We start from the raw sequence: 71,367 nt of genomic DNA on the forward strand, positions 1-71,367 counted from the left end.
GTTTGACATGCTAAAGGACGGTGCACCTTGGATCTGGAGCAAGGACTGCAAGCGAGTGTTTTCCCTGCTCAAACACTCACTAGCTTCGGCCCCCATCAGGGGACATCCGACAAGAGGTTTAGGTTACCGGCTCTATACAGATGCTTCTGACGTGGCGTTGGCGGGAACCCTCCAACAGATACAACCCATACTCGTCAAGGGCCTGGCGGGTACCAGGACCTATGACAAGTTGAAGCAAGCGCACGACCTAGGGGACCCAGTGCCCCACCTCGTGAAGAAGCTGAGTGTCGAACACGATGATTGTCCTCCAAGGATTGGTTGGGCAACTCACTTCGAGGAATCCACGGTCCATGTGGAAAGAGTGATAGCTTACTGGAGCCGCACCCGTAAGGGACCAGAAACCAGGTATTCGGCCACGGAATGCGAGGCTTTGGTGGCCAAGGAAGCGTTAGTTCGCTTTACACCGTTTATCGAGGGTGAAAGACTATTCTTGGTCACCAACCACGTGGCCCTACAGTGGGCCAGGACCTTCGAGAACTATAACCGCCATCTAGCGGCTTGGGGATTAGTTCTTGCGGCATTCCCAAACATGATTATAGTGCACCGCCCCGGTTTGGCACATTCTAACGTGGACCCGCTGCCAAGACTGTCCCGGACGCCCGAGGCAATCAGCCCTGAAGTGGAAGGGTTGCCTAGCCTAGAGACGAGTCTAGCACAAGGGGACATAACTCAGCCTTGGGTGGACTATTTATGTAAGGACCAAGCGAAGAGGACCCTCGTAGTCACCTGATTACAAGTGAGAAGTTGGACCTATCCAGCGACCCCGATGTGGAGAGCCAAGGGGAGAAAGGTCCAGCTTCCAATCTCCAGATGAGCCTTGCCCCGGAGGTCACGAAGAAGTTTCAACTCGCCTACCTCTCAGATGAAGAGTTTGGCAATACCTACAGCAAGTTGCTAGAGGGTTCCTTGGGTGGTGGGGCACACCAGATCTTGGATGATGGTTTGCTATTGTGGGACGACCCCCAAGCCAGCCGACGAGTGTGCGTGCCGGCTCGTCTGAGATCCTTGATCCTCAAGGAGTTCCATGACTTACCCCATGAGGCTGCTCATGCAGGGGTAGAGAGAACCCTCAAGCGTCTGAAGGCCAAATGTTATTGGAAGGACCTCAGAAAGGATACTAAACAGTACGTGGAGATGTGCGATGTATGTCAGAAAATCAAGCACGACCGAGGCAAGGCTCCCGGCCTGCTGAGACCCTTGCCAGTGCCTCAGTTACCATATCACACAATAACGCTAGACTTCATAATGGGTCTCCCAGTGGCGAAGAGTGACGTTCGTCTCGACGCCATCCTAGTGGTAGTTGACAAGCTCACCAGATACGGACATTTCATCCCTTGCGCTACTACAGTAGACACGCAAGGTTCGGCTGACCTGCTGTGGCACCACATCATCAAACATATGGGGCTACCCACAGTCATAGTCAGCGACAGAGACCCAAGATTTCTCTCAACTTTCTGGACTTCCCTAGCTCGTCATTTTGATACTAAACTGGCGATGTCCACCGCTGCTCACCCCCAAACAGACGGTGTAGGCGGGATAATCGCCCACACGCAGAGCCGGCTTGGATACCCGCATTCACGATTAGGAAACCACTTTCATTTATGCGACAACTCGATACGAATTTGGTACCTAAAAATAGTCCTAATTCTTACGATTCCGACGGTACCAAGAACATCCCAAACGGTGGAGAATTGACGGAGTTCCATGTTGGGCAAGTTAGGCACGGGCATGTGCGGGCGTGGGAATCTCAAGCGGCAACCCAGAATTCCAGCCTCACTCGTTCCCACGGCGTCTAATAAATTGGTAAAAATGCTTATCGGCTGTGTGAGAGTTATCTCCGGCTTGATTTCCAATTTCGGCTCATAATTCCGTAAATCCGTTGAGATATCGCTTATTTTCTTATATTTTCATATTTTGCCATCATTTCAGTTATTGATCAATATTCTTTTATTGATACTGTTACCCTTTTTTTATTACTTCGCCTAATAAGGTATGCAGGTGCCATATGGTACCAATATTTCCCATCAATTATTCTAAAAATAATTGTTCCTTATATCCTGTACATACCGGATTCTGGAATAGAAGTTCTCCCCTCCCCCAAAATTCTCTAACGTGCTAGGACGCGCTAGAGTGGGTGTGAGTGAGTGGAATTCCAACAGTAGGAATAAGGGCAGCTGTCTAGCTCACAACGAGTGAGTAGTGGACGCTGAGCCCGGACCTTGCGGAATCCCGGAGGACCCACACGGAGTTTAAGGATCGAGAGCATAGCGAAGTCTAGTCAAGAAGTAGGAGTTTTGGAGAGTTTGGCCCCACGAGCTTAGTCGGCATAGAGAGCCACTAGCCCTCTTGCAACGGTCAGATGGAAGTCATGAATCAACAACTAGAAGTCATGCTAAGAGCCTTCGTCAATAAGGACCGAGATGACTGGCACGAATATTTGGACGTCCTCATGTTGGCATATAACAACAGCCCTCACTGTCAGAGACCAGGTTCGAGACGGAGGAGAGTCTCCATGGTGGAGGGCTTCGGCCTCAGCGACTTATGCCAAGAGCGCTGTACCTAATGACATGTCTGTGCCCTAACTTACTAACTGGCAGTCAGAACTGAAGGGGGATAACTCTAGTCGATTTTATTACTGAAGTGTAACCTATGTACAAGCTGGATATATATATGGTTACAGCGAAGATGGGTCCGCAAATGGCGGAGCCGAACGGAGCAGGACTAACGGGGTTAACATTAGCCGACTGAATATTACCGACGAGTCGGGTCGTGGGGTTAACGGAAAGGCAGGCGATAACCCAGAAACGGAAAGGAGGGATAGGCCCGAAGGTGGGCTCTGCAGGGCAGGCGAGTGTATTGCCCAGTGGAGGCGGGGGTGCGCTAGCGGACGTCGGAGCTGTCCGGAAGTCTTTGGGGCTCCATACTTAGGGAGGCGTAGGTAATAAATTGAAAGGAGGGGGTGGTGACCATCGAGGAGTACCGAGGGGATTGCGGAATACAGGAGCTCCGAGGTTAGTGAAGAAGGAGCGGAGGTAGACCAGAGGGATCGGAGGTACCGGAAGTCGTTGGCCGGGGATGGATATGACACTCACATGGCCACAGGCGAGACCCCAGCCTCACTGCTCATGGGATTCCGACCCCGTCTTCCCAGTTCTTTCCTTGTCCCAGAGGAAGGTCTCAATGTCGGGGCAGAGGAGAGGGTGAAAGACCTAAATATTCGACGAAAATGGGCCCGTGAAGCCATCTTCAATGCCCAACAATCACAGATTAAAGCTTATAATTCTAAATGCAAGGAAGTTATATACAGCGTAGGCGACCTCATTCTCATCGACCCCCACAAGTTAAACCTCCTGGAAGCAAAGGGGGAAGGGCACAAACTGATGCAGAGACGCATAGGACCCTTCGAGGTAACGGAGGTGATTAATGACAACGCGTATCGGCTAAGGCTCCCCGACTCCTACCTGATGCACAATGTGGTCAACGTGGCTCACTTAAGGCCATACCGACCCGCAGGAGACGACTCGCAACCCCACCTGTCCAACCCTAGAGATGACATTAGAGCCTCGGAAGAGTTCGAGGTGGACGATGTGGTGGGGCACAGGAGACGAAAGGGGAAAACATTATTCAGAGTTCGGTGGAAAGGGTATGGAGCCCAGGAAGATATGTGGGTGACGGAAAGAGACCTCAGAAACGCACCCGAAACACTGGCGAAATATAGATCGTGTCATATCCATACAATCCCGACCTCCGCTCCGGGCTCCCGGAACTCCGAACTCCGACTTCCGGAGCCCTACTTCCCTTCCGTCACCTTCTCCTTGCTGACTCCCAAGAGGTTATCCCACCTCCGGCTCAGACACCACCTTCGGTCCGACTCCGGAACATTCCGGGTCCGACCCCAACCTCGACACCTTCCAGACGAGTACGCAAAACCTATGCTCCCGACTCCGGACCTCCACTCCGGTATCCCGTTCACGTCTCGTCTCCGGAACCTCCGGTCTTAGCTCCGACCTCGGACTTTGACCCCACCTCCGCTTATACCCATTGTATTGGTTAGCTCATTCCATTTAATTACGTTTGCCAATATTCCGGAGTTTAACCTCCGAGTTCGGACTTTCCGGACTTACTCCGGACCTTGCAACTATTGCATTGTCCATTTCAAATTCTGCTATACTCCCTCATTCCTATTTGGGCTGCTGCTTCTTTTCTATTCAGTCAGCTAGCCATTCCCGACTCCCATCCTCCTTCCTTCCTTCTTGGGCCTTGGCCCTTCATTCCTCCTTTGAGAAACACCATTGAGTCAAACACTTGACCCTTGGTGTTGTTCCCCTTTCCATCTCCCTTTGTCTCCTTTTGTCCTACCCTTGTTCCTTTTGATTCCAGACCCCTCCTTATATACAATGTACCTAGTAACTTGTAACCTCAGTCCGAAATCGACTGGAATTCCCCCCAAGAGACTTTCCCTCTGCTAGATCCGAAATTAGGGACCCCCAGGACAACCAGCAATGGCACAGCGCTCCACCTGAGTCGCTGAGGCCGAGGTCCTTCCATGCTAAGTCTCCGATTCCATTCCGGAGTCGTCCGAATCCCCGCATTCTAACAGATCGAGGACTGGCTTGAGTAGACGCTATTAGGTGCCTACTGCCCAATCGAGCGAAGTCGGGACTTCCCGAGTCGGAGCCAGATCATGGCATCAACCGATCATCGCTCACTCCTGATCACCACCGATCTCTCCCACTTCTCAACCTCATCCCATGTCGTTAGCCTTAGCCAGCATCAGCCAAAGGCCCGCCCCCAGCAACTCTGTTGCGATCACCGATGCTCATAGAGTGGATCATGCCGGACTAGAAGCCATTGAGATCGACGCGGAGCCCTTCAAAATCGCTTTATCGCATAGTATGTGGTTGAATGGTCAGTTTGGGGCATCAGATCCTGTATTCTCCTACATACCCGTTAGAAGCCTGGGCTCTGGTCCTCGTCTGCTCGATCGACTATGGATACTGGTTCCAGAGGACCATCATCTCAACGAGGTGGAAGTGCTGAAAGAAAACCATAACCAAAATGTTCCACCCAGACCCCTTACCCCGCTGCTAGAGCGTTGGCAGGCAGCCAAGACGGCCACACTCGCAGCTGAGGCCCACTCATCCTTACGACTACCAGCAGAACTGCATGACGTCATCTACAGAGTGGAATCGGAAGCCGGAGGAGACCACGAACAAGATCGAAACGCCTTTGCCTTCCAATTCGCCCCGTGGCAGCATCCGATTATCATAGTAGCTCGATATACCTACATCCTATGCATCATCTCTCTTCTTGTGGCTTTCGTTAACTTCACCTGGGCAAGAGATCGCCTGTCGCCAGATTCCATCAATCTGGATCGGGAAGTAGACTGGTTCGAACCTCCAAAAGGAATAATTGTCGAGGACGGCTCAATTAACAACCAAACTACATTAAATCTGCTCGAGCTGGCGCTGTACATGGCATGTGGGTTGGCCTGTTGCCGGAAAAAGGACAATCACCTGGAAAATTTTGACTCACCCAACCGCGCTGCCAGGGCACGGACTCTCTTAGCTCAGCACCTTGGAGACTCAAGGTTACAATGGTTCTTCGACTGGCCAGTGTGGGAAGGCCCCCCAGACCCGCTACCAGGGACAGAGGATCGAGACTCCTATTTGCGAAAGCTGACATGGCCTGGACCACCCACATCCAGTCAAGATCTTTCCACTCTCAAGTTGGTTGAAAGGAGGCGATACCATAGAGCTTTCTATTATGCGGACACAGGACGATTCATGACTCATAACGAGGCTACAGATGTGGTGTTGGAAGACGACGTGGAACGCCATCTACTACAACCTAACCAACCGATGGTCATCGATGACGACGTCGAACTGCAGAACGAAGACCTTGCCATCCCGGATTCCTTTCCTCCCTCCCCTGAATGGCCGGGAACTGGCGATTCGTTGTTCTCACCGAATTTTGGGACACCGTCTTCCTTGCCGGTTCCCCTTTCCTCAACCGCATCGTCCGCCTCATCCTCCCTCTCAAACACTTCGAGTTTGGCTCACTGGCAGAGACTCCCAAGAGAAGAGAGGAGGTCGAATCCTTACCCTGGGTCTAGAAGGGTGCGCATAGCAAACCGTCCCGATCAACCATGTTGGCATATGCGAGACGAGTCCTATAACTCTGGGGTGTCAGGGCACACCTGCTTGACCCGCCTCCACCCGGGCCCACCTCACCCGGTTCCCCTTCTCCCACCCTGCACCCCTCCTTCATACCCCTTCCCCCTCTATCCCTCTCCCACTTCCACTTCTATTTCCATTTCTATTTCTATTTCTATTTCTACTTCACACGGACGACCTTTCCCTTATATCCATGTATTATTGACCCACCCACGACGCGCACACGACATGCCTAGCCCCGGACGACCCCGGATGGCTCTAGGGCGCAACCTAGTGCGCGTGCGTGCAGCATACACCCTCGGGATCCCCCATGGGGACACCCGGGTGACTGTGGCTGTATGCGGGGTGACGTGGCAGACCTCATGTGACCCAAGCTGCATGTATATAAACACACCTGGGGTGGGAACCGAAGAAGTAACCTTCTTCTCAACATTCCCACTTCAGGTAAGTAGCATAGTTCCCCTTTTAATAATAACTCAACATTCCCACTTCAGTCTAAGTGGCCAGGGATCACCGTCCCACATCAGGGCTGCCAGTACGCACGCCCGATCCACCCCCCGTGAGGTCCTCAGCACCGGATGCTACGCCCGGACCGCCTCGACCCCGGACGCAACCCTGACATGGGGCCAACTCGTACTGTCTGGAGGTCCACAGCCGTGAAAGATCTTGGCATTGGGAGGCCTCCCGGGACTCGCTAGTTTGGAGGGAACCTCGAACGAATTCTAGATCCCTGAGTGCAAGGGGTCCCTCATCGAGTTTAGTGCCATATCAATCCCCTTCGACGTCCTCAGTTCCACGTGCTGCCCCTGTCGCCCTGCCGGTGAATCCCACCTGGGTGGTGGACAGCGGCTCGAACATGGCCATACCTGCATTCGTGGTCAATCTGGCTGCACCTCCTCCCCAGGCCCCATATCCGGTGCCACCTTCTTACCATCATGAAAATGTGCCACCTTCCTACGCATCCTCATCACGTCCACGTGATGATCCCTACAATTACCCTCCCATTCGGCGCCATTCACGATCTAGGAGCCGTTCCCCTCACCGAGACAATCATCGATGGCATGGCCCTCATCCACCCCGACATGGTCGGTAGAGACTGGGGGGTGATGTTATAGGAATGGAGTCTCTCGCGACCGTGTCGACTGAATGTCCACCACAGCGGGTCCTCCTTCTCCACATCCTCCCTTCTCTTTGTTACCTTCTCCCCACTTCCCCCCCTGCTTACACACTCACTCCACGCTAAGCTTTCCCTTATCGGGTTTTGGTGCTGGCCGGATTATTTATTCTATTCCGCAAGATTTCTCACGATCATTTCTTATTCAATAGTTAGCGTCACATTCATGTACGGCTACAGCCGAAAAGACGGAACCTGACGAATAACACACCATCCTCTTCTGTGCAACAACTGTAAACCTCCTTGTGCCAACACTGTATTGTCTGTGTAAGATTGTGTACTGTACCCACATGACCAACTACCGGTCACGCGTCACGCGGGCTCGCTGGTCAGGCTCATTTGAAGACTCTGTCATGCGTCACACGAGGCAAGCGGTCAAATTGTCCCATGTCACGCAAAAATGCTCATTCGCTTGTGGCTATGCAAAGGCAATTTCAAATTTCCTTTTTTGGGTAATTGGTATGTTCAAAACCGAAAAACAGCCATCTCCTCATCCAAATTGCGTGTTTTTCTAGCTCGCATTCCATGGCCAAGGTCGGAGGGAGCCAAGGAAACCTCATTGAGGGTGTCAGGCTCAGCCTCCTCAGCGCAAGTTGACGCAACTTGCAGGCCACCATTAACCACTTCAAGCCCGTCTGGGGCCGTGCACCTATCCATGTGCTCAAAGACTTCTTCCATCCTTACATCAACATCATCTTCTATGGTCTCGGTGAATTCTCCCTCGTGTACGACAGGATGTGAGTCTGGGTGGATGTTGCTGTTATTATGGGGTCGGCTTTGCGGTCCTGTTATCGCTCTTGCAAGGTCGGGATCGTGTTCATGAAGAGCATCAAGGATCAGGCGTAGTGGGCGACTGGTAATACTAGGGTGAGACAGATTGAAGTCGCCTGAGTGACACAGTTCAAAGGCCTAAACTACTTAGTATTCATGCACGGAAATGAGGATTTGTGTTTGGAGTGACTCACTTTCTGAATTCTGTCGCGTCGATTCATATGTTGGAAAGCATGTACTAATGTTTCAGGGACACGGTCCCTTAGTACACCTAGCTTGGTATTGAGAGTTATGCGACATGAGTCAATACCGCTTTGTAGCTGTGAATAAACCTCCTTCACAGCGGCAGTCTGCTGAGCCTGCTTCACAGCATGTTTCAGTGGATGCTGGATTCCGACATCGCAGGGCTGCCAGAGACCTGTACATCCACCAGGAACATAGTCGAGTATAATCCAGGGATAATTTTCATACATCCAGACTCGAAACTCAAGTGATGCGTGGACCGGCCACACATCAAGCTGCCAAATGCACTCCTGAAGCGGGTCAAGGGAGAGCCGCTCCTTTTCAGTATTGAAATAAGGAACTAAGATGCGAGTTACAAATGACTTCATTGTCGCAATATTAGCCCAGTATGTGTCATTGCCAGAGATCTCGAAAACAAAGCCAAGATGCATTGCTTCAGGATAACTTGAGGCATTCGGTGAAGGGAGACTTGCTGGAGTTTTGCCTCGGAAGATGGCCTGGAAGGGTAAAAGGATTCCACTTGCAGAGACAGCCACATTGAGAGTGAATGCACGCTTCTCATCGTGGCCGACAGTGGAGACCTGGCGCGATCCCTTCTTTTCATATGTAGCGGCTGAGTTTTGCTGGTAAATCACTTGTGTCTGATCTGAGTTCACCCGAAGACAGTCAGGAATCACATATTGACGGATAGAGTAGGCCTGGCAAAGCAATGAGGAACGGATTTTTTCATCCGCATCGGGGGGGGTTTTTTGGGAAGCACGCGTTGCTCGGCGCAGGCTCCAATTCATTTCCTGTTTGAGAAATTTCCGAACCTATCCCATGCTTGCAGAAAACGTGCTTCCATCCGTCCTCACAACAGTCCTCAAGATACTGGGCTGGGCATGTTGAATTTGCGCAAGGATGATACCACGGACTTGGTGAGCATCCAGTGCAGCACCAGCCTGTCGAACACTTAACAACATCTGTTTGATCACTTCCGCAATTTCAGGATACGATGCCTATGTTTTTTCATCTTATAAGTCTTCAAAACTCGACTAGCTAGTTCCCAACTCACCAATATCCCCCTCTGTGTAATGCCGCTTCCTGGGCAATTCTCCTTTTCAACCTTCGCAAGTGTTTCATTGGACCAACATGGACGCGACCCTGAACGATCGATCCATTTACAAACAACGTCGGCACGGAGTGAGTGGAATAGTCTCCAGCTTCTCCTTTGACACCGTTTCACTATTTCGGTAGGACTCATTTTCCGGCCAACAGTTGTGGCCACTTCCGTTATCACTGTCCAGAAGATGGGCTGGAACCAGTTTGTTGCCCGGGCAAACTTGCACACTTTTCGCCTAGGAGGCTGGACAACATTGTCCAAATGGTGAGTAGTCTTTTGGCGCTTTCGTTCCTTCATTGAATCCTGAATCTGACACTTTGGCCGTGACAACTCTGCGATCGGAACCAACACGACTGTGGCACTTGCATTGGACCCCATATCAACCAAGCCCTAAGCAATCCTTTCCATTAGAAACTAGCACATTCTCAACAAGACTACTTGGTTTACCTCTTCCTTCAATTCTTCCTTGCCCTCTACCAACTTCGTTCGGCGACGCTGCTGACGTTCCCGAGCCAATGCTCGACTTCTCTCCACCTTTCTCCTTGCTGCTAGGTCTGCTGCCATCTGCACTCCTTTGCGTCTCTCAGCGAGTCTTTCAAATTCGATCATCGTTTGTTGCTCAAATTCTTCGTGACTCACACGGCTGAAGAATTGGAGCAGCCCGTGCTTGTCATTCCCCTCCTGGATGGTGAGGTCTACCTTTGATTTTCTTCCCTCCAGCTCTCGGGTATTTGAACCAACCAGGTTGTCCACTGTGGCTGGGGTGGTCATGAGGATTGCAGGCAGCACCGGTGATTCCGGCATCATCGCAACTTGGACTGATGCTGTTACTGGTGTTGCCACAAGTGTAGCGGCCATTGTCGCTGTTTGTGTCGGTGCTGCCTTATCACAGGGAAGTTATATTTCATCCATCCTGTTGGTTCACTCAGTTACTTACCTGTGCACTGTGACGGTCAAGGATGGATGTCAGAAATTTGACACGCAGTATTGCTGCATCTTCACCAGTGTGAAGTGGATACTTGTTTGGGATAAGGTGATGCATGAGTGCATCAAGAGCGAAGAAGCCGCATGATACAAAATCATTTTGGTATGCAATTGGTAGCCATCGAATCTGAAACAGAGACGCAGACTGGCTTGGCTCTGGACTGGATATGTCAAGCCACCATTGAAGAACCCTGATTACTTCCTTCACTGCAACCGATTGCCCATCATCTCCCATTGGCTTGTGAAAGGAATCACCGAGGTAAATGGTTGATTCTAGGGGGGAAATGGAGAATGCGATCCAGTGATTATTGACATGGATAATCCCTCCAAATTGATGTACAGATCCAGATGCGAGCTCAGCACCAAACTGGTGGAGCATTTTGCAGGTGAGACTTTGTCGATATCTTTCTGGCCCATTCCCGTCTGATTGCATTGCACACCCAGTCAAGTACTGAATGTCCAGAGGGCTCAAAAGCCTAGCGCTTATATCTGCAACCTCTAGGGCATGTTTCAGAAGTTCAATATGGTACAAAATATCTGTAGTGACAAGGCAGGAGAAAGAGAGGTAATGCGTCAGCCCTCCAATACAGCCAGAAGTTGATTTTGAAAATCCAAGGATTTTGGTGTTCCACTTGGATGATAGGAGCTGTTTCTGAGCTGCTAGGATAGCAACACGCTGAGCAGGGTAACGGTTTGCCAGCTTCCTGACTTGCACCTCTGATTCCTTCCACACCTTCTGCAGGTTCTGAACACGAAAGAGGGTTTCCCAAATTTGGAGGATTTTGATAGGGATGTAACGTGTGCCAAATTTAACCGAACAAGGTGGGTTGTCAAAGTTGGACTCATATTCAGAAATTAGATTATTAATTGCGGGGTAGGAAGGCCAGTGTGTGTTGCGGAGATCACTCTCGATTATATCTCTGATGGAGGGTGGGTGATAGCTGAGACATGCACATGAGTGTAGATTTGTTTGGAGGGATGGAACCTTGAACTGGAGGAGCTCGGCGACGGAAAGGGTTTCCTTGGGAAAGTAGGGTCCAATGAGCATAGTAGGGATGTTACTATATGAAATAGGTTCATCCGCACAAGAAGAACTTTGTTGTGCAAGCGTGAAACCGTCCATATGTGATAACTGGTGCAAGAAAGTTTTTACAAGGGGGCGCTCCAACCGAATTTTTTTTTTTTCAAATTCTTACTCATTGCCAAACGTGACTAATTTTCCCGAAATTAGCACTGCCTCCCTTTTAGGGCCCGGCTGGCCAGTTGGGTGTCACGCATCAAACTGAGTCGCCGGTTGAAAAATTTGTGTCACGCTCAGGACCCAGCCGGTAGTTGGTCATGTGGGTACAGTATGTCTCGGTCACCATCTATATGGGTCATCCCTGCCAAGGTTAACGACTCTAGCCACAGATCATCGAGTTCGCGTGTGACTCAACTCAGGTATGCGCGAACACCTTTTGTTATGACTCACGTCACTCGCCCAGGTACTGGGCTCATGTCTGTCTCACCTTATGGTGAGCATCTGGTTAATTCTATGGACGGTTTGGTATTCGATACAAGCCCGTTCCCCTCGTCACCGGTACACTCTCGCGAGCACCAAGTAGCTGTCAATCCCACCACGTGTCATTCAACCTACGATCGACTAACCCCTCCATCACCGGTACGCTCTTATGAGCGCCAAGTACCCGTTGACACGAATACAGACCGTTCACCAGACGAACAGTCTCATACCTCGTTGCAGGTACGCCCATCTGGGTGCCAAGTATCTGTCAACCCAGCCTCTAGTAGCTCCCTCAAGGAGCTAGAACATCACTCGTTGCTGGTACACCCAATTGGGTGCCAAGTACCCATCAACCAAATCTCAGGAAGCTCCCTCAAGGAGCCGTTATCTCACTCGCTACCGGTACGCTCCCTCGAGTGCCAAGTACCTGCTAGCCCTATGTCCTCGACTAGTCCCATTCTGGATATTCTCTCAACCTGTGATCCTATACACCCGTGCACGGTATGCTCACATAACGAGCGCCAAGTATCCATCGTAGCAGACTCCCATTCACCGCGAGGTCTCAGCTTTCTGTCAAAAGCTCCAAGGCTATCGGACAATTCTAATTACATGACTAGGCTGCCCTACATACATGAGGTGGACGATTCCAAGTCGTCTATAAGGATGGAAAGAAATGGATTGCCCTTAACCCATTTCTTTAACAATGGAGTTGCATTCGAGTTGTGCCTTAGTGTCAGGGCACACCCGCCTGACCCGGCCCCACCTGACCCGGTGCCCCACCATCCACTCCTCCCAACCTCCCCCTCTTCCCCTTTTACTCTTCTCTTTCTCTTCTCTTTCCTCTTTATTCTTTTCTTATCACACAGACGACTTCCTTTGTATCAATGTACCATTGACCCAGCTGCAGTGTAACACGCCCGGACCCGGACACACCGGATGACCTCCTGCACACCGGACGCTCCTAGGACCTCTTACGGAGGTACCCGGACGGATGTGGCTGTGTGCGTAGATGACGTGGCGCTTCCCACGTAGCCTCAACCACATGTATATAAACACAGCCTAAGTGGGAACTGAGAAGCAACCTTCTTCTCACATTTCCCTTGTTAATAACAATAACACATTTCCCACTTTAGCCTGAGTGGCCAGGGACCCTTGTCTGCGGCAGGCCCATTGTTATGCGTGCCCGTGTCATACCTACCGGACCCTCAGCCCCAAGCGATATACCCAGGCGCTCTTGACCCTGGGTCGGTCCCTGACACTTGGTTTTGCTCCAGATTTGCCTTCATGAACCCCCCTATTGCCTACTTTAATGGCATTCCCATCACATCTCCTGCAGGTGACACATAGGGCTCCTAGTGGATCGGATCGGTCCGGATCCGGATCAGAATCCGCGGATTATAGATAATATGTTCCAAAATTATATTCCGTTAGAACGGCCCCAATAAGAGCTTTCTAAAAATACCAAATATGTCCATATTGGTGGAGAACTGACAGAGATATGGGGAAAATGGCACAAAAGATGGGTGTCAGATGCCAAATTTGGAAATAATGGGCCTGGGTGGTTAGATTGGACTTGAAAAAATTGGGAGAAAATATGGAAACATAGGAGGGGTATCTAGGAAAGTGGGATATATTTAATCCACGGATAATCCGCCTATCTGCGGACTAGAAACCGCGGATATTATCCTCTCAAAAGCCACAGTAGAGTAGCAGTTACAGTAAATATGGGGAATTTCACCCTTATTTGCCTCAGATCTCCTGCATATCTGCAAGCAATAAATCATGTGATAAAACTGCGGATAATCCGCAAATCCACAGATTAAAAACCGCGGATATTTTCCTCTGAAAATCCAAAACCGGATCCATGAATTTCCGGATGCAGTTGCGGATATCCGCAGATCATCCGATCCGCTAGGAGCCCTAGTGACACAGCGTCTGCAACTCCTGGAAAATTTAAGTGGGTATTTGGAGCTAATGGCAGTCCTAAAAAAACAGCAGCCACTTGCATCTACCTCTGACTCTAAAAATACGATCCATGAGTGTGAAGATGGTGTTACCGGATTGGAGGCAGGTTCTTCCAAGTGCAAAGTCCAAGTAAATGTGCTCCCTCCTGTCGAGGCAGTTCCAATGGAGGGTGAAGTGACCCCAAATGATGGAAGTGTGAAAAGGAGGAAAAGCAGCGAAAAGAAACGGGAACGGGGGAATTGTTGAAGTGGCATTCCAATGCCCTTGTTGTTACGGTTATTGTTCCCTTTTATGGGATGTTTGTTGAAGTCACGAGTCACCGGAACCTTCCGGGGCATTCTGGATTGTTGTGGGAAATTGCCAGAATATTCCTGCCCAGTCTGTGCTTGCGTATGTGCACTTGCGCAACAGTTTATTTTATGTACAATATCATTGTAATACATTTTGTGTATGTATAAATATGCACAGACGTGCGTTGAGCAAAATCATCAGAAAGTTTTCTAGCTTACCTCTGGTCTTGCGAGTATAACCGCTGAAGTAAGCGGATTGCCTTATCAGGAATCCCTACATCACAACAAAGTTTCATTGTCCTAATGCTTTAGCCTTTGTTCATTTGTGCCACACAGAAATGTATATAAGTACGATGTGTAGAGCTGGATGACAAGATCTAAAGATACTGTGATATCATACTCAGGGGATCGGGCTGCAATGCCGGGATTATAACAGGAATGTGAGATAGTGTTGCCGGGATTACGCTGACTGATTGGCCGTCAATGGCTCTGAAATTACTTTGACTGTATTCCATGTAACAAATTACATTCGATCGGAGGGCATGAGACTAAAAGCGTGTCCCCCTCTTGTGTGGCTGATTTACGTTGAGTGTAGTGTTGGCGCTGCCAGCTGAAGGCTTCAACTAGTTTGACATAATTATGAGTGACCTGCAGTGCAGGTAACCGTGAAAATCACATAAGTAAAATACTGTTTAGAAAAAACTTAGGCTGCATGGTGTTATTTACCGTACCGCGATTAACTTCCCGCTGTGTAACACCCCATAATGTCTAGTCACATCCGGCAAAATTCCCATAACACCTCGTAACACGCAGCAAAATCCCGTAACGCCATCGTAACGCATTACAACAAAATTCCAGTTTTCCGACACATTCTGAGCTATTCACGTGCCAGCGGTTTCCGCCCCTCAATGGTTATTTTGTGCATAATATCCTTATTCCACAGCAGTGTTTCCTTATTTTTTTCCACCCTTATACACTGGCTATAACTATGCAAAATTGGGCTGAATCCCAGGAAAGGAATACCGCGATGCTATAACTGCACCTTGGACAACCGATATCTAGACCTATAGAGGGGGGTTCTCAGGACGTTTGAAGAGGGCCTAGAGGCCTCTTTTGTATGGGAACATCCTAGGATGTCCTGAGATGTCCTGACAATTCACTTTCAATTCAAATGTTCAAGTAACGATGTCCTTAATTCACAATCCACTTCTGGAGCTGTGTGCACGCAGAATCATGGGTTCGAGTAATAATACGAAATAAAGAGGCGATTGAGAGGAATTCATCGCAAAAACCCGATGGCAAATGGTTGAGAACTGATGGAGAAATGTGTGATTCTCGGTTCACTCAACACCGCACGGGAGTGGCATGCGTGGGAAATGACATGCAAGGTCAAAGTTCAGTGCCTCTCAGATGTCAAAAAAATACGAGAAAATATGTCAAGTTTACTTTGAGGACATGTATTGTAGTGCACAAACTTTCAGGACATTTGGACTACTATTCAGTGAGATAGGGGAAATGCACAATGTATTCCCCGCTCCTCCCATACTATCTTGCTCATTTCTCCACCATTTGGAATGAGACCAACTGCATTGGAAAGCTAAGGTTTATTATAGTTGAATGGTGTAAAGTTAGAACGGTTATGGGGAGCGGTTGAGGCTTTCAACACAAGTTTGGGTTTCCAGGCCACTTCTGTCTTTTTCAATTTCTTTTATTAGTGTTTTCCATTTCTTAAACCCAATTGGAATGTTCTTGAAGCTACCATAGCATATTATTTCTGTTTGTTTCTACAGGGAAAGGTTCATACACCACAAAATAACTATTTTTATGGATTTTACACTGTAGCCACACAGCGCACAGGCCCAGTATTTCCTCCATTCGCACCTCCATTTAAGACCCACATTACTCGCTCTTTCTAATTTTTTTTTTCTATTTTTCTGAAACCATTTTCAGTTCCTAAGCAGGATTCTCATGCACAGCATAACTTTCAACTTCTTACTTGACGGTCTCCACTTATACCCAACGTTCTTATGCTCGATCGATAGAGCACAATTAGATCTCCTACCATGCCAATTTTCGTGCTTAATGGACAAATATTAGTAGAGATTCTGATTCAACACCATGCTGAATCTCACGTGGACTTGACAGCACCTGTCAATGGTGGTACCTCAAGAACCACAGGGCCAATTTGAATAAAATTGAGCTTGTTGGAAAGCTGGAGGAGAGGAGAAGTTAGTGTGGCTCAAAAAAAGGCATGGAAAGCGACGGTTTGGTTTCGCGTCGACCTTCTTTCATATCAGGCTGCTCCAGCAGTATTTCCTCCATTTCTCCCCCATTTCTTCGTCGATTTACACATATTTTGTATCACTGAAAAGCTGTTATCAAAATGAGTCGAACTAGTCTGTAGCGGAGAGATTTTGTTCAGCCGTTGTGAAGATCGTCAACTTTATTCATTGTGTTGCCATCAATCGGCATAACTTGCAAATATATTGACAAAGATGTCATCGATTTCTCTCAAACTTGGTACTATGGGAAGAATATTCTCCACGGGCACTCAGGATATTTTTCCATATTTTTAAGGCTCCTGAGAGACTCTGAATGTCGACTTTTTCCCTTTTCCCACGCAATCCATGTTCGGTGAATATTCATGACAACACATGTTAGAACTTGAATGTGGTAATATATATGCTTACATGCGACATAACATGTGTGTTCTTCATTCTGATACCTAGCTATAAGGTTATACATTTCCTTACAGAATGTTAGCCAGAGCTTGTATGTACTTGTAAGCGATGGATTTTCCAAATCGGTGGAGATTTGACAGAGATGCCAGCCTCTCAAGCTACCCATAGTAGGTGCATACCGGATATGGTTATCTACAATGGCTTGTAAAATCTCCAAAATCTTTATAAGCATTAAAAATCCCCTTGAAAGCACCATGGCAGAGTATAATGCTCGAAATCATTGAGAAACATTGGCCATTCCCCCACCTCGGCCCTAATTCCCTTTATCTTTTCCATTTTCCTGTCTACTATTTATGTAAATAGCCGTATGTACAACATCGCGGGGCACATAGTTATCAGGACATCCTCATATTTTCCCACAGTCCATTTTTGGCAACAAGCCGCATCACCAGGACGTCCCAGGACGTCCACATTGAAATAGGCCGTTTAGGCCCTATTTGAAGCGTAAAAAACACCCCTTGATAGGGTGGGTTAATTGGCTGACTAGCCTGATAACTGCGGGAAACCTGGATACATGCGTGATTGCCCTAATCCAAAGCCCGAGAAGCATGAGTCTACAGCAGAAAACCTAGAAGGGCAAGAGAATTACCGGTCGATGACAGAATTTGTCGAAGACCCGCACGACACCATTCGCACGACCCGAAACGATAGAATAGGAGGGAGAGACCCCACCTATTTCAAACCCATAACACTCATCGACCCCGAAGACAAGAACTTCCACAGCAAGACAACTGAACAAACTATTCATCGACGAGCAAATCGCAGCAGAACTGGTCGAAGAGCCAGTTCAAAGCCTTCGAGAGAGACGGAGTCTCCCCGACCCGAAAGAGGGAAGGGAGCGAAGAGCAAGGCCCCCAGGACGTCAATTCCTGGGGAAACCATGCGAAGTTTCGCATTTCGTGAGAAGCTGGAAAATACCCTGAGGATCGACCATCGGCACTCAGGCGCATACTCACCAGAGAAGTAGAAATCGTCAGTGTAAAGCCTTCGTATTGTTCACCAGTGGAGCGAAAACGGACGTGATCTCTCCGGACTTCGTCCACGCCATGCACACAATCCCCTCCTCGGACTTCCAAACCCACTCATTCCCCAGACGGGAGCGAAGAACAATCGATCGTGCATCATGTATGGCTGTTGCGGTTACGACGCAATATTGGGAGTACCTACGCTTGACGACCGAGCGAAGAATCCTCTCCATAGGAGCACGGGCCTGTGGAAGGGCCAAACCTCCGCGCCTACCAAGAGGCATGGACGCAGGGCAGGGGAGAAGGCAGCACCTTCGCCCCAGGATGACACACGGTCAGACACTGCGCAACAAACAAACAGCCCCAATAAGACTGGGCACGCACTTCCCGTAAGTGGCAGTGCCGAAAACCAACCGCTAAGCGACAACAATACGCTAACATGGAAACCAGATGCATCCCTGGTGCAACAATAATTCCTCTCATGACTCTGAGATCCTAAGCACATACCCTTAATGGTTGACATTACAATAAACACTGTATGCGACATACCGCATCAATCTATAACATTGAGCATAATATCAACTTTCAAGTACATTAATGATACGATGAGAAGGTACAAATATCGACTGTGATGTGCATGTGGGCGTGGTCAGGGCGGGAAACGTCGGTCTATATCTCCTGCAAATGGGGTGTCCGGTGGCCGAACAGTGATTGGTGACCACTCACTCGCTCACTCACCAGTGGAACCTAGCACGAAATTTCCTCTGGACACGCCTCGTTCCTGTTCAACAATAGAGCCAGCCATGCCAACTCCCACGCCATGCCCTGCCCTGCCCATCCCTAATCGCACGGTTGACATGGAACAAATTGCCCGTGGAAATATTGGCATTGTCGATGGAGACGAAGCCCAATATTGGGATTTGATTCGGAAGGTTTGACAGAAAAATAGACTATCTATATGTGATGACCGAGCTGCTGATGGCAAGGATGAAAATAAGTCCTTCAATGTAATGAATATGTGCATTTGGTGGTCTCAACTCAACTGCAATATTGATCGCACCTGTGTGCTATATACCTCCATGATCACATCATATCAGCGATATCAATGACCCACCAGCGAAACACTTGTATGCAAGAAATATTGAGTTATATTTCATTCCTCAAAGATATCGCTATATATAGCCTCTGAAAGGAGCCCTGCCGGCTGTCTCTCCATTTTCTACGCATTCCTCTCCACACCGAGGTGAGAACTACTTGATTCATGTGGAATACATAGCTACTCACGCCACGTACATTACCTGCCAGCACAATAGTAGCGTCAAAAGTCTCGATGCGATTCTGGAATGCCTTGGTCCCAATGGGTCTACTACTTCCCATCGTTGCAGCTGGATTCCATGGTGGAATACTTACTCAGACGGCGCCCCCCGATAGCAACGGTTGGGCTAGCATATTTTGGATTGCAGTCCCATCGGGGCATGGTGAGCCGAAGCTAAAAATGAAATTCGCTCCTGTTTAACTAATGTTTTACCCAACAGACATCTGTGACAGCCAGGAAAAGGAAATAAACATACACGCCTCCAATATCGTACCCCTCGGGTACCCACTGAAGTTTCAGATTTGCGATAATACGGTTACGGTTTCCGATGACCTTAACCACTGGGCCACCGACCAAGGTAACGGAGACTGTTTCCGAATTGGCCCTGATCCACTCTTCAATGCGGGTAATTGCACGGATTCCTCCCAGGTGTGGTATGATAAGTTCTTTTGCGACTCCCACGTGTGCGCATAAAGGCCACAAGCAGAGCTGGCATGCAGTGACCACTGCAGGAGTCGGGGGGCTTGGTCAGGGGGCTAGCTGTATGATGATTGACTGTCTAAGCCGATAATTACATTCGAAATGATCATTACTGTGTTCAAAATCTATCTTAATACCCCGCACCTTCATGGTGTTGTGGCAGTGCAGCTGTCCCACATCAGCAAACCACCGAGGTTGATAGAAGCGATTGAAATCATTTCTATTCGCTGTTTCACATAACCAATTCCAGAACGCATCCGGATTACTAGAAGCCTTGTTGATTCAATTTCAGCATGGATTGAGGTGATATCAAGATTCAGGCCATATTAGAATGTTACAAGATGTCTCGTGAAGCAATCTCTCAATATCGACATAAATGAGCACGAAAATCAAAATGATTATTATTATTGTTATTAACATTAATCAGTCTCCAAAATGATAAAGTCATCGTTGTTCTCACTGAGTCCGAGCTTCGTGCTAGAGATAGAAATTGAGAGCAAATAACTGTCAGGACAGGATATATCACCCACAGCGCTCTCTGCCCATATTCCTCGGAAATCCTATTCCAATCATCCACGCGGTCTAATCATTGGAATGCTCAGAAGAACTAAACTCTGATTGGGGTTCAGCAAGCGTTCCAGACTTGTACTGGTTCAGGATATATTTGATCTAGAGTTAGTTTTACGAGTATATAAGTTAGAATTTCACTAACAATGCCAGCTGCAAACTCACGATTGTCAGTGCATAAGCAAACGCCTGAAGACCCAGGGATTGCAATTTCTCCCTCAACTTGACACTGGCCAAAGGAAGAACCGGTTTGAGCTCCTTGAGTGCAAAAGTAAAGTCCAAAACCGCTGTGACTGCTGGGTGCTCCAATGCACCGGATCGGGGCTGGGGGTTTCCAGGGAGCAAGAATTTGAGTCTTACATACACAGGAGGATATATTTGGTTTTACATTACTGGAATTTGAGCTGTATGTGCGAAATGCAAAGTTTGAATTAGAGAGTGCAAGCTTGACATTCTCTTGGATGGTGACTCTGTCTCCGCTAGGTCCAATTCCGTAGAAGGGAGGGATTGTATTCACGAGGTGTTTCTTGAATTTGGACCTCCATGACTTAATGTTGTGAACAAGCTGAGAGAGATTCAGCTGAGGTACACAACAAAGTGGAAATGCACCCACTGTAGCTACAACACTTTTCTGTATCTCAAATGGTGAAATCCCTGATCTGCGGAAGGTGTCATTGGCTAGCCTCTGAATGACCACTTTGCAGTCAGTATTTTCTATAAAGAGATTTTCGATTATCGCCAGCAAGTAGAAGTCACCACGTATATGTTCAAAAACTGAGTTCAGCTCTGGGTCCATCTTCATATCTTTCCTCAGGGCTGCTTTGGTATGGCCAGCGACAACAACTTTCTCCTCCTTGACATCTTGGCAAGTTCCGCCAGAAGTACTTTGGCTAGATGTTGGGGCTGATGGCATATCAATATCACTGGCTGTGTCTTGCCAGCATGTGGGATCTTCCGTGTGAGTATCGCCATCATGGCCCTCGCAGTTGCCATTAAGAACCAGTGGCAATGGTTGGAAGCTGCTTGGAGAATCTTGTGTGGCCACTGAGATGACTCAGAGCAGGTGAGAGGCACTTCCAAAAACAATCAGTAATGCAGACAAATTTTCAATGAATTCCTCACATTTGTCAGAGACCAGATCGAGATGAAGGAGTTGTCTCCATGGTGGAGGGCTTCAGCCTCAGCGACTCAGGCCAGGAGCACTGTGCCAAGTTACACATCTGTGCCCTAATTTACTTACTGGCAACGAGAACTAAAGGGGGATCAACTCTAGTCGATTTTATCACTGAGGTGTAGCCTATGTACAAGTTAAGTATATATAGTTACAGTGAGAGTGGGCCCATGAATGGTGGGACCAAGCAGAGTGGAGCTAACGGAGTTAAACATTAGCCGATTGAATATTACTGACAAGTCGGGTTACGGGGTTAGTGGAATGGCAGGCGATAACCCAGAAACGGAAAGGAGGGATAGGCCCAAAGGTGGGCTTGCAGGGAAAGCAAGTGAATTGCCCAGCAGAGGCAGAAGTGCACTAGTGGACATCAGAGCTGTCCGGAAGCCTTTGGGGCTCCGTACTTAGGGAGGCATAGGTAATATATTGAAAAGAGGGGGTGGTGACCATCGAGGGAGGCAGAGGTGATTGCAGAATAGGGGAACTCCGAGGTTAGTGAAGAAGGAGTGGAGGTAGTCCGGAAGGGTCGGAGGTGGTGGAAGATGATGGCCATGGATGGATATGACAACATTATCATTCGTTGGAGCCAGTGTCAAACTGTGTGATCTTGAGCTTTTAGAGCCGAAATAATCTTGAGTCATGACCCTAAAGGTGCTTTGCTGTGGCTGTGGCTGATAGCTGGCAGGCACATTGATTGGCGGATCTGCAACTTGAATATCCCACTTGACCAAATTCAGCTAAAATGGAAGTAGGGCTGTTTGGATTACAATACCTCACTGTCGGCAGTGGAAAAATCTGTGGTAGTGAATTCAAAGGATGCGGACACTAGTGATTTGAGAGCATAATTTAGTATCAACAGCAGATCTCTGATGACAACTATATGACTTACCTCCAGCTGTGCCCGAAAGAGTTGGTGTCCCATTAACCTGAATGGATGGAACAGCATTTCCATGATAGTGTCAGGGCACACCCGCCTGACCCAGCCTTCACCCAGTACCCCGCTCACCTCCACCGCTCACCCTTCACCATTGCTTCTCACTTCTTGTTCTTCCTTTTGTCCTTCTGTTCTTTTACTGTCTTGCTCTTTCTTCTATCTTTATCTACATGGACGACATTTCCCCTCATCTATGTATTATCGACCTGCCCGCGACATGTGCATGACGCACCCAGCCCCGGATGACCTGGACGGCCTCACGGTGCAACCCAACATGTGCGTGTGCAGCACATGCCCTTGGGATCCCCCACAGGGACACCTGGATGACTGCAGCTGTATGCGGGATGACGTGGCAAACCTCATGTGACCCAAGCCGCATGTACATAAAGGTACCTGGGGTGGGAACCGAAGAAGTAACCTTCTTCTCACAGTTCCCACTTCAGTCTGAGTGGCCAGGGATCGTCATCCCAGATCGGGCCCGTCACTACGCATGCCCGCTCTACACCTTGCAATGGCCTCAGTGCTGGGCGTTACACCCGGGCCCCCTCGACCCCGGATGTGTCCCTGACAGCAGAAGAAGGTTTTAACCTTATCTCCCCCGCCTCCCCCATCTCCCCAGCCATGGTGTCAGAAGAGCAGTACGACGACCTGCTGGCCTGCTTCCAGGAGCTCCAAGCTATTGTGGAGAGCCAAGCCTGCAACCACCCCCCACCCACGCCTGCACCAGCACCCGCACCTGCACCCATCCCTATACCCACACTCACGCCTAAGCCCAAACCACCAAAGGTCGCTCCCCCCACTCCCTTCTTGGGAGCCAGTGAGGACCTCGACTGTTTTAAGGCCGAGTGCGGGATCTACTTCCATGTCTGCGCTGCCAAGTTCCCCACCAAGCTATCCCAGATCCTCTTCATCCTCTCCGACATGAAGGGAGGACCTGCAGGGGTGTGGGCGACACAATGGACGATCACCCTGCTAACGGCCAGCTGTCAGGGACACGTCCGGGGTAGAGAGGGCCCAGGGGTAATGCCTGGCACTGAGGCCGTCATGGGGTGTGGAGTGGGCGTGCGTACTGGTGGGCCCGATCCGGGACGATGGTCCCTGGCCACTCAGACTGAAGTGGAGAATGTGAGAAGAAGGTTACTTCTTCAGTTCCCACTTCAGGTACATTTATGTACATGTGGCTTGAGTCACATGACGAGTGCCACGTCATCCTCGGAGACAGCCGCAGGCATCCGGGTGTCCCTGTGGGGGATCCCGAGAGCGTCCACTGCATGCGCGCGTGCTGGGCACAGTGGGAAGCCGTCTGGGGTGTGTGGGTGTGAGGTCTTTGGGGTTGCTCAGCACACAAAGCCGTAAGTGATACAAGATGATGTATTTTACGGTGGTGTGTAAGCGGTTACCCGGAGGTTCCCGCTTGTCCACGTGACTATATCTATCTAGTTTACATGTGACTCGGGGTTCGGGGCTATTGCCCTGACATTCTCCCCCCTTGCGTTGCATATGCGACGCATACAAAGTTGATAGTGAATAAAAACAGAATTTTAATAGTTGGTTTACATTGAGTTTGGAATTATCAATGAGTGTTTCTGTTGTCGCCACTTTAAAGTGGGCGATTTTGTACATGTTGGTGAAAGGAAGAGAAGGGGTTTGAATGAGTGTGGGCTGTTACTTTGAAGTGAACGGCGATACATTGGTATCGCAGGGAGAGAAGAAAGAAGTGGTGGAGTTTGTCGAAAATGGATTTCGACCCAAAGGTTGTATTTCTTTGGTGTTCCTCACTTGTTCTGTGAGGGTTCGTGTGTAAGTGGTGTTTACACACGAGCGGTGGTGGGTGTGGGTCTTTTGGCGGAGTGGAGATTTCCGCAATTGTTACTTGCGGTTCCTCGCATACAGTATTGTGTGCGGGGCCTCGAGTTGGGGGGGGTGTTTTCACGGGCGCCTCGATGGCGTATTACCGTGTCACTCTCCCTTCTCTCAAGGGTGGATTCATTGCCCCGGAGGAGGGTTTTCCTCCGGGTTGTTCATCTGGACATCCGATTGCTGCGTCGGATGCGATGACGTAGCCTGGGCTACATTGTCGGGCTGTGGGCTCGATGAAGTGGGTGCTCCCTGGGTGGGAGCGGGTTGTTGTGTTCCTGAGCTGCTTGGCTCAGGTGTAGAGTACGGTAGGTTTACCGTTCTTCCCATGGGGAAGGATGGTCGTTGGGCTGGTTGTCCAGCTCGGAGACTTGCGTCTCTTTCCCGGTATTTGGAAGCTTTCGCTTCCCGCTCCGCCGTTCTTGCGGCACGTTCCTCAGGAGTCCTGAGTGGTTTGAACTGGGACTTTAAGTAGGCAGCTTTGCCTAGACTTTCCCAGGAGATTTTTCCCTTGTTCTCCGGGGAATTATATTCCTCCGCGAGTCTTGCGATGCTCGGGAGTCCCAAGAAGTATTTCTCGGTTTCCTTCGCTTTTTCGCGAAGGGTTCTGTGTACCTTGCCGCTTTTGAAGGCGGCTTCAGCCTGTTCGTACCAGTGTACGAATTCTTTCCCACTCATGCTTGTCCACCAAGCGTATGCGGCGTCATGCGCCGCTTCTGACCCCGCTATTCTCCTCATGGGGAAGTTGGGGTCGATTGTTATGTCGACTGGAGCTTCGACTTTGCCGGACTCGTTGAGTTCGGCGGTCTCGTATAGCATGTGGACACTTCCCTGCAGGGTGGCTTGCCCATAGGGTGCTGAGGTACTCAGTGGCCCGCCGCCTCTGGCAGTGGTCCCCGTTTTAGGGTCTGCTGTCGGTTGCCTACCACTCTCCCTCTTCCCCTCGACATGGGTTTGCCCCTCTGAGGGCGGGCCTTTATGCAACCCGGACAGGGTCGCCTGCCCATGGGGTGGCGGGATAGTCGGTGCCCCACCCCTTGATGCGCTAGTCCCCATTTGGGGTCGCGCCTCATGAGGCCCGGAACCGTATCCCCTCCCCCTGACCTGGGAGGCCCCCGTCATGATGGGTTTGGCAGCGAGGTCTGCCAGTGCACGTGCCTCTCTGAGCTCGCGTTTCAGTAATTCGATCTCCCTTTTTTGGAGATCGACTTCTCTCTCTGCGTCTTTCAGAGAGTCAAAGATGCCCTCAGCATCTCTTCGTGCTCTATTGTATTCGCGCCTCCAGTGGGCGCAATGGTCGCAGGCGTCTTCTGACGCCCTCGAGTTATTAGACCGTGCCCGCTTGGACGGTCTGGACGAGGAGCCGCTGTCGCTCCCTCGTCTCCCTCCTACGAGGGACTTCATTTCTTTCAGCTCCTCACGGAGTTGACCTGTCTGAGCAGCTACCGCTGACGCGATGGCTGATTCCCAGCCTGCATTTGGCTGGGGCGTTGTTGGACCTGGGCCGAATTGGCTAAACCAGGGGTTGATCTGGCCAGGGAAGTTCCCTGGGGAGTATGCCTGGGGCTGCAGCAGCAAATGCTGCCCCTGGAATGGCGCTTGTTGCGCCATCGGTGCAGTTTGCACCGCGTATGGTTGGAAGCCTCTTTGGGGAGGCTGGGGGTGTGCGATGCCTGTTGGCAACGCGGATGGTTGATGGTTCGCAGCACTCATTTGTGCTGCGTGCGTCGTGTAATCCATGGCGCTTATCTGCGCCTGGTGTTGTTGTTGTTCCGGGGAGCCTTGCTCCCCGGGTTGTCGTATTTCGATATCCGGCGGTTTGTTTGGATCGAACCGAGGGTTGCCTCCCCCAGAGAACGACATCTCGTCGTTATGTTACTCGTGGCAGTGGGAGGGGTCTTCGTTCTTGTGTGCATGGGATTCGCCGCGGTTGTGTGTTCTTTTGCACGTGAGCCTGTGGTTCACGTGGTCTAGGCGAGTTGCTTGCCTAGCCCATGTGATTTCTTGTACATGGTGTGGCTGTCCGGGCGAGTTACTCGCCCAGAACTTTCCCACGCTCTTGGCTGTGGGCCATCGTCCCTCGGCTTTACTTCTTCCGCCTCCGTTTTTGGGGGTGTAATAATGCCGAGAGTTCCCTGTCTTCTTTGATAGGGAGTTTTTCTGGTTCCCTTACATTTTGTAAGGTGAGGTACTCGTCCAGGTGGACGAGGTCGTCGCAATTTCCTAGGGGTTCCCATGTGGTGTCCCCTAGTTCCCATTTAACCTTAAACCAGAGTTTGTTGTGAACCCACGCGTGGTTTAGGATTTCGCGAACTACTGCTTCGCGATCAGGGTCTTCCCCGAAATCGTAGAATATGTTTACTTCCCTATTTGGGAAGGTTTCCTGGTCATTCGGCTCGTGAGGTGCTAGCCGGGATACATGGAATCTTGGGTGGATTCCGCGTTGTTCAAGTTGTGGTGGCAACTTGAGGACGTAGTTGGACGTTTCTGGAAATGTTTCCAGGATTTCATAAGGCCCTATGTATAGGGGCTTTAGTTTTCCTGCCCTGCCTTTGGGTAGGTTCAGCTTATCTGTGGATAAGTATGCGAGCTCGCCTTTTTTCAAAGGTGGGTCCGGGCGTCTTTTCTTATTCGCCTGGATTGTTTGAGCAGCGCAATTATGTATTATTGCGTCGTGTGCTGCCATGAGGTTTTCTTCTTCGAATTGTTTTCGAAGGTTCTTTTCTGGAGTTATGATTTCTTCCAGATTTTGGGCGCTCCCCCCTAGAGTTTCCTCTAGGTTATCGCTCCCCCCTAGAGCTTCCTCTAGGGTGTTTTTTGCGCGTATCGCTGCGAGTCTCTTTTTCTCTGAGTTTTTACTCAGGGTACTGCTTAGTAGCAGTTCTTCGTATTCCTCGATTCTGTCGGGAATGATATCTTCTGCATTTTTGTCCAGGTGGATGTCCGCCGACACATAATCGTCGAAATGCAGATCCTCGTCCGTTGACGAGTCGTAGTATCTTGAGAGTGCATCTGCCACTTTGTTTTTGTGGCCTTCCACGTATTTTATTTCGCAATTGAAGCTTGCGAAAAAGGCTTGCCATCTCAGGTGTCTTCCTGAGTTGTGGTTTTTCGCTTTGAAATATTCCAAAGCTTTGTGGTCCGTGATTACTGTGAATTCACGGCCTCCCATGAGGTCGTCTTGCCATCTCATGAGCGCTTCGAGGACACCCAGTGCCTCGAGCTTGTAGGCGAAGTACCTACGTTGTGTGTTGGTGAACTTTTTGGACATGAATGCGGCCGGGCGGCAAGTCTGCCACCTTTCGCCTTGTCCAATTAATGCACCCATGCCCGCTGGGCATGCGTCTGTTATGACCCAGACGTGGAGTTTGGTCCTCTCTTCTTCTGAGAGGCTTTCCGGTGGGTTCCACTGGACGGGCTTCAGGGTCGGAGCCCTACATGCTAGACGTTTGATTTCGTCGAAGCATTTCTGGTGGAGTGGTGTCCACCTGAATGTCTGCTTGTTTGAGCAGATTGTTTGCAGTGGTCCTGTGTAACCGCTGACGTTTGGCATGAATATCGATAGATATTCTACCATTCCCAGGAATCTTAGGACTCCTGTGTGGTCTGCTGGCTCTCGCCAGTTGCGGATTTTTTCCATTTTATCCGCTTGAGCGTGGATGCCCTGTTCGTCCACTCGGCTTCCTAGAACGTCTAGGATTGGGGCAAATGGCTGGAATTTTTTCCGGCTTATGTAGCATTTCGCCCCTTTTAGGCGAGTGAATAACCACAATAGTGCTTTATTGTGGTTTTCCACCGAGCTTGTGCTGGTGAATATATCGTCGAACCAGACGTGTAGGCGTCTGCCTACTTCTCCTCGTAGTTCCCAGGTCAGTGCGCGCTGGAAGGTGCAGGGAGCGTTGCAGTCTCCTTGCTGCATCGTGTTCGAGTTGTACGTCCCGTGGGGTGTGGAGAATGTCGTCCTATGGACGTCATCTGGATCCACGCGTATTTGTTCGTACGTGTCCGACATATCGATCTTTGATCGGTATGTTGCTCTGGCAACTGATTCCTGGATCAGTCGCATGTCTGGCATTGGTGTGACGTCGAGGATCGTGTTTGAGTTACGGTTCCTCGCGTCTATTACTGTGCGCAAAGATCCATCTGCTTTGCGGATGCACAGTAGCGGGCATGCTCGCTCGCTGTTCGCGGGATACCACCATCCTGCTTTTACATAGCGATCTATTTTGGTCGCTAGTGCTTCCTGCAGTGCTGCGGGACATCTCGGGGTGTTTTCCCGAAATTTCTTGTTCAGATCCTTCAACGGGATTCGATGGTTCACTTCCCTCAGGGGAGGCATTTCTAATGGCGCTGGCGCCATTACGGTTTCAAATTTTTCTCTCCACCACTCCCTGAGTATTTCGAACTCGGGGTTGTTCATGGAGAGACCTTCCAGGTGTGGTACGTCTGGAAGTTCTAGTCCTTCCGGACTAGGATTGGGCCAACCTTCAGGGTATTTTCTTGTGATTACCCTGAGGTGTGTTTCAGTCCCGCCTCCCTGTCAGGGGGGCTTCTTTTTTGGTTGTTCTCGGGCTCTTGCTCGAGTTTTCCCTCCGTGTGATCTCGTCACACGGTCTTCGCTTATTCCAAGGGTGTCTATGTTGCCCTTGTTCGCCGTTCTCACTTTGTGGGACCGGAAGTCTAAGCTTACCTGGTTTTTGTTTAACCAGGGGGCGCCGAAGATGGCGTCGTACCTGTCGATGTTAATTACATCGAAGTAGTGTTTTTCTACGTGGCCGTTGATCTCAACGTCCACGTTAGTTCCGAACAGGATCTGTGATCTTGTTCCTTTCGTCCCCATTTGGAGGACGACTGGGTTCTCCAGTTGAAGGATTGGGATGTGGACCGCGCGGACAAAGTCCGGCGATAAAGCGTCCGTTTCGGCTCCACTATCGAATAGCGCATAGGCTTTTATGCCTGCTATTTTTATGTGAGCCGTTAGCGTTCTCTTTGTTGAGAGCGGTCTGTTTACGGGGTATTTTCCCGCGTCTTTTGAGATGCGGAATTTCGCATCAAATAAAGGGGACTGGGTTTCGATGGACTTTTGGTCCTTCTTCCCTTTGTCCTTGTTTTCCTTGGGTACTTTGGTGTATTTCCCCAAGGCGTCTTTTCTTGGTGCTTCCACCAAGGCTTCGGCGACTTTTTCGTCTGCCGTGTTTTCTAACTGGTGTGCTACAGCCAGTTTGATTTTATAATTTATGTCATCGTGGTCGACGACTGACATTGGGCCCATTCTTATGGTCCCAACGTTGACTTCCTCACCCTCTGAGTCAGGTGAGTATTGAGGTCCTTCGTATGGGTCCTCCACTTCGAAGCTTGATGCTTCGGAGTTACCAGAGTTGTTCTCTGGTTTCTCATCTGATGAGCTTTTTGACTCTTCATCTGTTGAGTTCGCGATTTCCATGGCAGCTATACGCCTTGGTTTTTCATCGCTCGTTATATTGTGTCTTGGGCAATCTTTCGTTTGCCCTATTTTGCCGCATTTGCCGCAAATTGGAACTGACTTTTGGTCAGTTTTCCTCGAGTTTTTCGAGGATGTATCCTCTTTCCATCTGGGTTTCAGCTCTTCCGCTTTCTTTCCTGACGGGAGGGCTTTGCCGCGGCTCGTTGTTGCCGTGGTGGTTGTTCGGGTATAGTACCCTGATTTGTAGGCTGAAGACATCTTCAGCCCGTCAATTATCTCGTCTACACGAGATATTGCTTTTAACATCTCCTCGTTTGAGGAGAAGTCTGCTCTGATTCTATCATGAGCAATCATTTCCCTCTTCCATTCGAGGGGAATGTAGTTTAAGAACCTGGCGTTAAAGGACGCCTGGTCTGGCGGCGTCACCATTTGGGACGCTGCTTTTGACAGTTCTAAGTAGAACTGTTTTAGGCCTTTTTCCGCTTCGTATTTGACGTTGCGGTATTTCTTTGTTGCGTTCAACGCGGCGGAGGCTTTGATGAAGGTTCTCATCAATATGTTGAGAACCTCGAGGAACATGCCCTCGTCTCCTCTGAGGAGAGTTTCGTCTCGGAGTCTAATTCCGAGGTCAAATGCGGGTCCCCCTAATCCACGAATCAAGCAGTCCAGGTGGACTTCGTCGAATTGGGGACCTTTGCATCCTCGCGAGGCGAGGAATCCCAGTAGTTCTGTGAACCACTGCCAGAACGATTCCATGTCGTTCTCCCCTGACCATTTCTTGTCAGGGAATGCCGGCCCATTCTTTAGGGCTTCTGGCTTCACTCCTTCTGGGTAGGGAGTGAGTATTCTCACTTCGGCCATTCTTATGGCCTTTTCGTACCATTTCTCCAGGTACTCTTCTTGCTCCCCTGCCTTCGCGGGGTCGCTGTCCAATGGAGATCTCTCCTTTGGGGGGGTTTTTGCTGGGGGGAATCTTTCTCGCAGCATTTCTTTGGTTTCAGGCGAATTCGCCTGAAGTTGTATTTGTATTCTCTCATTGTTTTGAGAGGGTATGAATGCGTTACCTCTCTGTTCGAGAGGTCCGTCATAATTGGATGTTTGGCCGAACCTTTGGTACGTGCCAATTCTCCTTCTGATCTCTGAACGATGTCTTCTCTCGGCATCGTCTTCTCCTATCCTTGGGAGAAGGATCTCCTTAGCGTCTCTGTCGAGTCGCTGGTGATATTCCAGTGTGCTTTCACTGGTGGTTCTTTTCGTGAATTTTTCCCGAGTTCTATTTATGTCCTGGACCGTGGTCCAGGGGTGTTTATTTGTTTCCTCACTTTTTTGTGAGGAGTTTATTTCCTTCAGCAAATCTGTTTGTTCGCTGATTTTTTCTGTCAACGCGTCGATTGCGTTGGCCATTCTTTCTAGAGTTATCTCTAGACGAGCCATGCTATTATGGTTCGTTTCCTTGATCTTTTTCTGGATCGAGTTTATCGCGTTTATTATGCGCGATTCCTGGTTTTCCAGGAGGAAGTTTGGTTGGGCGAGCAGTGACTCTCCCCAGTTGACATTTCCGCTTCTGGGAGTTCCAGAATGGGTTCTTGGAGTGAACACTCCACGCTCGCTTTGTTTTGGCGAGGCCGTTGCGGAGGGTGCTTCCCTTTCATAGAGGGGTCTGTTCGCTGGTTTCTCCTTATTTTTACGTAAGGCTTCCTCAGCGAACTCCCTCATTTCAGTTCGCCTCCTCCTCATTATCTCGGAGACCTCCTCCGAAGTTGGCGACCTTGCCTTGTCTGGCATGGTGCGTGGGGGTGTAAACAGCAGAGGCTCTTTTGGAGCTTCCGCGCTCTGAGAGATCCTGCTCTCAGGGCGTATTTTCGCGCCTTCTCGGGCTTTCAGCCTGAGAAGAAGTTGATCTTCACTTTCCGTCCTCCATTCGGACGGAACCTGGAACAAGTCCAGTAGTTTTTCGGATAGCCGACGCGGGGTTTCTTCCCTTTGTTTCCCTTTGTCTGCCTTTAGGGCTTGACTTGGGGACGTGATTGGGAACTCTAGGGGATAGTGGGGCCCTGGGGTTTCCTGTGGCTCTATCCGATCAGCTTTTTGGGCTGATCGTTCGGCGCTTACGCGTTTTTCGCGCAAGTCGATTACCTCGTGAGGAGGTAAGGGATCTTCCCCAGCTTGGGTTAGATCGGTTTGTTGTGGAGTTCTGGGGGTATTTTGCCCCGCACTTACTCCACGTAAGTTTCTAAAGTCTTCAGGGACCAGCCCTGAAGTGGTTGCTTTTCCCGGATCGCGTTGATCCTCGTCGTCATCTGACGACGGCTTTTGGTTTGAATCTCCCATGATGGGAGATTGCGGTTTCTTAATAAACCGCTCGCTTCTTTTTAACGTCGCTGCAGATGCGACCTTGCCCTTGCGGGCGTGTTTAGGCGCCATAAGCGCTTCCGAATCAGATGTTGAGATTTTATAGTTGTGGGTTGTGTTGTAAAACACACCTCATGCACTTAAAAAAGTGTGAGGTCTTTGGGGTTGCTCAGCACACAAAGCCGTAAGTGCTACAAGATGATGTATTTTATGGTGGTGTGTAAGCGGTTACCCGGAGGTTCCCGCTTGTCCACGTGACTATATCTATCTAGTTTACATGTGACTCGGGGTTCGGGGCTATTGCCCTGACAGTGGGCCGGACGGGTCAATAGTACATCGATACAAAGGAAGATGGTCTGTGTAGATAGAAGGAAATAAACAGGGAGAGGAAGATGAGAAGAATGAAATAAAGAAAGGAGAAGGAAGAGGGAAAAGAAAGGGGAAGAGAGGGAGGAAGGAGGAGGGAGAGGGATGGACAGCGGGGAGCGGGTGTGGTGTGGCCAGGTGGGTCCAGGTGGACCCAGGTCAGGCGGGTGTGCCCTGACACCAACTCCCCCACCATTACCATGGACGAGTTCAACACTCAATGCCATGTTCCAGGACTCAAACCGGGAGGCCACAGCCTGGCAGAAGTCGGCGGTCATCCGCCAAGGGACTGACTCTGTGGATAAGGTTATCCCAGAGTTCGAGATACTGGGACCTGCCTCGAGGCTAGGGGATGTCGGGCTGGTCAACCGATTCGAGCAGGTGATTAACTCCCGGCTCAGGGAGAGCATATAACGCCTCCACCCCATGCCCACCACCTGGGCCGAGTGGAAACGTGAAGCCACACTTCTGGACAACCAGTGGTGACGTTTCCAAGCCACCCAACCATGTGCACACCTGCCCAGACCCCCACTCCTGCCAGCTCGACCTCCATTAACCACGACCCCATCCCAGATGCGACCTGCACAGACCCCCCTACGACCTGCTCCCGCACCTCCGCCCCCCACTCCAGCAGCCCGTCCTGCATCAGGGACAGGCCCCCAGCCAATGGACCTCGACAGGTCAAGGACTGACCAGAGGCAGTGCTACAACTGTAACACCCCAGGGCATCTCACACAAGGGTGCCCACACCCCAGGGCCAGCCGAGTACGACGTCTCCACCCGGAAGACCTAAGGGTGCTGATGGAAGGGCTGAAGAGACAGCTGACTGAAGAGGCAGAGACAGTGGAGGAGGAACCAGAGGCGGAACCTCAGAGGGATTTTCAGGCAGGCGACCGGTGAGGGATGCATCCCGGCCACCCGTAGAAGATAGCTTGTGTAAATACCACAGCGTGCATAAGCCAATGCCAATGCCAAAATTTCATCAAGTCATTGCAAAGAAAAAGAGGAGAAACGCACCTTCCACCTGTGAGAATGAGAAGACCCGGCAGTAACACCTGAAGTAGTGGTCTCCCCCCCTGCCATTTACATCCTTTCCAAACAGTCCCCCAGGTCTCTCAACCTCACAGTAAAACTGACCACCCTAACCTCCCTTGCGTCAGTGTCCATATCAGCCCTCCTGGACTCAGGAGCCACCGGGAACTTTGTAAGCCCTGAGTTCATCTGGAAGCACAATCTGGAGACACCCCCCCTCCCCCAGCCCATTCCCGTCCGTAACATCGCTGGAGCCCCGAACAAGAATGGAGCTATAACCGAGGAGCTAGAGGCCCTCCTGACCTTCAGGTGGCACACAGAGCGGGCATGCTTTGCAGTTGCGAATCTCAGGCAGCAGTCCCTCATCATAGGACACTCCTGGCTGCTGCACCACAACCCAGAGGTGGACTGGGCATGACAGAAGATCGTCATGTCCCGCTGCCCATCCTCCTGCAGACAGCTGCGAGTACAGGATGACCAGGACCCTATACTGGAGCCTGGGGATGGGATCTACGCTGCAATCATTCCCCCAAGCTGGAGCCATGACCTAAGGGCCACCATGTCAGGGCAATAGCCCCGAACCCCAAGCCACATGTAATTAGATACATATAGTCACATGGGTAAGCGGGAACCTCCAGGTAACTGCTTACACACTACCGTAAAATACACACACTTGTATCACTTACGGCTCTGTGTGCTGAGCTACCCTGAGACCTCATACACCACGACCCCCTTGCAGCGGATGGCCCAGGAGGCCTGCGACCCAGAGGCTGAGCCCACGTCGTTTGAGACACTAGTACCAAAGCACTACCAGGACTTCCGGGACGTGTTCTCCAAAGAAGCCTTCAAACAGTTGCCCCCCTGGAAGCCCTGGGACCACGCTATAGACCTGGTGCCAGACACCAAACTGCCCAGGGGAAAAACCTTCCCACTCTCGCACCCAGAACAGAAAGAGCTGGATGAGTTCCTATGCGAGAACCTGCAGAACAGGTGCATACAGCCATCCAAGTCCCCTACAGTTATTCACCCCCAAATGAGACACACCCCCAAATGAGAAACAATCACCTAACTTGTTCAGTTCTTTATCATATGTGGTGAGATTCGGCATGGATATAGGTGGTTGCTAGGACTACTCATGTACCAAATTTGGTGTCAAGCGGGCATGAAATAAAGGAAAAAATCGGTGAAACATGAGAAACTTGAATGCGAAGAGTCACCATGTTTGCAACTTAACCACCCTGGCCTCATGTTGCAGTCTTCATCTCACCAACAGCCATCCATTTAGGCAGTGGGCAAAAGGCCAGTGTTATTTGTGTTAGGGTTTGTTTGTTTTGATGAGACATGGAACCTAAGTCGGAAGCATAATTTTCATCCATGTTGTCACGACCGACAAATCCCGGGGCTCCGTCAGCGGCGAACCAATGCCGATAGGCGAATCCGCCGACCCGAAACCCATCCTAACCAGCCCCCAACCCCATGTCTGGCCCCCTGCCTTACTGTGTGAGACTTGGCCAAGAATCAGAACCTAGACCCTGTCGGTATTCCGACCTTACCTCCAGTTCCTGAGCCCTTGGTGCTCCCGGCATTCAGTCATGCCTGCCTTGTCTCCATCTGAACCACACATCGCTTCCTGCTATGTGGTCACAGCCATGCCCCGCTTCCGTGCATTCCGCACCCTCTGCCCACTCCGCACCCTCTGCCCACTCCGCACCCTCTGCCCACCTCTGTACCTCTGTTGGCCTTCATGCTGTCCTTGTGTGACAGTGCTGGCAGATCAACCTCTGTTCGCGGACTTGTGTCGGCACCGCACCGACCCCGCTTATTTGCGGACTTGTATCGGCGCCGCGCGCTGACCTCCGCTTTCCCTCTGGCCATTTGTCACTTGGCAGCTTATCATTCATTCCTTGCCGAGTGCCATTTATTGTTTGCTTCCCTGCCAATATCGGCATTTGATCCCCTCTTTATTGGCACTAGGTTATTGATCTCATTCAGTTATTCATCAATAACCCTTGCCACTTATTGTTTAGTGATCTGTTCCTCATTTCCAGTTCCCGGGCTCTTGTCCTTATTTAGTTTGACAATCCCCGCTTATCTCCGCGCCGGACCGCGCCGGACTGACCGGCCTTTCTATATTCCCTCTTGCCTATTTATCTACCTTGTAAATACTTTCGGGGACCCCAGTCTGAAATCAACTAGAGTACCCCCCTGTCTGTTCTGAGTCTCTTCTTCTGCAAAGGGGCTTCCCCCCTCTGAGTCCGTGCTCGCGGAGTCCGCGCTCCTCCTACAGGTCCGCTCCGCCTGCAAGTCTTGTTTGAAGTCCGCTGTGAGTGTCAATCCGTAAATATGGGATCTCCCCCAAACGTCAAGCTCAGGGCACAGCGCTCCACCTGAGTCGCTGAGGCCGCGATCCCACTCTGCTAACCTTGAACAGCGCTTCCGGACGCGCCGCATAGTTCCGCCCGCATATCCGCGCGTGCGCGCTCCAACAGACCTCTGCATCACCTCCGACTCCGACAATATCCCAGCCTCTGACAGCAATCCAGACTCTGACACATGTTACCCAAACAATCAAAAAGTTAATCACCAATCCTGCCTCTCCTGGAGCCGATATTGCCTTGCTTGCTTGTTTTGTCAAATGGCCCGGCATGCGGACTCCTTAGAGTGCCGTAGGCATCTTGCAGCTGAGGCAACAGAGCTGCACATGCAGAAAACCCTGACTTCATACAGAACTGAGATTCTATGTGCAAAGCAGAAGGGTGAAAAAGCGGCCAGTGCTCAGGAACATGCTTCCAATTGTGGAGTGTCCTATCCGACATTCATGCGGAGGCTCAATGGTGGGAAAAGTCGCCTTGAAGCCTCAATAAACCAGTCATGGTTGAATCAGGTGGAGAGTGATACACTTGTAGACTTTCTTCTTCTTATGTTCGACCATGGATTCCCAGCAACCTGCGATCGTGTAATTGAGTATGCATTGGAAGTTGCCCTGATACGGCACCCATCCCTCACCAAGCTTGGCAAAAATTGGGTTGATGGGTTTTTAGTACGCAACAAAGACCGACTTCAACCCAAGTGGAGTGCCAATCTCGAAAGTACTTGGGGTGGTGCTGTAAATCCAACAGCTGTCCAACACTGGTTCCAACTATTACAAGCTCAGTATAATCATTTCAATTTCCGACATGAGGATGTCTATGCTATGGATGAGAGTGGCTTCCCTTTTGGGACTGGGAAAGGGTCAAGGTCTTTGCACGCAGGATGACAAAAAGGGCACACATTCAACACGATGGGAATTGCGAGAATGTCAGTGTGATTGTGACTGTCTGTGCAGATGGCACTTCAGTGCCTCCAGTTGTTATTTTTAAGGGGCAGAATGTTAATTCAAAGTGGTTGAAGGATAATCCTTTGCAGGCCGCGTAAGTTACCCATTCATTACATGGAATGTGTGTTCATATTTTTGTGTTCTAGAGTCACTGTATCGGAAAAGGGGTGGACAGACAATGAGATTGGCTTAGACTGGCTTCAAACCTTTAACGAGTCTACACAACACAAGGCTGCTGGCTGCTACCGTCTCCTGGTAGTGGATGGACATAACTCACATTACAGTCTGGACTCCATAACATATGCACACAACCACAACATTGTTGTTATATGTTATCCTGCACACACAACACATGTTCTCCAGGGGCTTGATGTTGTTATATTCTCCCTCTTAAAGTGGGGCTTCTCAAAGGAGTGCGACGCTTTTAATTTACGAAACTACCCAAGGAAGCTAAACAAATCCTCATTTCTATCAGTCTTCGGTCAAGCATGGACAGACACCATAACCCCAGCTCACATTATCACCAGCTTCCACGTAACTGGTGTCTATCCAGTCAACCCAAGTGTCATCCACCCAGAACAACTTGCACCGAGTATTGAACATTCCACCCAAGGAGATCTTCCTCTCCCTGTGGCCTCACCTGTTAAGTGCATTATGCACTTTCACAGTCAGCTGATGTCTCATAAATACCAACGGGAATGCACACCTTCACCAATGGACAACTCGCAGGATGTTAGAATGTACCTAGGTGGAAGTAATGTTCCAGACAATGAGGTTAGTGATGATGAAAGTGACGGACCAATCATCAATCACACCTTGCTTGCTGTCTCTCAAATCACAAACATCCCAACCCACAATCTCCACGCATCACCACAATCTTCCGGCACCGGGTGTATGATGTTCAGCACCGAGAATACCACCATCAGCCCCAATGAGACTCTTACCTTTCCCCCAGCTCATGCCCGAGCAAAGAAGCGTGCCATCAATGACCTAGAACATATTATGTCATTTTCTTCATCCACAAATTCCATTGTGTCCTCACCTCTCCATTCAACATTCAAACTTCCTGAATGTGCATATGGCCAACTTAGTGATCTACCCCCAATTAAATGGGATCTCGCAGACAATCGCGACTCAGGATCCAAGACTTGCCTCGAATTAGTGCAAGAAAACCAAGAAATGCGGCACAAGTTTTGGGGGCCCAAGTGTTGGTGGAGAGAGCCGTTGATGCAGTGGATGCGGCAAATGCCCAGTTGGCATTAGGGGGAATGTATGTGTCTAAAGCTCAGACACAGCTCTTAGTGCAGGAAGAAGCAGAGAAGTCGAAGGAGGATGGTGGACGCATTAAAGGGACATTTGGCCGAGTTGTGACACATGACGGTTTCTTGAGGGACCAAGCAGAGTGCACTCAGGGAAAATTAAATGAGCAAGAGTTGGAACGATGGAAGGAAGAGGCTAAGGAGCGGTGGAAAGTGTTCAACAACTCACAGAAGGCAGAAATAACGAGCTGGCGCAAAGAAAAAGCACACTTGGCTGCACTCAAACAAAAAGCACCACCAAAGCCACTGGAGGTCTGAATGAGGGAGTGGATGGCCGAAAATTATCCACAGCTTCAACAAAACAAGCCCTTCACATCACTGGAGGATGCAGGACAATCAGTGGAAGTGGGCAACATCTGTCTGGCATGAGCACTTGAACACAATGTCACACCATGTCACATGTCTCATAGGGGGGTGAACACCCCGATTTCATACTTACTTGCGTACTCACTTTGTGATGAAACATTCTCCATATTATCGGCACTCATAGGTACAAGTTTGTTTTCTTCGTACTTTACAAATTTTTGGGATTTTTTAATGGAGTGTTGTGACAATAGGTTTCAGATTGGTAAAATGTGTCTCATTTGGGGGTGAATAACTGTATGGGAGCACCAGTCTTCTTCGTCAAGAAGAAGGACGGGTCACTACCCCTGGTCCAGGACTACAGGAAGCTGAACGAGATCACTGTAAAAAACTCGTACCCGCTCACCCTCATCTCGGACGTCCTTGCCCGCCTCCGCAATGCCAAGTACTTCTCAGCCCTGGACCTATGCTGGGGGTTCAACAACGTCCGGATCAAGGATGGAGACGAGTGGAAAGCAGCATTCGCAACCAACCGAGGGCTGTTCGAGCCCATGGTGATGTTCTTTGGCCTGTGCAACTCCCCAGCAACCTTCCAGACCATGATGAACGACATCCTGAGGGATTTCATCGACTGGGAGGTTGTCATCTGTTACATGGATGATATCCTGATCTTCACGGCCACCCTGGAGGAACATCGGAGGGTCATCCGTGAAGTCCTAGAGACACTGAGGAGAAGGAGGCTCTTCCTTAAACCGGAGAAGTGTAAGTTCGAGCAAACCCGGATCGAGTACCTCGGTCTTGTTATCTCGGAGGGTAACATCGCAATGGACCCGGTAAAGATCCAGGGAGTCCTCGACTGGCCACCCCCAACCAAGGTGAAGGAGGTACAATCCTTCCTAGGATTCGTAAACTTCTATCGCCGGTTCATCAGGGACTTCTCTGAGAAGGCACGCCCCCTTCACAGGCTGACCTGGAAGACCCAGGCCTGGAACTGGGGCCTGAGCGAAGACGATGCCTTCCATGCCCTCAAAGAAGCTGTTACCACAGCCCCTGTCCTCTCCTTCCCCACTGACCATGGCCACTTTAGGCTCGAGTGGGATGCATCCAACTTTGCAACTGGTGCGGTGCTCTCCCAACTCCAACCGGATGGGGAATTCCACCTGGTGGCATTCATGTCCAAAAGTTTCACGGATGTGGAGCGCAACTATGAGGTGTATGACAAAGAGATGCTTGCAATCGTCCGAGCCCTCGAAGAATGGTGGCACTTCGTGGAAGGTGCTGAAGAGAAAGTCAAGATCTACACCGACCACCGTAACCTCGGCTATTTCCGGACAGCCCAGAGGCTGAATCGGCACCAGGCTCGATGGTCCCTCTTCCTCTCCCACTTCCATTTCACCCTCGTCCACCGCCCAGGGAAGCTCATGGGGAAACCAGATGCACTCTCCCACTGTGCTGACCACCCAAAGGGAAGAGACGACAACGAGGGGCTGACACTCCTCCAACTGGCTTGGTTCGAGGTCTGTGCGACAGAGGCAGTCTCAGTGGAAGGCGAGGAAGTGGATATTCTGGAGAGGATACGAGGAGCGAAGGATCATGACGAGCAGGTGGTGAAAGCCATGAGGGAATTAGTAGAAGGGATGTTAGGTCGGACAAATGGGAGAGACAGGGAGAGCTGGTCCTTTACCGAGGCAGAGTGTATGTTCCAAAAGACCCACAACTCTGCCACGATGTTATGGAAATGGGAATTTCCATTTTAGACTCTTATGGGTTCTGTATCATGTGATTTATATAGTAATATAGTTTAAACCAATCATTAATCAACAAAAACCTGCTGCCACACTACCTGTTCAACAACATGTTAAACCATCTGTGAAACAACCTGTAAACCCTTATGTCCAACCCCCTTCCCTATTCCTGTGCCAGAACGGACGAAAATGGGCGCTTCCGGCCCCATTTTTGTAACACACGATCTGGTACAGCTACACCATGACACGTGGGCAACGGGACATCCAGGGTGATGGAAAACCCTGGAACTCGTCTCCCGCAACTACTAGTGGCCTCGGATGGCAGAGTACGTTGGGCGATATGTACGTGGTTGTGGGGACAAGTCTGTGTGGGTTAAAACGAGCCTCATTGCACACTTCACCCTTTACTGCATCAGGGATTAGGATTGGTGAGTCGGGGTAATAGTAGGAGTTGTAGAGGTTGTAGAGGTAATTCTGACGAGTCTGAGATCGTTGGATTTGGTTGGGTTGTTGAGGAGATATGACATTTTCTTTATTATCTTTACTATTTTCATTCATTCACACATGTGACTTTCCTTTTCTATTTGTATCGGACTCTTCCATGACAACTGTACAGACAGTTAGTTAGAAGTTAGACAGAGTATCAGCACCATACTCGCAGGACCCACATCTACTTGAGAGATAGAGAGAGACCTACCCCCCCTAGACCTGAGTTGCGAGTCTAGATTGATAGAACCATTACAATGTGGATGCAAAACCTGCAACCACATCAAATCCTTCCCCACACGGAAGGTTGGGAAGCTCACCCCAAACAAAGTCCCTACCCACCGCTGGCAGGTGATCTCAGTAGACATGGTGGGAGAGCTCCCAGAGTCGAACGGTTATAATGCCATCCTAGTCGTAGTAGACCATCTATCCAAGCGTATCCATGCGGTCCCCACTGTGACATCTGTAGACTCGGCTGGTATCGCCCGGCTCTTCCTGGAGCATGTCTGGAGGCATCACGGACTCCCAGAGGAAATCCTCAGTGACGAAGGGAGTGCCTTCGTCTCGCGCTTCTCAAGAGAACTCACAGACCTCCTAGGGGTCAAGCTGACCCCCTCAACGCCCTACCACCCCCAAACCGATGGACAGACAGGGCGGGTCAACCAGGAAATCGAAGCCTACCTCCAGGTGTTTGTCAACCACCACCAGGACGACTGGGCGGACTGGCTCCCACTGGCAGAGTTCACCTACAACAACCGTGTCCACTCATCCACCTGTCGAACCCCCTTTGAACTTGACACCAGGCAGCATCCCAGGATGGGGACGGAACCCACACATACGTCCGAGGTAGAAGCTGCTGACACTTTCTCATCCAGGATGATGAAGATGCAGGAAGAGGTGAAGGCAGCTCTGGAGCATGCAGTGGATGAGATGGCCCGCTTCTATGACCGGAGCTGAGAGACAGCCCCCAACTATCAGGAGGGTGACCGGGTCTGGCTCAGCGCCCAAAACTATACAACTGACCGCCCGACCAAGAAACTAGACCATAAATGGCTAGGCCCCTTCAAGTTGTCTCCCCGGCTGCTGTCAAACTCCAGCTCACCGCACGGCAGAAGGGAATACACCCAGTTGTATCTGTGACAAACGTAAGACCATACCGCCCAGACGAGATTGCAGAGCGACCCCCTGACCCCCACCCAGGCCCAGAACTCGTAGATGGAGAGGAGGAATATGAAGTAGAGAAAATACTGGACTCTAAGGGGTTACGCCGGAAGCTCTGGTATTTAGTAAAGTTTGCAGGCTGGCTGAACTCGGAAAATGAATGGCTCCCCCGAGACCAACTAACCCATGCCCCTGACCAGATCAAAGAGTTCCACCAGACACACCCCCATGCCCCAGGGAGGGAGAGAACGAACCCCCTGGCCGCTTCGAGGCGAAGCGGCTTAAGGAGGGGGTGATGTCAGGGCACACCTGCCCGACCCGGCTCCACCCACCTTCACCCGGTACCCCACTCACCTCCACCCCTCACCCTTCACCATTGTTTCTCACTTCTTGTTCTTCCTTTTGTCCTTCTGTTCTTTTACTGTCTTGCTCTTTCTTCTATCTTTATCTACATGGATGACATTTCCCCTCATCTATGTATTATCGACCTGCCCGTGACGCATGCATGACGCACCCAGCCCCAGACGACCCAGGTGGCCTCACGGTGCAACCCAACACGTGCACGTGCAGCACACACCCTCAGGATCCCCCACAGGGACACCTGGATGACTGTGGCTGTATGTGGGATGACATGGCAAACCTCATGTGACCCAAGCCACATGTACATAAAGGTACCTGGGGTGGGAACCGAAGAAGTAACCTTCTTCTCACAGTCCCCACTTCAGTCTGAGTGGCCAGGGATCGTCATCCCAGATCGGGCCCGTCACTATGCATGCCCACTCTACACCTCGCAATGGCCTCAGTGCCGGGTGTTACACCCGGGCCCCCTCGACCCCGGACGCATCCCTGACAGATAGGGGACCTTATTGAGTAGTATATTACATAGTATTAATTGAGTATAAAGCCTAAGTAGAAAACAGATGCACGTTTGTGACAGGGCCATCCGAGTCCACAGTGCTCTTATAGTGATCATGAATGGTTAGAGGGAGTGCATGATAACGGGTGCAAGCTGAATGCCACTGCACAGGCTTATCTTGCACTGGGGTTGGCTGGGTTCCACATGGCGCTGCTTCCCCATTCGAAACTGGGAGTATGACTTGCGCTATCAGCACTTCAAGAAAAGAATGAAGATTACACTCACAAGTACTCTGTGTGGCAGTGGCCTGCACAGTGTAGGAGAAATAACGGTCACACTATGGAAACCCAGGATGGAAATATGCCAGATAAATCACAAAACCCCATATGACAAGTAGATATGAGAAAATAGAAGAACCCGAATTTTAATGAAATTTTGGGAAATTTACGAATTATTACGACTACATACGATAAAATGGAAGAAAGAAAATTAGCAAAAATACTTCAAGCTTAGCATCAACAAGACGGGATTCTCGGGGGAATTTATAGCAAATATTAAACCAAGAATTAGGACAATCGACCAAGATTTGAGTATAAAAACAACCAGAGAACCTCCATGGAAACTACTTTCCCATGTCCGCACATGTAGCTGAGGATGGAAGTGCCACGGAACAAGGATTCCTTAGGAACTAATGCAAAATTCAAAGTCGTGTTTATAATAGGCAATGTAGATGTCTCCCAAACGGACCCAATGAAAGTAATTACAGGGAAAACTACCCATAAATGACGGAGATATGACTAAAACTCCCAGAAAATGAGGACAACGTTTAAAAGGCAAGTGCGAAGAACAACCAGTAACGACCGAGACGAGCTTGATGGTCCATTAGAAAGGAAGGGATCTAATCGTAATCCACCCAAATTTTCATAATAGAAGGATCACGCATTAATGAGATAACCAATAACGGGAATAGCGACATCAAAAGTCTGGGCACAGGGAAAAGACGATGTTTACGTAGGATCCATAATTAAAACATACAACGAAATTTACACGGAAATTATGATAAATAGGGAACTATAGTTATGCAAATTTTCAGCCCAAACGGTCCAGCCATTGTGAAGTTATACCAACGATGGGAATATAGAAGTCCGCATCATGTTTAAAGACATGTGAGGTGGCAATGCAAAGGGAACCGGCCGTCGGAACTGAGATCCACACTTTGGCAGATCACGAAGACCAATTTCCATCCAAATAAGGAAGAGCCCGGTCAAAACAAAGCATGGAAAGTGCAAAACAACCTTAGATCATGAGGGAAAAATCTGAAATAAATCACGGAAGCCCATATGAAGGATACAAACACCCACGCACACCGTAAATCCCGAACAATTAAACAGAAACGGTGCCCCCATACGAACGACTACAGGAATGATGCACATGATTACTGAATGTGCATGCGAACTTTTGCTAACTCGACGAATACCAGGAAATAGAACACAACTTTAGTACCATTGGAAAGGTGGGAATAAATGAAAATTTATGATACCAAGAATGTGAAAACCATCCAGAAATGAATGAGATACAAGGACATGAAGTTAGAAACCTGAAAATGCGCGGGAAGACAGCTTCAAGAGGTCCAGAGCCCTAAATAAAATACATAAAAATATGGTGTCTTCGAGGACGGCCTACTATAACAACGAACAATGCATATGGAGGACTAGGATGTGATAATACAAAGGGGAATCAGGGGAGATGAATGAAATCTACGAAAACCACTAAACTATGACGGACCATGGCGGGAATTTTAGGGAACAATATTCTAATGAAGTGGAGAGCTATAATACATTCATTTGAGTAATTCTTGACTACTAGCAACTTTTTCTTTTGGTTCTAAACCTGAATAATTCACTCATTTACCATTTCAAGTCTCATTTTAACTAAATGTCGCTGGATGAAAATGGAATAAATCAGCTGAAGGTCTCAGCACAGCTGTACACATAGTAATGCGAAGTTTGAATTCAGAATCACCGAGTCATAGCGAACTTAATGGTAAATATGAGGAATTTGAAATAGGAAACTGTGACAAATGCAGCGCAGTCAAGTTCTAATTAACCATTAAAATAGTTTAGGCAAGGAAGGACAATAAGGATTCTAGCTGCAGTCTGACTGCAGTAGAGCTGCAGTTCAGCACAGCAGAGCACAGTAGAACTATAGCGTGAAATTTTCATTTTTTATTCAGTTTGAGAAAAATACACTGTAAATCAATCCTGTAAATACGAGGTAGAGCATGAAAAAGGAAGGTGACCCAAGGAGTATAAAAGGGAGACCCTTTCTGCAACTTTTCGCCCCCCTCAGAGAAGTAAGAAAATAGAGTATTATTTTTCTCAAGCATTTCTGTTATGGAAATGGGATTCTCCCATTTTTAGCCTCTTATGGGCACTAAGCAGTATAATATCACGTGACATGTAAATAATAACAACCGAACCAACAATTATCACCCAAAACACCCAATGTCCATGTTATTGTAAACACCACTGTTACAACATCTGTTACATTAATTGTAACATCTTCTCAATGTCACAGCCCCCTCCTGCACCCAAACGCTATAGAAATGGGCCAATTAGGCCCCATTTTTATAACAATTTCTGGTGTCACTCCAGCGCAAAAAAGTGATATACAGTTAAGATTGCCATTGTAGTAAAAGGCAGCAATTAAGGAGGGAAATATTAAGTAGATATTTCAACAGGAGAGCTGGTTAACACTCCAGATTTCAAAGTGTAAACACAAAACAGTTATTTTGCTACTGTTAAAACAAGCAATAAAATAAGACAAAAATGAAACAAACTCAAGGGACACTCCAGACACAATCTAAATCCATTAACTGAGTAGAATCTTTGAAACTTCATCAAGTAGAAGATTTAATTCAAGTTAATTTCCAAATTAAACAATGCTACACAGAATTACACCTAGACAAATTAAGAAATTTCAATAAAGGAACAGCTCCGCAGGGCTCGGTTTATCTGTAAGTCAATTCCCAGAAACTTTTAGACTAACCCATAAAAATAGAATTAGCCAAAACACTCGGATTGGTACTATAATTACAACAAATATTACTAGTACACTTCCCCATGCTAACTAAAGAACCAGGGAACAGCTTGGTGGTGGTCTCATTTGAACCTCCCAACTGACCTTCCTTCATTCTCTCCTTCAACGGCCTCAGGATTGGGACTCGCATCCTTAGCAGCAGCAGCTTTTGCACGTTGGGTCTCCCAGGCCTTGGCAGCGGCATTGCTCCTGTTGGTCTGACAAACTTGCGACTGAGGCAGAGGTAAGGCAGGGTCTGCAACATTCTTAGAATCCTTTTTCTTCGTCTTTGAAATGCCAGATGAAGAGCACGTTTGGCCACTCATTGTTAGACCTGAAAATTTTTGAGTCGAAATTTGAGAGGAGTGTACAGACTTAAGGAAAATTTGATCACCCAGATCTTATTCTATTTCAGATTAAGTCTGCTTGCTTGCAAGACAATGGCTTCAACCTCGGTGCTCATTGGAAAAATCATGAACACTGCCCATGGTGTCTTGAGAAATGCCAGTGCCAGGGTGGCGGGCTGGTGAACCACCTGTGGTGGAGTATTCCATGCCAGTGCAAACATCAGCATGCTACTCAACAGGCCAAGCACCAAAGACTTACACATTCTGGTGGTGCTTCTCATGATTCTCCAGGTGGCCGGGCGGCTGACACTTCCGGCAATGCTTCTTTTGGGGAAACAGACGAACCTGGCCAGTCCCCTCAGGTCGGACTTGGGGATTCTCCCAGCACCGACTCTCCTAGTGCTGACTTTCCTAATTCTCCACATGCCGACACAACTGAAGTTCAGACAGAGTCACCCTCAGCACCCGAATCGTAGTAAACCCCCACGCTGGGAAACCTCTCCATGATGAGGGAGAGACTTTGTGGGATAAACTTGCAGGGAACAAAGATGAGGGTCAGCCGTTCGCCCCATTTCAGAGCAAGGAAGAATGGGAACTTAGCTATTGGTTAAGCACTGAGGGAATTTCAAAAGGTGCTATTGATCATTTCCGAAAACTTCGATGGGTAAGCCAGCTTCTCACTTGATAGCCCAATGTCAGAGACCAGGTTGAGATGAAGGAATGTCTCCGTGGCGGAGGGCTTCGGCCTCAGCAACTTGTGCCAGGAGCGCTGTGCCAAGTAACATGTCCATGCCCTAACTTACTAAACTGGCAACCAGAACTGAAGGGGGGTAAACTCTAGTCGATTTTATTACTGAGGTGTAACCTATGTACAAGTTGAGTATATATATAGTTACAACGAGGGCAGGTCTGCAATTGGTGGAGCTGAGCAGAGTGGAGCTAACGGGGTTAGACATTAGCTGATTGAATATTACCGACGAGTTGGGTTACAGGGTTAACGGAAAGGCAGGTGATAACCCAGAAACAGAAAGGAGGGATAGGCCCGAAGGTGGGCTTTGCAGGGCAAGCGAGTGTATTGCCTGGTGGAGGTGGGGGTGTGGTAGCGGACATCGGAGCTGTCCAGAAGCCTTCAGGGCTCCGTACTTAGGGAGGTGTAGGTAATAAATTGAAAGGAGGGGGTGGTGACCATCGAGGGGTACCGAGGGGGTTGCGGAATACAGGAGCTCCGAGGTTAGTGAAGAAGGAGTGGAGGTAGACCGGAGGGATCGGAGGGACCGGAAGTTGATGGCCGGGGATGGATATGACACCCAAAAAAAACCTACTTCCCAAATTAGGTTAATGGCCACCCTCATCCTCCGAGTTGGCAGGATGCATCAACACTGTACCAGCGCATCAGAGAAATGCCTGGTCCTTCGTGGAAGTCAGAGGTTATCATTGTGAAAGAAGCCCCATCAGAACCACAAACCCTGTACTGGCGTGACCCTGTGGAATGTGCTCACTTCCTATTTCAAAATCCCGACTTTAAGGAGTCCATGACATATGCTCCTTTGCACCTATTTGACTCAAATGGAGACCGAGTCTTTACAGAGATGACAGCTGCAGAGGAATGGCACTATCAGCAGGTAAGCAGGAAGCTTGAGAGGGAACGGATGATGCTTATTGGCACACTTCTCCACACCGCTTCTAGTCATTGGTCAAACAAGGCTCCACAATTCTTGGCATCATTCTTGCATCAGATCATACACACCTAACAAACTTTACTGGAGACCAGAAGATGCATGCTGTTTACATATCTCTTGGGAACATCAGCAAGGATGCCAGAAAGCGACGAAATGCCCGGGCATGGCTGCTACTTGCAAAGATTCCAGTGTTGAAGTTTTCGAAGACTCAATTTTCAGGAAGCAAGTCGGAACAAGAGGCGATTCCAGGGATCTTCTCTCATCGCCTATTTCATGAATCTATGAGATGGGTGCTTGCACCACTAAGAGTTTGTCAGAGACCAGATTCGAGACGAAGGAATGTCTCCATGGCGGAGGACTTCGGCCTCAGTGACTTCTGCCAAGAGCGCTGTGCCTAGTGACACATCCATGCCCTAACTTACTGACTGGCAATTAGAACCTAGGGGGGTAACTCTAGTTGATTTTACTACTGGGGTGTAACCTATGTACAAGTGGGATATATATATGGTTACAGCGGAGATGGGTCCGCAATTGGCGGAGCCGAACGGAGCGGAGCTAACGGGGTTTAAACATTAGCCGACTGAATATTACCGACAAGTCGGTTCGTGGGGTTAGCGGAAAGGCAGGCAATAACCCAGAAACAGAAAGGAGGGATAGGCCCGAAGGTGGGCTCTGCAGGGCAGGCGAGTGTATTGCCCAGCGGAGGCGGGGGTGTGCTAGCGGACGTCAGAGCTGTCCGGAAGTCTTTGGGGCTCCGTACTTAGGGAGGCGTAGGTAATAAATTGAAATGAGGGGGTGGTGACCATTGAGGGGTACCGAGAGGATTGCAGAATACGGGGGCTCCGAGGTTAGTGAGGGAGGAGCGGAGTTAGAACGGAGGGATCGGAGGGACCGGAAGTCGATGGCCAGGGATGGATATGACAGAGTTGATCAAAGGATGTACCAGATTGTACTATCACCTGATGGTAAACTTCGCCTCTGTGTGGCCATTCTGATGGCCTGGATTACCGACCTAGAAGAGCAGCTGCTTATCATTGGGGTGCAGAGTCTAAGTTGACCAGTCTGCTGTGCTGGATACAAGAATCGTGAACAGCACGAGTGCTTTGGTGTTCGTACTGGTGAGATGATTCTTTCAGCACTCAGGTCAGTTTGAGAGAAGTTTCCCACTGCAATGGTCTATGAGTTTAAGCAGGAAGTGAAGAAGCTTAAGCTGGGGCTTTCTGGTTCAGTTGAGAATCCATGTTGGGAGGGTCTTGGTATTGAGCCATTTGTCTTCATCAAACAGGATATCTTACACGGAATACACAAATTCATATGGGACCACCCAGGCAAATGGATGGAGAACTTAGTGAAGCTGAACTTGACCAGCGATTTATTGCACAACCACCACTTCACTATCGCCGCTTTACTGGGGGAATCTCAAAAATCTCCCAGGCTTCTGGACAAGAACATCGCACATACCAAAAGTCCATCTTGCCTGTGATTGCAGGGCATGAAAAAGCCAACAATCGTGGAGTAACATCTGAAAAGTGTAATATCTCCCATGGGCTCCATGGATATCCATGGCTTTCATGGCTTTCCATGGGCTTTCATGGGCTTTCATGGATTTTCATGGATTTTCATGGGGGGCCATGAACACCCATGGACACCCATGGACACCCATGGAAGCCCATGAAAGCCCATGAAAGCCCATGAAAGCCCATGTACAACATTATCTTCCAATTTCTGTGAAATTCCATGGGTACCATGAATGTCCATGAATGTTCATGGATGTTTATGGAGGTCCACAGAAGTCCATGACAGTGCAAGTCACACGTCTTGTACGGAAACCGCCGAAGGCAGTTCCCGCTAACTAACTACTACTCTCTACAACTGTCTTGTGTGTCGTCTTCTGTAACAACCCTTCCTGTGACTCAACTGAACCTGTGTGACTGTACAACTCACAACATGTCTTATAAGTCTGGTCATGTCAAGTCCTCTAATGGTCCTTGCCATGAGAACTCGAGGTCACGAGTCGAAGACTCTCGACATGTATATCATCCTATGGAATCTGTACCCTATGGGACTTCATCACTCCGCTCCCCCCCAGTGCTTGACGATCGACGTCACATCACGATCTTGGAGATCGTGAATACTCTGAGGTCCACTTTCCCATGATGCCGGCACATTCACTATGCAAACGCCAAGTAGCTGTCCATCCACTGTCTGTTCCCTCCTTCGTCAGTCATCATATTCCCCTGCCAACGGTACGTTCCCATTGGGAATGCCAAGTCACTGAAGGCCCCGTTAGTCAATCCTCATTGCATGCTCATGATATCAACCTGCTACTGGTATGTTCGTGCTGCGAACACCAAGTAACCGATGGCAGTTATATGAAGTTCTCACCCACCACACGAGTCACGGCTGTGCACACAGTACGCTCCATTGAGGAGTGCCAAGTACCCGTGGCTGACCTGTCCATCCTGACGTCTCCGACTACCTACCATCAATTCCTTAATAGCTCACTACATCACCAATCACGATCAATGGGAATTCAATCATCCACTCCCATGCAAGACTGGGATCACTCATCAATTACATATCCCATTATGGTACAGACTAGATACAACGTTCGTCATCCTGCTATAAGAATGGATCGGGGAATGGGGATTTCCCCCCATCCCCATAACATTCTATCACCTCCAGCCATCCCTGATTACCTCTGCTCCACTCATACCAACCTCAGAGCCCCCCAATGGTCACCACCTCCCCATTTCCATATATTACTTACACCTACCTAAGTATGGAACCCCAAAGGCCTCCAGACAGCCCCAATGTCCACAAGCACACCCCTGACTCTGTTGGGCCATTTAGTTGCCTGCCCTGAAAGTCTGCCTTTGGCCATTCTCCTTTTGGGTTGTTGTCTGTTAAACCTGTAACCCAAGTTGCCAGTAATATTCAGTTGACTAACCCTTGACCCTGTTATGTCAGCTCCACCTGGTTCCTGCCATTTATGGGCCCTCCACCTAGACTTCCCATGTATCTGCAAATTAGGGCCCCAACATGCTACTGGGCACAGTGCTCCTGGCTTGAGTTGCTGAGGCCAAAGCCCTCTGAACACTGAGTCATACCTCCCTTTCAAATCCAGTCTTTGACGACAGGAGTCTGTATAAATGTTAGAACTGTGGGGCTGAATTGGTCCATTTCCATAGGTTTTGGGTGCAGGATAGGGGGTCAGCATAGGGATGATTCTACAGATAATGAGAGGTTGTGAGAGCTGGGGTTACAATAACATGGTTGGGTCAGGTTTTGTGTGATGATAGTTGTTGGATACTAACTATGTACATGGCATGGGATACTGTACTCCACAGAGCCTGTAAGAGGCTAAAAATGGGAAAATCCCATTTCTATAATAATAAATATGAACTTTGATTTTTGTGCCACAACTGCAAGTGTCCACTGAATATGTTGGTGTGCTTGTTTAAGCACTGGTGTAGCCTCACACTCCCAGTCCATCAGTACATGCCATAATGAGGCTACATATATGGTTAAGGGTGGGGAATACAATCCTTACAACCAATCATAGGTGCATCATACATGTGAGGAGCCCAGGGAAAAACATGCATACATCTCCATCAGTTTTGATCATAGCAAAATTTATTTAAATAGTATTGGTGAATATAGACATGTCAGTGCTACCTGTCTTCAGTAACTTTCATCATTAATTATGGCAATATTTGCTTCACACTTGATTGAACAATGGAAACCCCCCCCCTCTGCTCTGACCATCTGCACATCACTGTGGCAGCATTGAGTGTCAAATCCTTGTAACAGAGCAAAATAACAAGCACATAGAAGCTGTTACATAAATGGCCTTTGGGAGTTCATGTCAGGGACTCGTCCGGGGTCGAGGGGGTCCGGGTATAGCGTCCGGGACCGAGAGCCTGGCGGGGGGCGGATCGGGTGTGCGTACTGACAGGCCCGATGCGGGACAGTGGTCCCTGGCCACTTAGACTGAAGTGGAAAGTTGAGAAGAAGGCTATTCTTCGGTTCCCACTTCAGGTTCGTTTATATACATGCAGCTTGGATCACATGATGGATGCCACGTCACCCTCACACACAGCCGTAACCACCCAGGTGTCTCCGTGGGAGATCCCGAGGGTATCCGGTGCAGGTGCGCGTGCTGGGCACAGCAGGAAGTCGCCCAAGGTGCCCGGGCCAGGTACATGGTGGGCGCGCTGCAGATGGGTCAGTTGTACATTGATACAGAGAAAGTCGTCCATGTAGAATAAAGAGAGAATAAAGGAGAAGTAAGATAAGGAGAAACTGAGGAGGGGAGGATGAGGGGGAAGAAGGGAAAGGGGGAGGAGGTAAGGAAGGGTGGACCGGCGGGGTACCGGGTCAGGTTGGGCCGGGTGGAGCCGGGTCAGGCGGGTGTGCCCTGACAGTTCATGAGCATCCATGGGTACCCATGAGAGTCCATGAATGCCCATGGGAGTCCATGAACATCCACAGAAGCCCATGACCACCCATGGGAGGCTGTAAAAGTCATGTAATTTGTCAGAAAATCCATGGAACTCCATGAAAATCCATGAAATTTCATGAAATTTCAACAAATCCCATGGAATCCCATAGAATCCCATGAATCTTCATGAATTTTCATGAAATTCCATGGAGCCCATGGAGCATCTATCACTTTTCATGAGTTACTGAATTTTTCTATGGAGACCCCTGAGTCTTCGCATGTGGAAATGTGCAAAGACCCTTATCATGCGTCAAATCGCTGAGAGTATGATGAGTAAATCATCAATTACCTTGGAATTCACAATCACTTAGCCTTGCATTGGTCATATGAGGAATATTGATCAAGGATAAAAAAATCAAACATGTACTGTGAGCACATCCTGATACAGTTATGCTGACAAGAGACTCATTCTCTCACAGGAAGTCACAAATTCCGCTGCCCCAGATCCTCAAGCTGAATGTGAAGCGAACATTGGTCATGGCATTGCTGGAGTCCCACTTTGCATCAAAATATCCCAAGATCCACATCATCAAGCTTGTCCTGTGGAGAAGCTTGCCGAATTGCACGACTCACTGGATTTTATCTCATCGATCTGCTGGATGGTGGACTTTCAAGGCTATGACAGGTCCGTGCCCAGATGTCAATGGGAGTACACTATTGGCCAACTTGCAGAAAAGTATAAATTTGTTGATGTGTGGAACCATGTTCAGCTTGCTACCCCACCCTGTGATAAGTTTTCTGAAGCGGAATTCGTTGCAAACCGAAAAATGGAATGCAGCCTGCACGGTTCTCACCAGTGCTGGTTGAAGTAAACCCTGCATTGGAAGGATTACATCATGAGTACCCCCATTTCCTGACCTGAATCCCAATGATAATTCAACATCGTTCTGCAGGCTACCATCCAGCAGAGCTTCAGCTGATATTCTGATGTCGAGTCAACAAGCAACATCCTGATCACAGTGGCCCACTGCTTGCACATGTGCTTTGGTACTCACCTATTCCTACACAGCCCCATCGAGATACAAAAATGTATTAGGTTACTCAAGAATTCGACATGCACAGACGCTGAAAGTCTGGGATTATCCAGCTTTCTCGTGTGAAGGGAATTTGCCCTCTTGCACCTGTATTTGGAGAGGTGTGTGACCCAACAGTGACTTCAGAGTCCTGCTTTCGGAATATCCAGGCCTATCATATCAATCCATACTCTAGTCACTCCTTCCATTGGTTTCGGTGGTAATACTTTGCTTCCAGATATATCAAGACATTACCTCAATGATTCTTGATATCCTGTGCCTCTGCCATCAGCCACATGATGATGAGCACAAGCTAGGTGTCAACAATTTAAACATGGCAAAACAGCAAACATTCCTTATTGTTGTGGTTTCAGAGCCTTCCAGTGTGTCATATCCATTCCCGGCCATCGACTTCCGGTCCCTCCGATCCCTCCGTTCCAACTCCGCTCCTCCCTCACTAACCTCGGAGCCCCCGTTATTCCGCAATCCTCTCGGTACCCCTCGATGGTCACCACCCCCTCATTTCAATTTATTACCTACGCCTCCCTAAGTACAGAGCCCCGAAGACTTCCGGACAGCTCCGACATCTGCTAGCGCACCCCCACCTCCACTGGGCAATACACTCGCCTGCCCTGCAGAGTCCACCTTCGGGCTTATCCCTCCTTTCCGTTTCTGGGTTATCGCCTGCCTTTCTGCTAACCCTGCGAACCGACTCGTCGGTAATATTCAGTCGGCTAATGGTTAAACCCTGTTAGCTCCGCTCCGTTCAGCTCCGCCAATTGCGGAACCGTCTCCGCTGTAACCATATATATATCCCACTTGTACATAGGTTACACCCCAGTAGAAAAATCAACTAGAGTTACCCCCCCTAGGTTCTAATTGCCAGTCAGTAAGTTAGGGCACGGATGTGTCACTAGGCACAGCGCTCTTGGCAGAAGTCGCTGAGGCCGAAGCCCTCCGCTACAGAGACATTCCTTCGTCTCGAATCTGGTCTCTGACACAGTGTGGATACAACAGTTTGAAAGATCAGTCCCTTGAGCTCATTATGGAACTAACAGGAAAAATGACATATGACCTTGTGAGACCAGTCTACAATCACCTTTTAGGCCCGATCTCATGCGACCCCCTTGACAGGCCTGTGGTCCATATTGTTGAATTTGGCGGACCCAAAAAAGCTTATCCTCGCAAACTCGGAGGGACTTGCCAGATTACTTGGCCTTCTTACCAATCATTTCAAACCTGAGATCAGTGCAAAGTTGATAGAACACTACAAGACAATCGCGGACCCAAAGATGTTGAATGATGCTGCCTGCAACCCATTGGCTGACAATGATGAAATTGGGAAATTAGTCAGACTTGCCGATAGCTTTCACTGTCTACCTTTCCCTGCAGGTGTTGAATTCTTGAAGGACATCGCAGAGTGCATCGTTCAGTCAGAAACGGCTTTGCTCAGTGCATCCCCAACTCCATCCACCCAGCCTTTATCCGCCTTTGTTGAAAAATACCCTGTAGAGTCTGTGGAATACTTTTTCAGTACAATGGCCAATGACCGCCATGTGCGCTCATTCCGTAATGTCCTCATTTCCAACTCCGCACCCACGTTCCTTGCACAGTTGCGAGAAAGAACTCCATTTCTGATATCTCATTGCCTCCATGATGCAGATCTTCTGATTCCTGGCTTACTTGTTTGCCTGGATCTTGTTAGAACCGGGTGGATACAGACGACTCCGGAGTGGAATTGGAGACTTAGCGTGGAGGGACCTTTGCCTCAGCGACTCAAGCGGAGCGCTGTGCCATTGCTGTTTGTCCATTTGGTCCTTAATTTCACAGTAGGTGAGCAGGAAGTCTCTAGGGGGCATTTCAGGTCGGTTTTGGACTGAACCAAAATGAGTATGTACAAGCGCCGATATATATAATGGAGGGGGCAAAAGCACAAGGAAACAAAGGGAAACCGAATCGGAACGAAGACATCCGAACGGGAACAAAGGGTAAAAGAAGCGGAGCGGTACCGAAGGTCATAAGGCAGGACCTGTGATACGTCCGAGAGGAGGTAGGGAGGGCGAGGCCCAGAGGGGCAGGAGGATGAGGAGAAGTGGGGGTGATGACTAACTGGCTAGAATGGGAAGAAGCAGTAGTCCAAATAGGGATGAGGGGAAAATGCAAGAGATACATTACAAGCGGCGAAAGTGCCGAAGGCGATCCACAAAGCTCGGAGGTTGTGGAGCTTACGGAGGTTACAGAGGCGGGGTTGAAAGTCTGAGGGATATTGGCAATGGTGTTTACATAGTATGAGGTCACCAATGCCATTGACTAAGACCGAGGTGGAGTCAAAGTCCAAGGTAGGGACTGTGACAGAGGCTCGGAGCAAAGGTACAAGCGGTGTCTGAGTACGAAGTACGGGACAGCGGTGGAAGGTCGTAACTTGGTGGGAGACCGGCGGAGGAGAACCAGAGGGAGGAGAGAGGAGAAAGGTAAGGGAGAAGGAGTGGCGGAAAGGAGAGTTGTCAGGTCTGAAGGTGAGTATCGGAGCGGACAGGGGAAGCGTAGGAGGGTGACGGGAGGGTGGAGGTGTTGTGACGGAGGAGCGGAGTAGGAGGAGGAGAAGTAGTAGGAGGGTGGCGAGAGGGGTGGTGTTCGGTCCGAGGTGAGTATCGGAGCGGACGGAGATAGGGGAGGAGAGGGAAGGAGGAGTAGAGGTGGCATGGGGGGTAGAAGGAGGTGTGTTGCCAGGACCGAAGGTGAGTATCGGAACGGCAGCGGTAGGGTATGACTCTGGAGGTGAAGAGGGTGGAGGTCCGGAAGTCGGGTCGGGGTCGGGTATGCACGGATATGACAGATCTTGCACATCTCGACATCGAATGGTTCTGAAACAAGGAGAATCTCATTCTGAGCCTATTGGGAGTTCGGAATTCCAAGCTAACTGCGAATCAAAACAGTCAGCCATGCACCAGACCCATTTCGATGCTCTTAGCGATCTTCCAATTATGCCTAGAGCATAGGCTAAATCTGAGCATACTCTTTAGCCTTATCGCAGTCTATACTCACCAAATCACACTCAAGCTCTCTGCACTTACCCGTTTTCTTCACATCAATGGTTTCAAGCCTTCTGATTCAGCACTGTCCTGATCTCTTGAATGAGGCATGTGGTGATATCCAGAAATTCGCCTGGGCATTCGTGACTTCTGAAGATGCGATTGTCAAGCAAACCGCCAATTTGCTCACTGCCCATGCCATTAAAGCTTACCCAGGTTCACCCTCTTTGGTGAGAAAGGTATGGGTGGGCTTGTGTCAGGGCAATAGCCCCGAACCCCAAGCCATATGTAATTAAAGATACATAGAGTCACGTGGGTAAGTGGTAACCTCCGGTTAACTGCTTACACACCACCATAAAATACACACCATTGTATCACTTATGGCTCTGTGTGCTGAGCTACCCACTGAGACCTCACACTTTTTTAAGTGTATGAGGTGTGTTTTACAACACATCCCACTAAAACTTATCAATCTTAACATCTTGACTCGGTAGTGCCAATGGCACCTAAACATGCCCACAAGGGCAAGGTTGCATCTGCAGCGACGATAAAAAGAAACGAGCGGTTCATCAAGAAACCACAATCTCCCATCATGGGAGATTCAAATCAACAGCCATCGTCAGACGATGACAAGGATCAACATGATCCAAAACCAGCAACCACCTCAGGGCTGGTGTTAGAGACCAGATCAAGATGAAGGAGTCATCTCTGTGGCAGAGGGCTTCAGCCTCAGCGACTCAGGCCAGGAGCACTGTGCCAAGTTACACATCCGTGCCCTAATTTACTTACTGGCAACGAGATCTAAAAAGGGATCAACTCTAGTTGATTTTATCACTGGGGTGTTGTCATATCCGTACAATCCCGACCTCCGCTCTGGGCTCCCAGAACTCCGAACCAGACTTCCGGAGTCCTACTACCCTTCCGTCACCTTCTCCTTGCCAACTCCCAAGAGGTTATCCCACCTCCAGCTCTGACACACCCTTCGGTCCGACTCCAGAACATTCCGGGTCCACCCCAACCTCAACACCTTCCAGACGAGTACCCAACACCTATGCTCCCAACTCCGGGCCTCCACTCTGGAACCTCTGGTCTTAGCTCCGACCTCGGACTTTGACCCCACCTCCGCTTATATCCATTGTATTGGTTAGCTCATTCCATTTAATTACCCAATATTCCGGAGTTTAACTTCCGAGTTCGGACTTTCCGGACTTATGTCGGACCTTGCAACTATTGCATTGCTCCATTCAGTTCCGCTATTCTCCCTCATTCCTATTTGGGCTGCTGCTTCCTTTCTATTCAGTCAGCTGGCCATTCCCCACTCCCATCCTCCTTCCTTCCTCCTTGGGCCTTGGCCCTTCACTCCTCCTTTGGGAAACACCATTGAGTCAAACCCTTGACCCTTGGTGTTGTCCCTCCTTTCAGCTCCCTTTGTCTCCTTTCGGAGTACCCTTGCTCCTTTTGATTCTGGACCCCTCCTTATATACAATGTACATAGTAACTTGTAACCTCAGTCCGAAATCGACCTGAAATGCCCCCAAGAGGCTTTCCCTCTGCTAGATCCGAAATTAGGGACCCCCAGGACAACCAGCAATGGCACAGCGCTCTGCCTGAGTCACTGAGGCCGAGGTCCTTCCACGCTAAGTCTCCGATTCCACTCCGGAGTCATCCGAATCCGCCTGTTCTAACAGGTGTAACCTATGTACAAGTTAAGCATATATAGTTACAGCAAGAGCGGGCCTGTGAATGGTGGGACCGAGCAGAGTGGAGCTAACGGAGTTAAACATTAGCTGATTGAATATTATCAACAAGTCGGGTTATGGGGTTAGCAGAATGGCAGGCGATAACCCAGAAACGGAAAGGAGGGATAGGCCTGAAGGTGGACTTGCGGGGCAGGCAAGTGAATTGCCTGGTGGGGGCAGGGGTGCGCTAGCGGATGTTGGAGCTGTCCAGAAGCCTTTGGGGCTCCATACTTAGGGAGGCATAGGTAATATATTGAAAAGGGGTGGTGACCATTGAGGGAGGCGGAGGTGATTGCAGAATATGGGAGCTCTGAGGTTAGTGAAGAAGGAGCGGAGGTAGTCCGGAAGGGTCGGAGGCAGTGGAAGATGATGGCTGTGGATGGATATGACAGCTGGCCCCTGAAGGTTTCAGAAACTTATGTGGAGTAAGTGCAGGGCCCAATACCCCTAGAACTCCATGTCATACCGATCTAACCCAAGCTGGGGAATATCCCTCACCTCCTCAGGAGGTGATTGACTTGTGCAATAAATGCATAAGTGCCAAACAATCAGCCCGAAAAGCTGATTGGATAGAGTTGCAGGAAACTCCAGGGCCCCACTATCCCTTGGAGTCCTCCCCCATGTCCCCAAGTCAAGCCCCAAAGGCAGACAAAGGGAAACAGAGGGAAGAGCCTCTGCATCGGCTATCCGAAAAACTACTGGACTTGTTCCAGGTTCTGTCTGAATGGAGGATGGAAAACAAAGACCAACTTCTTCTCAGGCTGGAAGCCCAAGAAGGCACGAAAAAATGCCCTGAGAGCAGGATCTCCCAGAGCATGGAAGCTCCAAAAGAACTTCCGCTGTTTACACTACCCCACACCATGCCAGACAAGGCAAGGTTGCCAACCTCGGAGGAGGTCTCCAAGATAATGAAGAGGAGGCGAACCGAAATGAGGGAGTTCGCTGAGGAAGCCTTACGAAAAGTAAGGAAAAACCAGCAAACAGACCCCTCTATGAAAGGGAAGCACCCTCCACAATGGCCTCGCCTAAACAAAGCGAGCGTGGAGCTTTCACTCCAAGAACCCCTTCTGGAACCCCCAGAAGGGGCAATGTCAACTAGGGAGAGTCACTGCTCACCCAACCAAACTTCCTCCTGGAAAACCAGGAATTGCACATAATAACCGTGATAAACTCAATCCAAAAAAAGATCGAGGAAACAAACCACAATAGCACGGCTCATCTAGAGATAACTCTAGAAAGAATGGCCAACGCAATTGATGCGTTGACTGACAAAATCAGCAAGCAGACGGACTTGCTGAAGGAGATAAACTTCTCACAAAATAGTGAGGAAACAAAAAAAATACCCCTGGGCCACGGGCCAGGACAAAACCAGAACTCGTGAAAAATTCATGAAAAGAACCACCAGTGAAAGTACACTGGAGTATCATCAGTGACTCAACAGAGACGCTAAGGAGATCCTTCTCCCAAGGATAGGAGAAGACAATGCCGAAAGAAGGCACCATTCAGAAATTAGGAGGAGAATCGGCACGTACCAAAGGTTCGGCCAAACACCCACCTTCAATGAACCTCTCGAACAGAGAGGTAACACAACCACACTCTCTCAAAACAATGAGAGAATCCAAATACAACTTCAGGCGAATTCGCCCAAAACCAAAGAAACGCTGCAAGGAAGATTCCCCCAGCAAAAGCCCCCCAAAGGAGAGATCTCCATTGGATAGCGACCCCAGGAAGGCAGGGGAGCAAGAGGAGTACCTGGAGAAATGGTACAAAAAGGCCATAAGAATGGCCAAAGTGAGAATACTCACTCCCTACCCAGAGGGAGTGAAGCCTGAAGCTCTAAAAAATGGGCCAGCTTTTCCTGACAAGAAATGGTCAGGGGAGAATGACATGGAATCGTTCTGGGTTCACAGAACTACTGGGATTCCTCGCCTCGTGAGGATGCAAAGGTCCCCAATTCAACAAAGTCCATCTGGACTGCTTGATTCGCGGATTAGGGGGACCCGCATTCGACCTCGGAATAAGACTCCGAGACGAAACTCTCCTCAGAGGAGACAAGGGTATGTTCCTCAAAGTTCTCAACATATTGATGAGAACATTCATTAAAGCCTCTGCTGCATTGAATGCAACAAAGAAGTACCACAATGTTAAATACGAAGCAGAAAAAGGCCTAAAACAGTTCTACTTAGACATGTCTAAAGCAGCATCCCAGATGGTGACACCACCAGACCAGGTGTCCTTCAACGCCAGGTTTCTAAACTACATTCCCCTCAAATGGAAGAGGGAAATGATCGCTCATGACAGAATCAGAGTGGACTTCTCCTCAAATGAGGAGATGTTGAAAGCAATATCTTGTGTAGATGAGATAATGGATGGGCTGAAGATGTCTTCAGCCTACAAATCGGGATATTATACCTGAACAACCACCACAGCGACCATGGGCCACAGTAGAGCTCTCCCATCAGGAAAGAAGGCTGAAGAGCCAAAATCCGGATGGAAAGAGGATACATCCTCGAAAAACTCGAGGAAAACTGACCAAAAGTCAGTTCCAATTTGTGGCAAATGCGGCAAAATAGGGGAAACGAAAGATTGCCCAAAACATAATGCAACGAGTGATGAAAAACCAAGGCACATAGCCACCATGGAGATCACGAGCGCATCAGAAGAAGAGTCAGAAGACTCATCAGACAAAAAACCAGAGAACAACTCTGGTAACTCTGGAGCATCAAGCTTCAAAGTAGAGTGTCATATCCATCCCCGGCCATCGACTTCCGGTCCCTCCGATCCCTCCGTTCTAACTCCGCTCCTCCCTCACTAACCTCGGAGCCCCTGTATTCCACAATCCTCTCGGTACCCCTCAATGGTCACCACCCCCTCATTTCAATTTATTACCTACGCCTCCCTAAGTACAGAGCCCCGAAGACTTCCGGACAGCTCCGACGTCCGCTAGCGCACCCCCGCCTCCGCTGGGCAATACACTCGCCTGCCCTGCAGAGCCCACCTTCAGGCCTATCCCTCCTTTCTGTTTCTGGGTTATCACCTGCCTTTCCGCTAACCCCGCGAACCGACTCGTCGGTAATATTCAGTCGGCTAATGTTTAAACCCCGTTAGCTCCGCTCTGTTCGGCTCCGCCAATTGCGGACCCATCTCCACTGTAACCATATATATATCCCACTTGTACATAGGTTACACCCCAGTAGTAAAATCAACTAGAGTTACCCCCCTAGGTTCTAATTGCCAGTCAGTAAGTTAGGGCACGGATGTGTCACTAGGCACAGCGCTCTTGGCAGAAGTTGCTGAGGCCGAAGCCCTCCGCTACGGAGACATTCCTTCATCTCGAATCTGGTCTCTGACATAGAGGACCCATACACCTCAATACTCACCCAACTCATAGGGTGAGGAACTCAACGTCGAGACCATAAGGATGGGCCCAATGTCAGTCGTTGATCACAACGACATAAATTATAAAATCAAACTGGCCATAGCGCACCAGTTAGAAAACATGGCAGATGAGAAAGTCGCTGAAGCCTTGGTGGAAGCACCAAGAAAAGATGCCTTGGGGAAATACACCAAAGTACCCAAGGAAAACAGGGAGAAAGGGAAGAAGGACCAAAAGTCCATCAAAACCCAGACGCCCTTGTTTGATGCAAAATTCTGCATCTCAAAAGACGTGGGAGAATACCCCACAAACAGACCGCTCTCAACAAAGAGAACGCTGATGGCTCATATAAAAATAGCAGGCCTAAAAGCCTACACGCTATTTGGCAGTGGAGCCGAAACGGATGCTATATCGCTGGACTTCATCCACATGGTCCATATCCTGTTTGGAACAAACATGGATGTTGAGATCAACAGCCACATGGAAAAACACTACTTCAATATGATTAACATCGATAGATACAATGCCATATTCGGCACCCCCTGGTTAAACAAAAACCAGGTAAGTTTAGACTTCCGGTCCCACAAAGTGAGAACAGTGAACAAGGGTAACATAGATACCCTTTGAGTCAGTGAAGACTGTTGTTGTAGGGACAAGTCCGTGCAGGTTAAAACGAGCCTCATTGCACACTTCACCCTTTACTGCATCAGGGATTAGGATTGGTGAGTCGGGGTAATAGTAGGAGTTGTAGAAGTTGTAGAGGTGGTTCTGACGAGTCTAAGATCGTTGGATTCGGTTGGGTTGTTGAGGAGATATGACATTTTCTTTATTATCTTTACTATTTTCATTCATTCATGCATGTGACTTTCCTTTTCTATTTGTATCGGACTCTTCCGTGACCCGCTGTACAGTAGTTAGAGAGGGTTATCAGCACCGTACCCAAGGACCCCACTACATCTGTCTGACACTAGAGAGAGACCTACCCCCCCCCAGACCTGAGTTACGAGTCTAGTTGGATAGACCCGTTACACCATGCGACAAGATCACATGGATGGAAAACTCGAGCAAGAGCTCAAGAAGGACCAAAAAAGAAGCCCCCCTGACAGGGAGGCAGGATTAAAACACACCTCAGGGTAATCGAAAGAAAGTACCCTGAAGGTTGGCCCAATCCTAGTTGGAAGGACTCTCCATGAACAACCCCAATGTTAGAACTGGGCGAGGGCGGATGATTCCGGAGGGGAACCAGAGACTTAGCAAGGAGGGACCTTGGCCTCAGTGACTCAAGTGGAGTGCTGTGCCATTGCTGTTTGTCCATTTGGTCCTTAATTCAGAGGCGGTGAGCAGGAAGTCTCTAGGGGGCATTTCAGGTCGATTTTAGACTGAAGGTCCAAAACGAGTATGTACAAGTGCCTGTATATAATAGGGAGACGAAAGCACAAGGGAAACAAAGGGGGTCCGAATCGGAACAAAGGCATCTGAACGGGAACAAAGGGGTGGTGGAAGTGGAGCAGTACTGAAGGTCATGGGTCAGAACCTGTGGTACATCTGAAAGGAGATAGGGAGGGCGGAGCCCAGAGGGGCAGGAGGGTGAGGTGAAGTGGGGATGATGACTAACTGGCTAGAATGGAGAGAAGCAGCAGTCCAAATAAGGATGAGGGGAAAACACGAAAGATACATTACAAGCGGCAAAAGCACTGAGTATGATCCGTGGAGCTTGGAGGTTATGGAGGTTATGGAGGCGGGGTTGAAAGTCTGAGGAATATTGGCAATGGTGTTTACGCAGTATGAGGTCACCAATGCAATGGACTTAAGCCAAGGTGGAGTCAAAGTCCAAGGTCGGAACTATGATGGAATCTCGGAGTGAAGGTATGAGCGGTGCCTGAGTACAGGGTAAGGGACAGTGGTGGAAGGTCATAACTTGGTGGAGGTTTGGCAGAAGAGGGTCAGAGGGAAGAGAGAGAAGGGAGGAGCAGGGGTGATGTCAGGGGACGACTCCCAGGTCCCCATGACCCTCCCCTATGGTCCACAGCCTGTGGTGTAACCAGCCCTATTCAGGGCACAACCTACTGTGGGTAAGAAGATGAGAAGGAAGCTAACTTCTCATCTTCCCACAGTGGCCACCATATCAGGAAAACTTCTGGGGATACCCGGAAGTCACATGAAGGTGTTAGAACCGGGCGGAAACAGACGACTCCGGAGTGGAATCGGAGACTTAGCATGGAGGGACCTTGGCCTCAGCGACTCAAGCGGAGCGCTGTGCCATTGCTGTTTGTCCATTTGGTCCTTAATTTCACAGTAGGTGAGCAGGAAGTCTCTAGGGGGCATTTCAGGTCGATTTCGGACTAAACCAAAACGAGTATGTACAAGCGCCGATATATATAATGGAAGGGGCAAAAGCACAAGGGAAACAAAGGGTAACCAAATCGGAACGAAGACGTCCGAACGGGAACAAAGGGTAGAGGGAGCGGAGCAGTACCAAAGGTCATAAGGCAGGGCCTGTGATACGTCCGAAAGGAGGTAGGGAGGGCGAGGCCCAGAGGGGCAGGAGGATGAGGGGAAGTGGGGATGATGACTAACTGGCTAGAATAGGAAGAAGCAGTAGTCCAAATAGGGATGAGGGGAAAACGCAAGAAATACATTACAAGCGGCGAGAGTGCCGAAGGCGATCTGCGAAGCTCGGGGGTTGCGGAGTCACCTCCGGAGTCATAACCTACCGCTGCCGTTCCGATACTCACCTTCGGTCCTGGCAACACACCTCCTCCTTACCTCTCCGACCCTATCTCCGTCCGCTCCGATACTCACCTTCGGACCTGACTACTCTCCTTTCCGCCACTCCTTCTTCCTTACCTTTCCCCTCTCTTCTCCCTCTGTTACTCCTCTGCCACCCTTCCGCCAAGTTACGACCTTCCACCGCTGTCCCGTACTTCGCACTCGGACACCGCTCGTACCTTGCTCCGAGCCTCCGTCATAGTCCCTACCTCGGACTTTGACTCCACCTCGGTCTTAGTCCATTGCATTGGTGACCTCATACTACGTAAACACCATTGCCAATATCCCTCGGACTTTCAACCCTGCCTCCGTAACCTCCATAACCTCCACAACCCCCGATGTTATGGAAATGGGAATTTCCCATTTTAGACTCTTATGGGTTCTGTATCACATGATTTGTATAGTAATTAAGTTTATCCAATCAATAATCAACAAAAACCCGCTGCCACACTACCTGTTCAACAACATGTTAAACCATCTGTGAAACAACCTGTAAACCCTTATGTCCAACCCCCTTCCCTATTCCTGCGCCAGAACGGACGAAAATGGGCGCCTCCGGCCCCATTTTTGTAACACCCGAGCTTTGTGGATCGCCTTCGGCACTCTCGCCGCTTGTAATGTATTTCTCGCGTTTTCCCCTCATCCCTATTTGGACTACTGCTTCTTCCTATTCTAGCCAGTTAGTCATCATCCCCACTTCCCCTCATCCTCCTGCCCCTCTGGGCCTCACCCTCCCTACCTCCTTTCGGACGTATCACAGGTCCTGCCTTATGACCTTCGGTACTGCTCCACTCCCTCTACCCTTTGTTCCCGTTCGGACGTCTTTGTTCCAATTCGGTTACCCTTTGTTTCCCTTGTGCTTTTGCCCCTTCCATTATATATATCGGCACTTGTACATACTCGTTTTGGTTTAGTCCGAAATCGACCTGAAATGCCCCCTAGAGACTTCCTGCTCACCTACTGTGAAATTAAGGACCAAATGGACAAACAGCAATGGCACAGCGCTCCGCTTGAGTCGCTGAGGCCAAGGTCCCTCCATGCTAAGTCTCCGATTCCACTCCGGAGTCGTCTGTTTCCGCCCGGTTCTAACAGGTTCATGACAAACCATCATGGAATTTCATGAGATGTCATGAACCTGCATGGGGGGTCATGATTGCTCATGACTTAAGTGGTTCCAGGCAGGTTTTGAGTGGTTACATGCCTGTCCATAAAAGATCATGGACCCTCATGGACCTTCATGAATCACTATGAGTCTTCCCAAGAATCGTGATTGATCATAAATTAGGATTCTTGGTACAAAAATGACAATTGGGGCCATAATGGTTAATTACATGTTACCCTTAAGTTGAAAGTGATATGAGGGCATCACACAAGAGGGGGGTTGCTCTAGTTGATTTCAGACTAAGGTCCCTGAAAGCATTTACAAGGTATAAATAAGGGAGAGAAATCATGGGAAGGGCCAGTCGGTCCAGTGCAGAAATGAGTGGGGATTGTTAAATTGAATCAAAGACAAGAACCTAGGTGAAGAATGAATAAGTAAAACATTGACACTTGATCTGCTACTATATTGGCACCCAGGTTGTCAGTTGCCTCCCTACTTTGCCTCTTTGTTTAATTGTTCATTTCATTCTCTCACTCTCTGTCTCCCTGGTTCTCGTCCCTCATTTAGTTTGTCATGTTCACCACTCTGCCTCCCATTCAGGTGCCAGACTGACCAGCCCCTCTTCTGTTCTCCCTTTTGTATTTATGCATTGTAGATAGTATACTACCTATGTACCCCAGTTTGAATGTCAACTAGAATACCCCCCCAAGTCCTCTTGTCCATAGTTCACCTCTCACTTTGTCTTAACTTGAGCCTACATTGCCACCAGGTTCCCTCCACTACACCTGAAATACAGGATAGCCTAGAGTGTGTGGCACAACTCAGTGGGAGTGACCAACATCCCAACCCCCTGACACCTTGCAATGGAGTAACCTATCAGCTAAGTGATCACTCACACTGCCATACTCTGCTCCACTTCCCATGAATACCCTCAAGCACCGTTTCTGACACCAAGCAGCAAAGGTGGCTGGAGGAAAAGTGGAGTTCAGTGTAGTGCCAACACAAGTCCATGAGTTGGAGGTTGATCAGTCAGTGCTGTCACAAATAAGGTCTGTCACATGACAGTTCATGAGTGCTTGTGACATTGCATTGACTCATTATACAGTACATGTTCATGGAGCATTATGAATGTCCATGATGCATCATGGGACATTATAGCATTTTACATGATGGGGAAAGGTCAAAATAAACATATGACACTCCATGACACTCCATGAACCTTCATGACCTGTCATGAAAGGTCATGAAGGTTCATGAACACCACAACCACTCATGAACCTCCATGAGGCATCATGTCATATTGTGTCACCAGCAGTCATGAACCTTGTCATGAACTGTCATGAAATCCAAAATTTTCAATGCAAAAAATGTCTGATTCAATTCAATTGTCATGACATGTCATGACTCATGATTTCATGATGCAGGATTACACTTTTGGAGAGTACCTCGCTGGGTGGTACAAGAGGCTCTAAGAAGGATGTGGCCTCAGCGACTCAGAGGGAGCGCTGTGCCTCCATTACATCTCAGTTAGTCCTTATATTTCATGTGTCTGAGGTATCTTGTAGGCAGGGGTCAGGATTCACTCATAGAGGGACTTGGGGTAACTTTGAGTCGAGATTAGAACTGGGGAACTACAGGTTCTAATCTACAAGTATTTATATATGGAGGAATGGGAAGGACTTTAGTCAAAGTCTGAGCAATAATGGAAAACACTGAAAGGTGCCGGATGATGCTGAAAGGTACCGAAAGGTCCCAAATGATATCCTTAACGGGGAACTGAGGTGTCAGGTCGAGAAGGGCAGAGTAAATGGCTGGAGGATGAATGGGAACGAGAAATGGGTAAGAGGAAGTTGGCCGACTGAATGGAAAGATGACAGTCGTACTATAATTGGGAGGTGACTAATATGTGATGATGTGAGTGGGGTCACCAGAGGATGTGGGTAGCTCCGAAGGCAGAGTTACATATCCAAAGGATGTTGGGTGACTCCAATAAATGAAATGGGTGGGGGAATGGTTTAGAGGTATGTCACAGGATGTTGGAGGTCCGTCAGGAGATCGGAGCAAATCCGGAGTCTCCAAATGTTCCGACTCGGGACCAAGCTTACGGGATGGGAGTGGCCAAGGTAAGGTGTGCCATGACCAGGCCAGAGCTGAGACAGTTAGGAAGTGTCAGGGCACACCTGCCTGACCCGGGTCCACCCAGGCCCACCCAGGCCCACCTCACCCGCTCCCCGCTACCCATCCTTCCTCCATCCTCCTTCCTCCCTCTTCCCCCTCTCCCCTTTCCTCCCTTTTCCCTCTTTCCTCTTCCTCCTTTATTTCATTCTCCCTTTCTGTTTATTCTTTCTATTTACATGGACCACCTTCCCTTGTATCATTGTACTGCTGACCCATCTGGCTCAGACACCCCAGACGACTTCCCACTACGCCTAGCACGCGTGCCTGCAGCGGTTGCCCTTGGGATCCCCCATGGGGATACCCGGATGGCTGCGGCCCTCTCCATAGATGATGTGGCACTCGTCATGTGACCCAAGCCGCATGTACATAAATGTACCTGAAGTGGGAACTGTCATATCCATACAATCCCAACCTCCGCTCCGGGCTCCAACCTCAACACCTTCCAGATTAGTATGCAACACCTATGCTCCCGACTCTGGGCCTCCGCTCCGGAATCCCATTTGCGTCTCCATCTCCAGAACCTCCGGTCTTAGCTCCGACCTTGGACTTTGACCCCACCTCCACTTATACCCATTGTATTGGTTAGCTCATTCCATTTAATTACCTTTGCCAATATTCCGGAGTTTAACTTCCGAGTTCGGACTTTCCGGACTTATGTCGGACCTTGCAACTATTGCATTGCTCCATTCAATTCCGCTATACTCCCTCATTCCTATTTGGGCTGCTGCTTCCTTTCTATTCAGTCAGCTAGCCATTCCCCACTCACAACCTCCTTCCTTCCTCCTTGGGCCTTGGCCCTTCACTCCTCCTTTGGGAAACACCATTGAGTCAAACCCTTGACCCTCGGTGTTGTTCCTCTTTCCAGCTCCCTTTGTCTCCTTTCAGAGTACCCTCGCTCCTTTTGATTCCGGACCCCTCCTTATATACAATGTACATAGTAACTTGTAACCTCAGTCCGAAATCGACCTGAATTCCCCCCAAGAGACTTTCCCTCTGCTAGATCCGAAATTAGGGACCCCCAGGACAACCAGCAATGGCACAGCGCTCTGCCTGAGTTGCTGAGGCCGAGGTCCTTCCATGCTAAGTCTCCGATTCCACTCCAGAGTCGTCCGAATCTGCCCAGTTCTAACAGGAACTGAAGAAGTAACCTTCTTCTCACGTTTTCCACTTCAGTCTAAGTGGCCAGGGACTACAGTCCCAGATTGGGCCCGTCAGTATGCGTGCCCGCTTCGCTCCCCGAGAGGGTCCCTCTGCTGGGTGCTACATCCGGGCCCCCTCCACCCTGGACACATCCCTGACAGGAAGGTGACTTGGGGAGTGGGGAGTTATGGTGTAGGGGATGATGAAGTTGTTAGGAAGGTGTGATGAGGTGGGAGAGCATGGGGTCGGGATTCCAGGATATGACAGAGGAGAGGAAAGGTGTCAGGTCCAAACGTGAGTATCGGAGCGGACGGGGGAAGGGTAGGAGAGTGACAGAAGGGTGGAGGTGGCATGAGGGGTAAGAGGAGTGGTGTCAGGTCCGATGGTGAATATCGGAATGGACAGCAGTAGGGTAGGACTCCAGAGGTGGTGAAGATGGGGGTCTGGGAGTTGGATCAGGATCAGGTATGTATGGATATGACATCCGAGTTCGAAATACTCAGGGAGTGGTGGAGAGAGAAATTTGAAACTGTAATGGCACCAGTGCTATTAGAAATGCCTCACTTGAGGGAGGTAAACCATCGAATCCCGTTAAAGGATCCAAACAAGAAATTTCAGGAAAACACCCCAAGATGTCCTGCAGCACTGCAGGAAGCACTAGCAACCAAAATAGATTGCTATGTAAAAGCAGGATGGTGGTATCCTGTGAACAGCGAGTGAGCATGCCCACTACTGTGTATCTGCAAAGCAGATGGATCTTTGCACATGGTAATAGACGCAAGGAATCATAACTCAAACATGATCCTTGACGTCACACCAATGCCAGACATGTGACTGATCCAAGAATCAGTTGCCAGAGCAACATACTGATCTAAGATCGATATGTTGGACGTGTATGAACAAATACATGTGGATCCAGACGATGTCCATAGGATGACATTCTCTACACCCCATGGGATGTACAACTCCAACATGATGCAGCAAGGGGACTGCAACGCTCCCTGTACTTTCCAGCACATGTTGACCTGGGAACTTGTCATATCCCGGAATCCCGACCCTGCGCACTCCCACCACACCACACCTTCCTAACAACTTCACCATCCCCTACACCATGCCTCCCCACTCCCCAAGCCACCTTCCCTCCTGACTGTCTCAGCTCCGGTCTGGTTGCGGCACACCGAACCTTGGCCACTCCCATCCCGGAAGCTCGGTCCTGAGTCGGAACATTCGGAGACCCTGGATTTGCTCCAATATCCCGACGGACCTCCGATATCCCGTGACATGCCCTTAAACCATTCCTCCACCCATTTCATTTATTGGAGTAACCTAACATCCTTCGGATATGCAACTCCGCTTTCGGAGCTACCCGCATCCTTCGGTGACCTCCCTCACGTTATCACTTATTAGTCATCTTCCATTCTTAGCACTACTACCGTTCAGTCGGCTAACCCCCTTTACCCATTTGTCTTCCCCATTCACTTTCTGGCCTCCAACTCCACCCTCCTTGGCCCGACACCTCGGTTCCCCGTTTAAGATATCGTTTGGGACCTTTCGGTACCTCTCGGTATCTTTCGGTGTTGTCCCATTTGCCATTTCGGACTTTGACTAAGTCCTCCCCATTCTCCTTTATAAATACCCGTAGATTAGAACCTGTAGTTCCTTAGATCTAATCTCGACTAAAATGCCACCCAAAGTCCCTCTGAGTGATTCCCGTTCCTGTTCTACAAGACACCTCAGACATAAGAAATACAAGGACTAACTGAGACGTAACGGAGGCACAGCGCTCCCTCCGAGTCGCTGAGGCCGCATCCTTCTTAGAGCCTCTTGTACCATCCAGCAGAACCGGGCTCCCTGAGAAGCTTCGGTTCACTACCGGAGCCCTCGGACCCCCCTCTAGTTGAGCCCCACCTGCATTCGGACTCACGCATTTACCCCCCTTCTGTCAACCCTCGGGTTTTTGACAGAACTACAAGGAGAAGTAGGCAGATGCCTACATGTCTGGTTCGACAATATATTCACCAGCTGTTAGAACGGGGCGGGAACAGACGACTCCGGAGTGGAATCGGAGACTTAGCATGGAGGGACCTTGGCCTCAGCGACTCAAGCGGAGCGCTGTGCCATTGCTGTTTGTCCATTTGGTCCTTAATTTCACAGTAGGTGAGCAGGAAGTCTCTAGGGGGCATTTCAGGTCGATTTCGGACTAAACCAAAACGAGTATGTACAAGCGCCGATATATATAATGGAAGGGGCAAAAGCACAAGGGAAACAAAGGGTAACCGAATCGGAACAAAGACGTCCGAAAGGGAACAAAGGGTAGAGGGAGCGGAGCAGTACCGAAGGTCATAAGGCAGGACCTGTGATACGTCCGAAAAGAGGTAGGGAGGGCGAGGCCCAGAGGGGCAGGAGGATGAGGGAAAGTGGGGATGATGACTAACTGGCTAGAATAGGAAGAAGCAGTAGTCCAAATAGGGATGAGGGGAAAACGCGAGAAATACATTACAAGCGGCGAGAGTGCCGAAGGCGATCTGTGAAGCTTGGGGGTTGCGGAGCTTACGGAGGTTACGGAGGCGGGGTTGAAAGTCCGAGGGATATTGGCAATGGTGTTTACGTAGTATGAGGTCACCAATGCAATGGACTAAGACCGAGGTGGAGTCAAAGTCCGAGGTAGGGACTATGACGGAGGCTCGGAGCAAGGTACGAGCGGTGTCCGAGTGCGAAGTATGGGACAGCGGTGGAAG

General features: G+C 49.5%; 6 protein-coding genes across 6 annotated transcripts; 4 read left to right on the forward strand and 2 right to left on the reverse strand.

Annotated features, from left to right (window-relative positions):
• Window positions 1-17,151: 17,151 nt before the first annotated feature.
• EI90DRAFT_1302641 (uncharacterized protein) lies at window positions 17,152-17,860 on the reverse strand. The gene is made up of 2 exons (XM_039051638.1): window positions 17,597-17,860; window positions 17,152-17,534 (listed from the first exon to the last, which is right to left on the reverse strand). The coding sequence occupies exons 1-2, from the start codon at window positions 17,753-17,755 to the stop codon at window positions 17,343-17,345; spliced, it is 351 nt and encodes a 116-aa protein (XP_038922750.1). The 5' UTR covers window positions 17,756-17,860; the 3' UTR covers window positions 17,152-17,342.
• Window positions 17,861-19,275: 1,415 nt separating this feature from the next.
• EI90DRAFT_3032153 (uncharacterized protein) lies at window positions 19,276-19,902 on the forward strand. Its single transcript, XM_039058369.1, has 2 exons — window positions 19,276-19,450; window positions 19,508-19,902. The coding sequence occupies exons 1-2, from the start codon at window positions 19,303-19,305 to the stop codon at window positions 19,759-19,761; spliced, it is 402 nt and encodes a 133-aa protein (XP_038922751.1). The 5' UTR covers window positions 19,276-19,302; the 3' UTR covers window positions 19,762-19,902.
• Window positions 19,903-20,349: 447 nt separating this feature from the next.
• Window positions 20,350-21,247, reverse strand: EI90DRAFT_3011657 (uncharacterized protein; the record flags this gene model as incomplete). The annotated part of the gene is made up of 4 exons (XM_039056493.1): window positions 20,350-20,436; window positions 20,500-20,658; window positions 20,699-20,914; window positions 20,948-21,247. 4 exons carry the CDS (start codon window positions 21,245-21,247, stop codon window positions 20,350-20,352), a joined length of 762 nt encoding a protein of 253 aa, XP_038922752.1.
• A 16,823-nt stretch (window positions 21,248-38,070) lies between these two features.
• Window positions 38,071-38,379, forward strand: EI90DRAFT_3011658 (uncharacterized protein; the record flags this gene model as incomplete). Its single annotated transcript, XM_039056494.1, has 1 exon — window positions 38,071-38,379. One exon carries the CDS (start codon window positions 38,071-38,073, stop codon window positions 38,377-38,379), a length of 309 nt encoding a protein of 102 aa, XP_038922753.1.
• A 9,408-nt stretch (window positions 38,380-47,787) lies between these two features.
• Window positions 47,788-48,084, forward strand: EI90DRAFT_2823355 (uncharacterized protein; the record flags this gene model as incomplete). Its single annotated transcript, XM_039053582.1, has 1 exon — window positions 47,788-48,084. A coding segment is annotated over one exon (297 nt), but the record flags the coding sequence as incomplete, so codon positions are not given.
• An 863-nt stretch (window positions 48,085-48,947) lies between these two features.
• Window positions 48,948-49,259, forward strand: EI90DRAFT_3011659 (uncharacterized protein; the record flags this gene model as incomplete). Its single annotated transcript, XM_039056495.1, has 1 exon — window positions 48,948-49,259. The coding sequence occupies one exon, from the start codon at window positions 48,948-48,950 to the stop codon at window positions 49,257-49,259; it is 312 nt and encodes a 103-aa protein (XP_038922755.1).
• Window positions 49,260-71,367: the final 22,108 nt, after the last annotated feature.

This window comes from Cantharellus anzutake (genome assembly GCF_015039405.1).
Source record: "Cantharellus anzutake strain C23 chromosome Unknown EI90scaffold_3, whole genome shotgun sequence".
Lineage (NCBI taxonomy): Eukaryota > Fungi > Basidiomycota > Agaricomycetes > Cantharellales > Hydnaceae > Cantharellus > Cantharellus anzutake.

Coding starts and splice junctions, on each gene's coding strand:
- EI90DRAFT_1302641 (XM_039051638.1), bottom strand. CDS start 17,755: ATGAATAGTTTGTTCAGTTGTCTTGCTGTGGAAGTTCTTGTCTTCGGG. Junction 17,535..17,596: donor ACAAATTCTGTCATCGACCG/GTAATTCTCTTG, acceptor GCTTTGGATTAG/GGCAATCACGCATGTATCCA.
- EI90DRAFT_3032153 (XM_039058369.1), top strand. CDS start 19,303: ATGCGATTCTGGAATGCCTTGGTCCCAATGGGTCTACTACTTCCCATC. Junction 19,451..19,507: donor TGCAGTCCCATCGGGGCATG/GTGAGCCGAAGC, acceptor TTTACCCAACAG/ACATCTGTGACAGCCAGGAA.